The sequence below is a fragment of the Elephas maximus genome, chromosome 4, assembly GCF_024166365.1.
Source record: "Elephas maximus indicus isolate mEleMax1 chromosome 4, mEleMax1 primary haplotype, whole genome shotgun sequence".
In the NCBI taxonomy this organism is placed as follows: Eukaryota; Metazoa; Chordata; class Mammalia; order Proboscidea; family Elephantidae; genus Elephas; species Elephas maximus.
Window position 1 is genome coordinate 114,454,833 of NC_064822.1, and position 72,089 is coordinate 114,526,921.

General features: G+C 36.8%; 2 protein-coding genes and 3 pseudogenes across 2 annotated transcripts; 1 reads left to right on the top strand and 4 right to left on the bottom strand.

Moving 5' to 3' along the window:
* The first annotated feature begins 5,869 nt into the window (after window positions 1-5,869).
* On the top strand, window positions 5,870-6,806 carry LOC126076415 (olfactory receptor 6C2-like; annotated as a pseudogene).
* Window positions 6,807-26,396: 19,590 nt separating this feature from the next.
* On the bottom strand, window positions 26,397-27,371 carry LOC126076416 (olfactory receptor 6C2-like). The gene has a single exon (XM_049884939.1). It carries the CDS (start codon window positions 27,369-27,371, stop codon window positions 26,397-26,399), a length of 975 nt encoding a protein of 324 aa, XP_049740896.1.
* Window positions 27,372-42,692: 15,321 nt separating this feature from the next.
* Window positions 42,693-43,637, bottom strand: LOC126076417 (olfactory receptor 6C68-like). The gene has a single exon (XM_049884940.1). It carries the CDS (start codon window positions 43,635-43,637, stop codon window positions 42,693-42,695), a length of 945 nt encoding a protein of 314 aa, XP_049740897.1.
* Window positions 43,638-67,788: 24,151 nt separating this feature from the next.
* Window positions 67,789-69,464, bottom strand: LOC126076418 (olfactory receptor 6C2-like; annotated as a pseudogene).
* An 830-nt stretch (window positions 69,465-70,294) lies between these two features.
* LOC126076419 (olfactory receptor 6C70-like) overlaps window positions 70,295-72,089 on the bottom strand; it is a 14,090-nt pseudogene continuing 12,295 nt past the window's right edge.

Consider the following 72,089-nt stretch of genomic DNA (forward strand, 5'->3'; position numbering starts at 1 on the left):
AAACCCTATGCTGTGGAATCTATTCCGACTCATAGCAACCGTATAGGACAGAGTAGATCTGGCCCATAGGGCTTCCAAGAAGAACGGGGTGGATTCAAACTGCTGATCTTTTGGTTAGCAGCCTGAGCTCTTAGCCACCGTGCCAGCAGGCCTCCTAGCATCAGTAGAGATGATGTTATTTAAACGTAGTGTACTTTGGGGGACATCCAGAAGCAACCTCTGACAGAATCTTATTCACGCCTGAGACCCCTTCCCCCTCAACTCACACACTTTCCTCAATATAATGACTTATTTGCTCATGTTTCAATAGTCTCTTACCCTGCTATTGGGTGCCTTCGAGCAGGTTCTGACTTCTAGGGTCCCCATATGACAGAGTAGGACTGTCCCATAGAATTTTCTAGATAGATTTTTCTTCCTGGGAGCTGCTAGGTTGGTTCCAATGGCCAACCTTTTGTTTAGCAGCCCAGCACTTAACCATTGGCCCACCAGGGCTTCTTACTCTACTCATTTGTAAATGTAGCAATGAGATACTGCTACATAGACGGAAATCATTCCTTCTGATTTCAATATCAATAAGTGTATCAAACTTGACCTCTCTGTATCTCAGTAAGAAAGTATTCATACTAATGTAGAATCGCAATGACTCAGAGAGAAAAATGATATTTTTGCAACAAAGAATACAGTTCTACAAATGGTGCAGCACAGAGGAGGATGAGTGCGCGTGAACTGAGAAGAGATGGCTTTAGAGGAAACCACGTTTCAAGTGATCTGCTCCTAGAAAACTCCATGGGGAGTCCTGGTCTGTCACATGGTGTCACTATGAGTTGAAACCAGCTGGATGGCAACTAACAACAGCAACAAGGTTGTAAGTGCATTTCATTCTTATGCCTCAATGTGTGATCCCTGTGATTGTCCTCTTTATGGTCTTTAAATACCACCTCTCAGGGAACAAGTTAGTTCCCTTTCCTTAATACTGTGTTCTAAACACCCAGGGCTAAACAGTGGAGCCTGGGCACAAATTGGCCTGATTCCTACCTTCAGCTCACTAGGAAAGAAATAAAAAGAATCAAATGAAAGCATTCATAAGGCTTCCAAGTGATGCCTTTCAATTAAGCAATGTAGGAAAACTAAGACCCTCAACGTAAGAATTTCCCATAGAAAACTTTTGAGTAACTTTCAGGGTACATGATTAGTTATACTTTAGGGTCAATTAGGAAACAGCTAGTAATCCAAATACAGAATTACAAATCCTCCATTTCTGTCTGTCTTTAATATCTATATGAGAAGTATGTAGAGAAGATATAAGTAACATCATAAAGAGCAAACCCCAAATAGCTAATTTGACACAGAAGGAAAGGCAGTCACTTTGGTCATTAGTAGAAGCTTTCAGCATAAACAGATTAGGAGATCATTTCACAGTGTAATTCCAGAGTGGTTAGCAACTACTCCTCCACCTAAGCGACACTGACTACAACAATAAGTCCCATGTTGAGTGAAAGATATGGTAAACTTTTGTGAAAGTTTTTTAAAAGCGACTTGATTTGTAAACTTTCACTTGAAGCACATTAAAAGTGGAAAAAAAAAAAAAACTGGCAATAGGAAACCCAGGGTTGAGAAGGGAGAGTGTTCACATGTCATGGGGTTGTTAACCAAATGTCATAGCACAATGTGTGTACTAACTGATGAGAAACTAGTTTCTCTGTAAACCTTCATCTAAAGTACAATAAAAAAAGGAGTGCCAATTTCACTAAATGAGAAAGCTGAAAGTATGTTCTAGGTCAGTAGGTTGAATATGTAATTCATACAACTGACAGTAAAAAAAAATTTGAGCATTTGATAATAAATCTGGGGTACAGTTAATTGAATGATAGTTTTTCATGAAAAATAGTTCCTAATCTCAACAAAATTATTTCTTCCTGCTGTGTGCTAAAATAGTAATAAGGAGAGTATTCTAAGGGAATGAAAGTAAGACACTTAGCCCAGACAACAGTGATGCCAGATGATTTTTCAAAAGAAGTGACCGCTAAGGTGATTTAAATATGCTTTTGTGTTTTTTTTTGTGTGTGTTAGCAGTTGGGAGCAGTGGCTGGAGGGAGTTTAACAAGACAAACCACCGCGCTCAGAGGTACTGATATGTCTTCTTGGTTTATGGCAGGTAAATGTTCTCTTTTGGTGAACTGATTCTAAAGAGTAGATGCAATTATAACCTTGTATACGATGTATCAACTCGATGGCAATGAGTTTATGAGATAGGATGTATTGGAAAACCTGGTGGCATAGTGGTTAAGTGCCATGGCTGTTAACCAAATGGTTGGCAGTTCTAATCCACCAGGCGCTCCTTGTAAACTCTATGGGGCAGTTCTGCTCTGTCCTATAGGGTCTCTATGAGTAGAAATCAACTCAGTGGCACCGGGTTTGGTTTGGTTTGTTTTATAGGACATATTACAATTAGCAGCATGAATAGTGTACTCTTAAGGAGTCAAAAGGTCAAATAAATATACCTATATGTCATCGCTGAATGTCTGAGTTTTGACTTCTTGATGGATTACCTGTAATGTGAGTAATTTCCATTCAAACTCATCCTTTAATCTTGCTATGCATATTTCAAAGGAGATTTTCTATCTTGGAAATTGGATACAAAGCAGCAGTGTTGGAAGCATGAATAATTGAAGGAGAAATAGTCCCAGACAGATAATCCATGTAAGGTACATGCCATAATACTCAATATTTACTACTCTGCTATTTTTTTTTTAATTTTTAATAGAAATAGGAATGAGGAAAAAATTTACTCTAAGGTGCCTAGTAATCTTTTGGCTATACACCTGGAACTTAAGAACATGATTACAATTAGAAATAAAGACAGAAATCAAAAATAATAGACACTAATTGATGTCATGGGAGTTTATAAAAACCCAGAGAAAGCATATATAGTAAGCAGAGCAATCAGGAAAGATCTTAAAAAAAATCAAGGATATAGAGATGGATAGTGGAATAAATTCCTCCAGAGGAGATACTAGAAAAAGGAAAATAAAAAGTTGTCTTGACGGGTGTGGACAGCATTGTAAATAGTGCTTCCATTCAAGCATGTTCATAGCAACATTATTCGTAATAGTCTAAATAAGGAGCACAAATAGCCATCAACAGTGGAGTAGATATAATAACTCTGAGTATACTCTTTTGATGTAATACTAGATTATGGTAAACAAAAAAATACAAAAAAACTTTTTCCACAAATAAAAATATGAATAGATCTTTAAACAGAATGTTAAGGAAAACAAGCAAGACAGAAAATAGTAAGTTCAGTACGCTTCCATTTATATGCAGTTTAAAAGTAAGGAAAACAAAATTCACTTTCCAAAGATGCAGATAAAATTAAAAAGCAATAAAAAAGGAAGAAATTCTTGTCATGAAATCACAATAGTTGCTAATTCTAGGGTGCAGAGAGGAGGTGGCAATCAGGGAAAGGCATAGAAGGCACTTCAACGGGGCAGGCAGCCTTCTATTTCTTCATCCAGATGGCAGTCCTATCCATGCTTGTTCAATAATTATTGTTTAAACAACACCCAATTTTTATGCATTCTTCTCTGTTATATTTCATGATACAAATATCAAAAAATGAAAAATGTTACTATCAGGCCTACAGTGTATACTACTAGTAGTTTGTTAAACATACATTTTTACCTAACAAATAGTACATAATTTATAAGAAAGAAGAAGGATGCATGCCAGAGATGCAATTCAAGAGAAAAGTCAAGAGTTAGTTCAAACTGTTCTTTTTGACATGAAAAAATGGTAAATATATGTAGTCCAACCAAACAGAAGGAGTGCATTGCATTTATTTAGAAGGCTGCTAAGATGATCTTTTCAAAACCATTTTCATAAAATGTTGATGCACAACCAGAATAGAATGTGTGAGGCATTAATGAGTGGTGATAGTTTTGAGAAAAATTTTGTAAATGAGAAGGAAAAACAAAGGGATAAAAGTGGTAAATCCTTGGAGAATGGATTTATTTCTTAAATCCTATTTGACTAGAATCCATAGTGGTGTAAATTTAATGCTCTCAGCTTCTAACTGAAAGGTTGGGGGTTGGAGTCCACCCAAAGGCATCTCAGAAGAAAGGCCTGGCAAAAAGTCAGCCATTGAAAACCCTTTGGATCAAAGTTCTACTCTGACATGCATGGGGTCACCATGATTCAGAGTGGACTCAATGGCGAATGTTCTTTTTTTTTTTTTTTTAACCCTTGATAGCGCAAGGCATTGGTGTTTCAGTGATAGAATTCCTATCTTCCATGTGAGCGATTCAGGTTTGATTTCTGGCCGATGTACCTCATGCCCAGTCAGCACCCATATGTCGGTGGTGGATTGCCTGTTGCTGCGATGCTGAACAGGTGTCAGGGGACCTTACAGGCTAAGAAAGGCCTGGCCATCTAGTTTCCAAAATTACCCAGCGAAAAACCTATAGGTCACAATGGTCTGATCTGCAACTGCTCATGGGGCAGGCACAAAACCAGGCAGTGTTTAGCTCTGTCCTGTGTGAGGCCTCCATGAGTTGAGTGCTGAGTATAAGGCAGCTAACATAACCATGACTCTGATAGTAAGGCATTGCCAGGATTTCAATTTTACCTAATCATAAAATATAATAGTTGTATTCTTTTGGTATGTATAGCTTAATCATTGTAGTAGAGTCATCTGCAAATGTTAGCATGTTTCAAAATCACCTGGAGAGCTAGCAGCCCCAGAACCAGGCTCATTAAAGTAGGAGAGAGCCAAGTTACCAGATGGCACATCAAAAAACGTTGTCCTGCTTCAGAATGAACAAGTGTGGAAATCATGTGTGTTAGTGGATAGGAACAAGGAGAGGATACTTATAAGAATCCTTTCTCTTTTTTATTAAATTTTTTTTTTAGACATGGCAGTTCTAAGTTTTCCCAAGTTCTATGCGAATAGATGTACAGCAACTGTGTAGTCTGCCAAAATCATTAGTTTCTGTATTTGTAGTTAATAAAAAACCAGCACTTCAAGCAAAGACATTAAATTGGTGTTGATGTTTTGATTTCAACTTCTGAGTACAGAAAAAGGATTGGAAGCAAAAGGATATCAGACCGCCTGTGAAATAGATGTTCTCTTTTAATCTTATGGTTAAATTAAGTTGACCAAACATATTCACAACATCAATTGAAAAATGAAATTTGAGAACATAGAAAGAGCTATTAATACAAGGACTCTAGTACAGTGACAACAATTTTGAGAATCCAAAACCAAAACAAATAGCTGTCTAGTCAATTTCAACCCATAGCGACCCTAAAGGACAGAGTAGAACTGCCACACAGGGTTTACAAGGCTGTAAATCATTATGGAAGCAGACTGCCACATCTTCCTCCTGTGGAGTGGCTGGTGGGTTCCAACTGCTTACCTTTTACTTAGTAGCCAAGTGCTTAAGCACTGCACCACCAAAGCAAAACAAAAAATCAAACCCATCATTGTCAAGTCGTTTCTGACTCATAGAGACCCTAGAGGACAGAGAACTGCCACATGGGGTTCCCAAGGAACAGCTGGCAGATTTGAACTGCTGACCTTTTGGTAAGCAGTCGAGCTCTTAACCACTGTGCCACCAGGGCTCCACTACTGTGCCATCGTGGCTCCTAATTTTGTGAAAACCTTCCCTAAATCAACTACACACAACACACATCAGTTAGAGCTGAAGTCATGTATTCACAAGAATCATTGTTAAGTGCAGGAAAAAAATCTACATTAGTTCCATTCATTGTATTTTCTTGTTAATTTCCATTACTAACATGATTTTTCACATCATTTTTTCATTTCAATCTCAACTACATAAGCAGATTGGGCTCAAGTCAGGAGTCAGTGATGAGAAATCACACAAGACTAACGACGTTCATCCTGCTGGGACTGACAGATGACCCACAACTGCAAGTTCTGATATTTGTCTTTCTGCTTGTCACTTACATGATGAGTGTCACTGGAAATCTGACAATCATCATCCTCACATTAGTGAGTTCTCAACTTAAATATGCCATGTACTTTTTCCTCCAAAATTTCTCTTTCTTAGAGATCGCATTCACTACAGTCTGTATTCCCAGATTCCTTTACAGCATGTCTACTGGAGAAAATACCATTACTTATAATGCCTGTGCCACTCAACTATTTTTTATTTTTCTTCTTGGATCAACAGAATTTTTTCTCCTGGCCATCATGTCCTATGACCGCTATGTAGCTATCTGCAAACCTTTACATTATGTGACCATCCTGAGCAGCAGAGTCTGCAGAAGGTTTGTTCTCTTCTGTTGGGTTGGTGGTTTGTTAATCATAACCCCTTCACTTTGCCTAGGCTTAAATCTGGAATTCTGTGACTCAAATGTCATTGATCATTTTCTCTGTGATGCATCTCCTATCCTCAAGATCTCTTGCTCAGACACATGGTTCTTAGAACAGATGGTTATAGCCTGTGCCGTGATGACCTTCATCATGACCCTCATGTGTGTGCTTCTTTCCTACATATTCATCACCAAGACAATTCTAAATTCCCCTCTGCTCAGCAAAGGAAAAAGGCTTTTCCACATGTTCTTCCCACATGATTGTTGTATCCGTCACCTATGGAAGCTGCATCTTCGTTTACATTAAACCTTCTGCAAAGGAAGAAGTGGACATTAATAAGGGTGTAATTGTGCTCACGACTTCCATTGCCCGCATGCTAAACCCATTTATATATACCCTGAGGAACAAGCAAGTGAAACAAGCTTTGAATGATGCAATCAAAAGAATTGCATTTCTCTCAAAGAAATAGAGAAATTGTGGTAATCAAGTCATCAGGAAAGTTTGGTGTAGTGCTCATAGGACCAGAGCAGATCAGCAAACTGCTTTGATGTTTGGTGATATGAGTATAGAAATTGATAGCAAGCTTTTAGAAACATTAAGAACAATTTGAAAAAGGCTAGTATTTGTTGAATTTATTAATAAAAAATTGAACTTGTATTTTTATGTTTCATTTTTAGAAAGTCATTTTCATGGTGTTTCACAACGAATTTGGAGGGGGTCTGCTCCTTCATCACAAATAAATTGAGAAACACTTGGTTAGTGAGCCTTATTTTTCTAAATTATTGTGTATCTTTACAGTCATCATTAAACTCACATTGACTGTCTAAAAATATTATTGGTCTTGCAGCTAAAATAAGATCCTAACTAACTCATTTTAACCCCTCCTTGTAAAACATTTGTGCTAGGGTGACATCTCTCATTAAGAGATTTTCCAGGAAAACAAGCAAGAGCTCACCTCCAAACCAGTGTTACCGATTCAGCAAGCAAATCAGCTGTGTATATGTGTGAGGTACACACACACACAATTTTCATCCACGTATCTACCACTACCATTCTCAAGAAATAATAAGATAAATTTCAGAATACTTAAAAAAAAATCTGAAAAAATGTAACCATTTCAAAATAAGTATACTTTATTACCAAAGGGAAAGATTAACTTGGGAAGGAACTGAAGACAACATCTCGAATGGGAATTTACAATAAAGATGGAAATAAAACAGCCTTTCCTAGGACAAAGCAGGGCAAACACTGAAACAGGGATTAAGATACCATCATAAAAGTAGCTATACTATGCACACAGAAGATAGCAAATCCCAATTAAATTAAACCCGAAAAAAATATGGAAAACTCAGGTTATACAATAAGATATCAAAATGAAAACTAAAATCTAAATAAATAAATAAAAATTCAATAGTATAAAGTTTGAAAGAATAAAAAGTATGAGTCACAGTGTTAGGTCTTAAATAAAGTCTTCATACTCCTAGTTATCATATTCTTCATGACTTCATATATCTCTCCCTAGTCCTCTTGGTCCAAGCAAATGGAATGCATTTGTCTCTCTAATCTTTTATTTCTACATAGTTGTTCATGCTATACTTCTAGAAATGTTTTTTATGTCATTCTTCACCTGGTCTTTCAGATAAATCCTATACATCTTTCAGATCTCAGTATAAACGTCACTGAAAAATCTTGGAATGACCCCTTCCCAAATCTATGCCTAATTAGATATGTATACTATTGGTGCTCACACATACTTCCTCCTTCTGTCAGAGCAAGCATTACACATTACAATTTCCAATTTTGAATGGTACCTGCTAACATGTCTTCATCTATAGTAAAATAAACTTTATGACAAGAAAAAGAATAATCGTTATTTAAATAGGAAAGACTAAAATGACAACTTGCTTTAAACTATAAGCTAAATAGAAAAGAACAACATAGTGTAATTTACTACAAATAAAGATAGAAATTAATACATAACCAGGGCATCTTGGAAAGCTCTTACTGTATTAAAATGTTAAAGGCAATGGTAAGCGCATCTACCACTGAGATCTAAGAATGTATCATTTAATATGTTTTGCTGATTCCAAAAACAGAAACCAAACAGCCCTCTACCCCATCCACATACATATGCATTTCTAGGCCGTTTCTCTTACCCTTATCTCAAATATTGAGAAATTGAGTTTAGGAAGTTACTTTCTTTAATACACAGGGACAGATGGTTGAGTTTGTTACGCATCTCAGTTCATCATAAATGGTTGTCATTAATGTATTCAAGACCGCCACTAATTTGATTTCTTTCTCTCTTTTATTCCCATTTCACACTCCCAGTCTTTACTTCCCATAGACAAACTTCTAATGAATTTAATGTTTTTCTTTTTGTCAGTTTGCAAGTGTTCTGAAATTTTTTTTTTTTTCCTTTTTGAGCAAGCACAGAAACTATTTAAGATGAGTGTATGTGGGAAGAATGTTGGAGTTTAAAATCATGTGTTCTTTCTAGTAAATTATATCATCTCTCTAGAGATATACAATTTAATATCCTATGAATCCCTGGGTGTTGCAAACGGTTAAGCTCTGGACTACTAACTGAAAGGTTGGCTGTTTGAACACACCCAGAGGTGCCTCAGAAGACAGGCCTGGCAATGGTTCTCTGAAAGGCACAGCCTTAAAAGCCCTAAGGAGCAATTCTACTCTGTACACATAAGGTTGCTGAGAGTCGGAATCAACCCCATGGCAACTAACAACAACAAAAATGAGCTCAAAGAAGCCTACATTAGCTTAAAACAAGCACATTTAAAGCACATCTAGGCAAGATGTTATTAACAAAATAAAATTTATTTTGCAAAATTCATCACACAGATATTTACTGTGAAATGTATCATTGACATTTTGAATCTGGGAGTTTACAATGAAGCAGGATAGTTGCCTTTTTCTTTCTCAGTCATTTACCACCCTTTGAAATGTGAAAGACTGGGTCTGGGCTTCCAGGTTTCAACCCCTTCTGAAGTGTAAATCCATAGGAAGATAAATCTGCAAAGCTTTCTGGAGTTCTCTAGCTACTCAATGGCAGTGAAACTTCCAATCTTGCCCTTTCACCCAGGTGCTAATCATAACCCCCCCCACACACTTAACTTGGGTCTAAATCTGGAATTCTGTGACTCTAATAGGGCCTCTATGGAAAACCATAATCAACACCCTCCCCAACCACGAGCTTGTTTTGAGCAACGTTTTTCAGGAAGTCACAGCAGGTAGTGGCTGCATCCATTGAACTGGCCCAAGCTACACCCTGAAGCATGCACACGTTGAAGAGATCATGTCCTTCAACTGATCTTGCACCCTATTGTCACCAGAAAGAACAATATTCCCCAGCCCATGATTTCACCGGATTCCATTTTAGAAGCAAGGAGTCCCGCTACAAGAGCATCCGATGGAAGATGGTTTAATATCCGGACTTCTGAACATGGGAATGGGAGGGCTAAGGGCAGAAAGTTCTAGGTACCAAACCCACCCTCCAATGCTATTGGAAACCAAAAGCTCCCCAGGCCCCTCGGACAGCGAGCACACGGCCTTATGTTTGCTAGAGCCGCATTACTCCTTGTACGTACAGACAATAAACTTGCCACTTACTGTTTCCCTTGCAATTAGTGTCAGTCTTATTTCAATTTGCTAATAGGACAGGACAAGAACCTGAGTGACATTCGGTTACACTATGAGTTGGAATCCACTCGACAGCAAAGGGTTTTTTTTTTTTTTTTTGGTGACTCTAATGTCATTGATCATATTTTTTCTAAGATATCACTCTCCTCCTAAGGATCTTATGTTCAGACACTTGGTGTATAGAGAGAATGATTTTAGTGTGGGCTGTGTTGACTTTCACCATGACCTGTGTTTGTGTAGTTCTGTCTTACATTTGTATTATCATGACAATTCTACAATTCCCTCTGCCCAACAAAGGAAAAACAAGTTTTCTACCCATTCTTCCCACATGAGCATGATTCCCATCACCTATGGCAGCTGCATCTTCATGTATATCAAACTTTCAGCAAAGCAAAGGTGGCTTTTAATAAAGGTGTGTCTCTACTCATGTCTTCTACCTCCCATATGCTGCACCCATTTGTTTATATCCACTGAAGAGAGCTTTCAATGACTCAGTGAAATGAATTGCATTGTTCTTAAAAAGTAAGATAAAAAGTACTTTATTAATCAAAATGAAGGGATAAGTATTTCTTCAATGCTTCTATTAAAATTTGAATCATATTTGTATCTAAATAATTTCTCCTTTAGTTTTATTAACATATTTATAACTTCGTTAGGTTTAGCTATGGGGGATTTACAATTTGACTTTCTACTCCAAATCTATTTGACAATGACATTGATATAATTATAAAAAGGTTTAAGGCTAAAAGTTTTAAATAATGTGTAATGTAGTAATAAAAGGCAAGATCTGCAAGACTGTATCACTGTTCCAGAATTAGGAAAGTATGACAGGCTAAAATTTATAAAAATACAACCAATAAAACAGCTCTAATATGGTCTTAATATGGTCAATACAATTTAATAAATACTGTTTTTGTTGTTTAGCTTATCTTACAGTAAATAAAGGAAACCCCTAGGTGCCAGAGAAGAAAGAGAGACTGGAAACAGCAGTTTCAGCCTTTAAACTGACACTAAGTATGGCATAGGTTCGTTGTTGTTGTTGTTGTTAGGTGCCATCGAGTCAGTTCCAACTCCTAGCAACCCTATATATCACAGAACAAAACACTGCCTGGTCCTGCGCCATGCTCACAAACTTTGTTACGCTCGAGCTCATTGTTGCAGCCGCTGTGACAATCCATCTCTTTGAGGGTCTTCCTCTCTTTCGCTGACCCTCTACTTTACCAAGCATGATGTCCTTCTCCAGGGACTGATCCTTCCTGACAACAGGTCCAAAGTAGGTAAGATGCAGTCTGGCCATTCTTGCTCCTAAGGAGCATTCTGGTTGTACTTATTCCAAGACAGATTTGTTCATCCTTTTGGCAGCCCATGGTATATTCAATATTCTTCGGTAACAACACAATTCAAAGGCATCAATTCTTCTTCAGTCTTCCTCATTCATTGTCCAGCTTTCACATGCATATGATGTGATTGAAAATACCATTGTTTAGGTCAAGTGCACCTTAGTCTTCAAGGTTATGTCTTTACTTTTCAACACTTTTTTTTTTTTTTGCAGATAGGCGTCATTTATTAGTAAGATTCTTCACAATATCCAAATCTTAATTACATGCTAACGTGCAACAGTAATTGGTGGAAATAAAATTGACAGGATTGAGCCCTAAAACAAAGAGTTGGAGGAAATAATGAATCAGATTACAGATATAATACAACCGTTTAGAAGAATCTAAGGTGACCACAAGGATGTACTTTTTCTAATTGGGCAAATAAGTGTCACTTGCTGAATAGCAACTTAGATGAGATATAGCCTTAGGAATATTACATTCACTCCTTGAATCTCAGCTTTATTCTCTGTGAAATATCAAGTTCATATAATATCTGTGCACCTATTTCACAGGATGGCAAAGATTAAATTAAGATACTGGAAGAACTAAAAGATACAAGAATCCTACTAACACAATGCTTGGCATACAAATATGTTCAGCACTAGTTCCCTTTCTAGATGACTCTCAAATATGTCAACTATGTGCCAGGGCCTTATAATACGAAATGAATATCATGATTCCTGACTCTTTAACTAGGGTAGAGATAGCTGGATCTTCAAACCATTCCCCAAAAGTGATAAGGGCCATAACAAAAGTATCTCTAAAGTATTATAATTATTATCACAGACGTTCCAAGACTTTGCTAGACCATGAAGTTACTTCCTGGCTCATCACTTGTTAGAGGTCTATATTTGTTAGAATTTCCAGATTGGACCCAAACACAGAAACATGTGTGTCTGTTTACATTTATTTATTTATTTATTTTTTAAGTTGATTTCTGTATCACACTGAAACACTGAGAGTGGCCAGTGTTTTGATCAGCTTCTTCTTTTTTTTTTTTTTAATATAATTTTTAGTGTGCTTTAAGTGACAGTTTACAAATCAAGTGAAAGTTTACAAATCAAGTCAGTCTCTCACACAAAAACCCATATACAACTTGCTACACATTCCCAATTACTCTCCCCCTAATAAGAAACACTGCTGTCTCCCTCTACTCTGTCTTTTAGTGTCCATTTCGGCAGCTTCTAACCCCCTCCACCCTCTCTTCTCCCCTCCAGGCAGCAGATGCCAACATAGTCTCAAGTGTCCAACTGATCCAAGAAGCGCACTTCTCACCAGCATCCCTCTCCATCCCATTGTCCAGTCCAATCCATGTCTGAAGAGTTGGCTTTGGGAATGGTTCCTGTCCTGGGCCAACAAAAGGTCTAGGGGACATGACCACAGGGGTCCTTCTAGTCTCAGTCAGACCATTAAGTCTGGTCTTATGAGAATTTGGGGTCTGCATCCCAATGCTCTCCTGCTCTCTCAGGGGTTCTCTGTTGTGTTCCCTGTCAGGGCAGTCATCGGTTGTAGCCAGGCACCATCTAGCTCTTCTGGTCTCAGGCTGATGTGGTCTCAGGCTGATGTAGTCTCTGGTTCATGTGGCCCTTTCTGTCTCTTGGGCTTGTAATCACCTTGTGTCCTTGGTGTTCTTCATTCTCCTTTGATCCAGGTGGGTTGAGACTCATTGATGCATCTTAGATGGCTGCTTGCTAGCGTTTATGACCCCATATGCCACTCTTCAAAGCAGGATGCAGAATGTTTTCTTAATGGATTTTATTATGCCAATTGACTTACATGTCCCCTGAAACCATGGCCCCAGACCCCTGCCCCTGCTACGCTGACCTTCGAAGCATTCAGTTTATTCAGGAAACTTCTTTGCTTTTGATTTAGTCCGATTATGCTGACCTCCCCTGTATTGTGTGCTGTCTTTCTCTTCACCTAAAGTAGTTCCTATCTACTATCTAATTAGTGAATGCCCCTCTCCCACCCTCCCTCTCTCCCCACTCTTGTAACCACAAAAGAATGCTTTCTTCTCAGTTTAAACTATTTCTCAAGTTCTTATAATAGTGGTCTTATACAATATTTGTCCTTTTGCAACTGACTAATTTCACTTAGCATAATGCCTTCCAGGTTCCTCCATGTTATGAAATGTTTCACAGGTTCTTCACTGTTCTTTATCGATGCGTAGTATTCCATTGTGTGAATATACCATAATTTATTTATCCATTCATCCATTGATGGGCACTGTGGTTGCTTCCATGTTTTTGCTATTGTAAACGGAGCTGCAATAAACATGGGTGTGCATATATCTGTTGGTGTAAAGGCTCCTATTTCTCTAGGACATATTCCGAGGAGTGGGATTGCTGGATCGTATGGTGGTTCTATTTCTAGCTTTTTAAGGAAGCATCAAATTGATTTCCAAAGTGGTTGTACCATTTTACATTCCCACCAGCAGTGTATAAGTGTTCCAATCTCTCCACAGCCTCTCCAATATTTATTATTTTGTGTTTTTTGGATTAAAGGCAGCCTTGTTGGTGTGAGGTGAAATCTCGTTGTAGTTTTTATCTGCATTTCTGTAATGGCTAATGATCGTGAACATTTCCTCATGTATCTGTTAGCTACCTGAATGTCTTCTTTAATGAAGTGTCTATTCATATCTTCTGCCCATTTTTTAATAGGGTTATTTGTCTTTTTGTACTTGAGTTTTTGCAGTATCATGTAGATTTTAGAGATCAGGCGATGTTCAGAAATCCCATAGCTAAAAACTTTTTCCTAGTCTGTAGGTAGTCTTTTTACTCTTTTGTTGAAGTCTTTGGATGAACATTCTTTATAATGTTTTGTATAGTGTTTATGCCATGTATTAGGGCTCCTAATGTTGTCCCTATTTTTTCTCCCATGATGTTTATCATTTTAGATTGTATGTTTAGGTCTTTGACCCATTTTGAGTTAGTTTTTGTGCATGGAGTGAGGTATGGGTCTTGTTTCATTTTTTTGCAAATGGATATCCAGTTATGCCAGCACCATTTGTTAAAAAGGCTGTCTTTTCCCCAGTAACTGTTTTGGGGCCTTTGTCAAATATCTACTGCTCATATGTGGATGGATTTATGTCTGGATTCTCAATTCTGTTCCATTGGTCCATGTATCTGTTGTTGTACCAGTACCAGGCTGTTTTGACTACTGTGATGGTATAATAGGTTCTAAAATCGGGTAAAGTAAGGCCTCCCACTTCGTTCTTCATTTTCAGTAATGCCTTATTTATCCAGGGCCTCTTGGTGATTTGTTTCGCCATCTCATTAAAGAATGTCATTGGGATTTGGATTGGAATTGCATTAAATGTATAGATCACTTTTGGTAGAATAGACATTTTTATAACGTTAGGTCTTCCTATCCATGAGCAAATTATGTTTTTCTACTTATGTTAGTCTCTTTTGATTTCTTGTAGAAGTGTACTGTAGTTTTCTTTGTATAAGTCTTTTACATCTCTGGTAAGATTTAACCCTAAGTATTTTATCTTCTTGGGGGCTACTGTAAATGGCATTGATTTGGTGATTTCCTCTTCGATGTTCTTTTTGTTGATGTAGAGGAATCCAACTATTTTTTGTATGTTTATCTTGTATCCAGACAGGCTGATGAACTCTTCTATTAGTTTCAGCAGTTTTCTTGAGGATTCCTCAGTGTTTTCTGCGTATAAGATCATGTCATCTGCAAATAGAGATGCTTTTACTTCTGCCTTGCCAATCTGGATGCTCTTTCTTTCTTTATCTGGCCTAATTGCTCTGGCTAGGACCTCCAACACAATGTAGAATAAGAGCGGTGATAAAGAGAATCCTTGTCTGGTTCCTGATCTCAGTGGGAATGCTTTCAGGATCTCTCCATTTAGGATGACGCTGGCTATTGGCTTTGTATAAATGGCCTTTATTATGCTGAGGAATTTTCTTTCTATTCCTATTTTGCTGAGAGTTTTTATCATGAATGAGTGTTGAACTTTGTCAAATGCCTTTTCTGCATCAGTTGATAAAATCATGTGATTCTTTTGTTTTATTTATGTGGTGGATTACATTAATTGGTTTTCTAATGTTGAACCATCCCTGCATACCTGGTATGAATCCCACTTGGTCATGGTGAATTATATTTTTGATATGTTGTTGAATTCTATTGGCTAGAATTTTGTTGAGAATTTTTGCATCTATGTTCATGAGGGATATAGGTCTATAATTTTCTTGTGATGTCTTTACCTGGTTTTGGTATCGGGGATATGGTGGCTTCATAGAATGAGTTTGGTAGTATTCCGTCCTTTTCTATGCTCTGAAATACCTTTAGTAGTAGTGGTGTTAACTTGTCTCTAAACGTTTGGTGGAGCTCTGTAGTGAAGACGTCTGGACCAGGACTTTTTTTTTTTGTTGGGAGTTTTTTGATTACCTTTTCAATCTCTTCTTTTGTTATGGGTCTATTTGTTGTTCTACCTCTGTTTGTGCTAGTTTAGGTAGGTAGTGTGTTTCTAGGGATTCATCCATTTCTTCTAGGTTTTCAAATTTGTTTGTGTACAGTTTTTCTTAGTTATCTGATATGATTCTTTTAATTTCACTTGGGTCTATTGTAATATTGCCCATCTCATTTCTTATTCGGGTTATTTGCTTCCTCCCCTCTTTTTCTTTGGTCAGTTTGGTCAGTGGTTTATCAATTTTGTTAATTTTTTCAAGAAACCATCTTTTGATCTTTAATTCTTTCAATTGTTTTTCTGTTTTCTATTTCATTTAGTTCAGCTCTAATTTTTATTATTTGTTTTCTTCTGGCACCTGTGGATTTCTTTTGCTGCTCTCTTTCTATTTGTTCAAGTTGTGGGGATAATTCTTTGATTTTGGCCCTTTCTTCTTTTTGGATGTGTGCATTTTTTTATATAAATTGGCCTCTGAGCACCACTTTTGCTGTGTCCCAAAGGTTCTGTTATGAAGTGTTTTCATTTTCATTGGATTCTATGAATTTCTTTATTCCATCCTTAATGTCTTCTATAATCTAGTCTTTTTTGAGCAGGGTATTGTTTAGTTTCCAAGTATTTGATTTCTTTTCCCTGCTTTTCCTGTTATTGATTTCCACTTTTATGGCCTTATGGTCAGAGAAGATGCTTTGTAATATTTCAATGTTTTGGATTCTGCTAAGGCTTGCTTTATGACCTAATATGTGGTCTATTCTAGAGAATGTTCCACGTGCACTAGAAAAGAAAGTATACTTGGTTGTTGTTGGGTGGAGTGTTCTGTATATGTCTACGAGGTCAAGTTGGTTGATTGTGGCATTTAGATCTTCTGTGTCTTTATTGAGTTTCTTTCTTGATGTCTTGTCCTTCACCGAAAGTGGTGTGTTGAAGTCTCCTACTATTATTGTGGAGCTGTCTATCTCACTTTTCAATGCTGATAGAGTTTATGTATCTTGCAGCCCTGTCATTGGGTGCATAAATATTTAATATGGTTATATCTTCTTGGTGTATTGTCTGTTTAATCATTATATAGTGTCCTTCCTTATCCTTTCTGATGGATTTAACTTTAAAGTTTATTTTGTCAGAAATTAATATTGCCACTCCTTCTCTTTTTTGATTGTTGTTTACTTGATGTATTTTTTTCCATCCTTTGAGTTTTAGTTTGTTTGTGTCTCTAAGCCTAAGGTGTGTCTCTTGTAGGCAGCATATATACGGATCTTGTTTTTTAATCCGTTCTTCCACTCTCTGTCTCTTTATTGATGCATTTAGTCCATTTACATTCAGGGTAATTATGGATAGGTATGAATTTAGTGCTATTGTTTTGATGTCTTTTTTTGTGTGTTGTTGACAGATTCTTTTTCCCACTTAATTTTATGTGCTGAGTAGATTTTCTTTTTATATTGTCCTTTCTTCATATCCGTTGTTGTTGATTTTGTTTCTGCTGAGTCTGTATTTTTCCCTTGTTTTTTTATTTTAATGAATAGGATAGTTTCTCTCCTTTGTGGTTACCCTATTATTTACCACTATTTTTCTAAATTTGAAACTAACTTTTATTTCTTTCTATCGCCATTTCTTCTCTTCATATGGAAGGTGTATGATTATATTTCTTAGTCCCTCTTCATTATTTTAATGTTGTTTTCTTTTATACAATAACATTGCTGTTACCCTGTTTTGAGCTTTTTTTTTTTTTTTGGATTTCCCTGTCTGGGTTGACTTCCTGTTGCTCTACCCAGTGCTCTAGTCTTGGGTTGATACCTGATATTATTGATTTTCTAACCAGAGAATTCCCTTTAGTATTTCTTGTTGTTTTGGTTTGGTTTTTACAAATTCCCTCAACTTGTGTTTATCGGGAAATGTCTTAATTTCACCTTCATATTTAAGAGACAGTTTTCCTGGATGTATGAGTCCTGGCAGGCAATTTTTTTCCTTCAATTTTTTGAATATGTCATCCCATTGCCTTCTTGCTTGCATGGTTTCTGCTGAGTAGTCCGAACTTATTCTTATTGGCTGTCTTTTGTAGGTGACTTTTCATTTATCCCTCGCTGCTCTTATAATTCTCTATTTATCTTTGGTTTTGACAAGTTTGATTATAATATGTCTTGGTGACTTTCTTTTAACATCTACTTAATGTGGAGTTCGATGAGCAACTTGGATAGATATCTTCTCATCTTTCACAATATCAGGGAAGTTTTCTGCCAACAAATCTTCAACAATTTTCTCTGTATTTTCTGTTCTTCCTCCTTTTTCTGGTACTCCAGTCACTAGTAGGTTATTTCTCTTGATAGAATCCCACATGATTCTTAAGATTTCTTCATTTTTTTTTAATTCTTTTATCTGATTTTTCTTTAAATACATTAGTGCCAAGTTATTTATCTTCGAGTTCAGAAATTCTGGCTTCTACTTGCTCAATTCTGTTCCTCTGACTTTCTATTGAGTTGTCTAATTCTGTAATTTTATTGTTAATCTCCTGAATTTCTGATTGTTGTCTGTCTATGGATTTTTCCAGCTTATTAAACTTTTCATTATGTTCCTGAATAATCTTTCTAATTTCTTCAGTTGCTTTATCTGTGTGTTCCTTGGCTTGTTCTGCGTATTGCCTCATTTCCTTCCTGATGTCTTGAAGGGTTCTGTATACTAGACTTTTGTATTCTAGCTCTGGTAATTCCAGGAATGCACTTTCACCTAGAAGATCCCTGGATTCTTTGTTTTGAGAGCCTGTTGAGGTGATCATGGTCTGTTTCTTTATGTGACTTGATATCGACTGTTGTCCCCAAGCCATCTATAAGTTATTGTGTTAGTTTATGCTTGCTTACTGTGTCGTAGCTTCTTGGTTTGTTTTGTTTTGGTATACCCCTAAGGGTTGCTTGAGTGAGGTAGCTTGATTATTTTTGCCTTTGGAGCTCTGATGTCCTGTCCCCAGATGGCTAGAACTGTCTTCAGGTATATCAGTCTAGGAGTCCATTCAGTTTTCTTGCATGAATTCAGATCAGGTTTCCAGGTAGCTGATCATCAAATGTGTGGTACAGGCTGTCTTACTGTCTTAGAGGGGCAGGCATGATTGGCGTATATACCGGTATCTGATTGCAGCAGGGGGTCGTGCTCTGAACAAGGCAGGGGGCTGAGAACCAACCCCTAAGTGTCTCTGAGGAAAACACATCCCTGTTCCCTAAAGCATGCTGGTGGGTGGGTTCTGCAGATGGACCATGGGAACCCAAAGTTTTTGGTTGTAAGGACTGGGGAGGTACCAGTTATCTCTGAACCCCTGTCCTGGTTGGCTGGGTGACCTGACTGGAGCTACCAGTCTTTAGCTCCCTGATGTGGGTAGGTGAGGACCTCGTTTAATAAGCAAAGCAATGTCAAATATCAAACACCAACCTCTCCACTGCACAGCTGAAATAGTTGGAGTTTGCCAATAAGGGCCTATTCTCCCGAAATAGGCCCATACAGGTCCATGCAGAAGGGAAAGTTGCCCAAAGTCCACGGTCAGTTAATGCCTGGACAGGAGCTGCTTCTGTCCTGAGCTCCCCCGGTTAATGGAGCTAGCAAATTATCTTTTCCCCCCAATTGCAAATTTTTCCCTTCCCCAAGGTCGGGAGGATGGCTCTAGGTGCTCAACAGTGCCTATCCCAGGCCCAGGGATTCAGCCGCTGAAGCCAGCTTGGAGGGGGCAGGTGCTGTAAAATATATGCAAGTTCTTAGCTTTTACCGAAAGCACCTTTCTTCTTAGGTTCCGGAGGTGTGAGTAGGCTATCCAGGTGGCTCCTTCTCCCTGAGGAAACTACGGCCGGATGCTAGTACCAGCCCACTGCTGCCGCTGCCACCGCTCCAGAAATGGTGCCTGAGGCTCCCCTTGATTCAGGTCCGGTAACTTCTCTCCACTTCTGAACGGTCTCTTCCTCCCCCTGCCCCTCAGTTCATTGTCTAAGCTTGTCTTTGATGCTCAGGGATCCCAGCTTGTCACAAATATACTCGTTTCACTTGTTTTTTCAGGTCTTTGTTGTAAAGAGGGCTCGCTAGAAGCATCTGTCTATTCTGCCGTCTTGACTCCGCCTCTCACTTTTCGACACTTTAGAAGAGGTCTTTTGCAGCAAATTTACCCAAGGAAATGCGTCTTTTAATCTTCTGACTGCTGCTTCCATGGGTTGGAGGAGATTAAAAAAGATGTTTCAAAATGTATCCAGTCAGACTGAGTTTTAATATCTACATGGACATGGAATATGAGACTGCAATAGTCACATGATGAAAAAATTAGAATTTACACAGCGTGAAACTAAAATTACCAAATTAATGCATCATGGATGAAAGGAACATTTAAAATTGCTCACCCACACAATGAGATGATAAGTAAATTTATCTATCAGCTTAAAAAGAAAAGGGAATAAATAGGTGTCCTAAAATAATTTAAAACACCGACTGTAGGTAGGCTCACACAAGTAGAGTTTTAGAGGCTACAAATGAGATATAAGAGTTTAAAAGTAAAAATTAAAAATAACTCATTGGAAATTAATTACACAAAGCCAGTTAAAATTTTGGTTAAAAATCTGAAACTAAAATAACAACCTAATAAGTAACAATAAAATGGCAAGAACATGCATATAGAGAGCACAGAAATAGCCATGTATAGTTGAGAGAAACTTGCTTTATTAAATATAATCGTTATTAAAAATTTTAAAGTAGATTAAATACAAAGAAACCAACACTCGTTTTAAGCAATTAGAAATACCACCGAATGAATTAAAGTGAAAAATAGAATATTAGGATAAAAAGTAAAAGCTATAACAACAAAAAGATGAAATAACACAGAAGTTGATTCTATGTAAAATCCAGAAAATAAAATCTCGTATACTCAAATAAGGAAAAAAGAGAGAAATCAATATACATGTTAAAAATGAATTCTAAATAGATATGAATATACACTGTATTCGATTCAAAGCAACAAGACAGAAAAACATGAAGTAATTCAAAATTTCTTGAGAAAATATGGATTAAGAAATTATAATTTATATGTAAAAATACTCATATAGTTTATTGGAAAATTGAATAAACCTTTTTATACAGTAGAATCAGGACCGAAATGCTTCAAAAAAATTTTTACTAACTTAAAAATAAATCAAAATAATTGCACTCTAAATCATTCAAACCAGAGAAAAAGAAAACATCACGATTGTATTTAGGTATATAAACAGAAATTTTCTAAATAGAATATATGCAAGTTGATTCTAGCCACATAATAAAAGAAAAATAGATTATGGCCAGAGTTTAATCTAGAAATAAAGGAAAAATCTGTCTCAGAAAAAATTATCCATAGGATTTATCATATCATCAATTTTTAAAGGAGATATTATAGGAATAAATAAATAAAACCCAGTGCCGTCGAGTCGATCCCGACTCATAGCGACCCTATGGTACAGAGTAGAACTGCCCCACAGAGCTTCCAAGGAGCGCCTGGCAGATTCGAACTGCCGATCCTTTGGTTAGCAGCTGTAGCACTTAACCACTACATGCCAGGTTAATATCTAAATGATAAAAGGAGCTCATGTTGCAAGAGGCTATACAAATAATTCAAAAGGAAAATAAGAAAAGAAATGGATAATTTGCATAATAGCAAATCCAATTGAGCAAAAATGCATTAAAATTTGCTCAAACTCACTATAATAGTCAAATCCAAAATTAAGTGGTATCGAGATAAATGCTTATATTGAGAATAGCTCTTAAGCATCTTACTTATTGAAATCCTTGGAAAATGGCTGCTTTCACACTGTGTCTGTTGAAATGCAAATTGCCAAACTGATTTTGTAAAGCAACCATAAAACATTTCAGCTGAAAAAGCAAATCTCCAGTTCTGCCAAGAGGGAGTAGCCCCATTTCTTCCAGGTCTCCTCCTATACAACTAAAAAACATGGATATAACAGAGGAAACAAGCATAGGAAGTCTGAAAAATGGAAAGAAGGTGGGTTGCCTGTGATCCTCAGGGCTTGAGAAATTACATGTCAGTGATTTCCCTGGGTTTCCTAACTCCTCCCATGTGTCCCAGACAGGACATTGCAGAAGTTTCCAATCCAAAGCCACCAACAGGCACAAAGAAAATAAGCTCCAAGAAAAACTTGTTGTCCCTAGCAAAACGCCTGAGAAAAGGGTAGCCTAACAACGGAAACCCTTTTCGTCAATACGCACCCTACTGCAGGAAAGCTCAACCAGAACCCCCAAACCACCACACCTCATGTGGTTTCAGTGGTTCAGTGGGACCAGGGGGTGGTGATCTTCCACCCTACTCTACCCAAGCCCCATGGAAACAGGTTTTGAGCTCCAGTCCTCCCACCTGAGTGATGTTGGCAAGGTTAAGCAGGGAGCTCATCTCCCATATCCTACCTTGCAGAGCCGTGCAGTGCTCCAATTCCCCCAATCAGGGTAGTTTCAGTGGCGTCCAGCAGGGAGCTGAGCCTTGATCTACCCAGCAGCACTGAGACTTAACAAGGTAATGCAATGTGGGGTTAGTCACAGTTAGGCTTCTCCTCTCCCTTCCCCAAAACACCATGTCATGAGACCCAGCAAGGAGTTGAGCCTTAAGCTCCATCAGCAACAAAGAATTTGAAGAAGGCATTGCAGGTTAGGGCTAGTGAGCATCCCACTTTCTGCCACTATTGGTGTCAGAAAGGTCTGCTGAGTAACTGAACCTACACATCCACCTAGTATTAGTGACACAGAAGGGGATAGTGGGAAGTGGTCTTGTTGCCTGCTATCCTGCAATTACAGAGTGGTATGAGATATTCCTGATGGTAGCCAGGACCAGCAGGGAGCGGATCATAAACCTGGAAGCACATCAGTAAAACTGAGGCTACCAGGGTTTTGACAAGTATATTATCATTAAGAAAATGACTCTTAACTGCAATGATTAGGTTTTCTAGCCAATGTCCAAGGCCACGTGATTTCACACACTCTTCTCAGTTCAATATCATGTTAGTTTGTGAGGAGATCGAGTGAAAGTATAAATCAGTGATGAGAAACCATATGTCATTAAACTACATTCATACTCCAGGGATAAATGAAGGTTTGAGTTTTATATTTCTGTTTGTTATCTACACATCAAGTGCAAGTGGGGACCTGACCGTCACTACCCTCACTTTAATGTATTCCCATCTTAAAACTGCCATGAACTTTTTCCTCAAAACTTCTCCTTTTTAGGATACCAAGGAGTACCAAGGAACTTGTGGGGCTACCAACAAAGAAGGGCTCTCCCCTAGAGCTAATGGCCTGATTTGGACTTCTAGCCTCCAAAACTGTGAGAAAATAAAATGCCTGCTCTTTAAAGTCTCCACTCTTAGTATTTGTGTTGTGACAGCTCTAACAGACATAACACAGTTAGGTAGTTTCAAAGAACATGAATTTATTTTCTTACAGTTCTGGAGGCTAAAATTTCAAATCAGAGTATTGGCTGTATTGATTCCTTCCTTGTAGTTAGCCCAGGAGTTCCTTGGTTCCTTGACTTACAGACAACCCCACATGGTGTCTTCTTCTCTCCCTGGCTCCCGCACACTGTGTGTACATATTTTTGTGTCTCATCTTCTCTTTTTAAAATTGAAAATGATTAGATTTAGAGTTCACCCTACTTGGGTGTGATCTAATTGACATAAGAAAGAAAACTGTATTTCTAAATAGGATAATAATCACAGGTACAGATGTTAGGAATCCAGCACATATTTTGGCACAAAATTCAATCTATAACATTTCACCATTTGGCTCCCCAAAACTCATCTTCTTCCCACATGCAAAAAAACATATTCACCCTATCACATCATCACAAAAGTTTTAGCCCATGCCACCATCACTCTAAGTCCAAAATCTTATCTTCTGCATAATCTAAATCAAGAAGGGTGAGAATATGGGTCCATCCCATCCTGGAACAAAATTCCTTTCCATGTACGGACCTTTGAAAACTAGAATACAAATTATCTGCCCCCAAAGTACAACGGTGGAATAAGCACAAGGTAGACATTCCCATCTCAGTTAGGAAAAACTAGAAGGAAAGAAAGAGTCATAGATATCAAAGCAAGTCCAAAACTCAACAGAGCAAATTTTACTGAATTTCAAGGCTTGAAAATAACCCTCTGTTTTCCAGGCACATCTGGGCAATGGCTCCACCCTCCAGAATCTGGGCCTTGCCCATGCTGTCTGGATTCTGGGTGGTGGTCCCTCAGCCCTGGGCATTAGCCCTGTCCTCATGGAACTGCAACTCCACGTCCTTGGCTTTGCATGGCCCCATTTTCCCGGCCTACCTGAGTGGTGATCCCACCCCTTCAGTTCCAGGCAGCTCTCTTCTCATTCTTCTGGCCCAATGACACAGCAGCCCTAACCCCTCAATTTTCAATGACAGCCCCATTCTCTTGACCCACTTGACTACCAGCCCCATGCTCCAGAACTTCCAAAAAATTTTAAGTAATAGTTTTATTTTATTCTATCATAGTCTTAGAACAGGAGGTGTTATATTTATGATTTTTTTTTATTATTACATTGTATTATTTTTCATCCTGTTAATTGTTTTTAAATCTTAAATTCTTATTAGCCCCAAATGGAAATCACTGCTTCATGCATTGGGTTTGGAGGAGGCTACCAGGATAATTCTTTCTTTATTTCCAGTAAATTTGCAGATGTAATTCTTACTATACTTCTAAATGCAATTTTCTGTGGTTTCCTTCATTATAGAATAACATTTTTAGGAAATCTGTTTTCATCATCTTTAAATATATGTATATAAATATTGTAGGCTAACTAATACAGCAAAGAGACTCAAGATTATATAATGTTAGATTCTTTCTTCGCATGCATGGGTGCCACATATAACCTGTGACTTCAGAGATTACCCTGGGGATTAGCATTCAAATGGCAAAAGAAAAAACATCATGGAAGCTCCGTCAAATTCCCTCATCAAGCTAGAAAACTCCTGACTTATTTGTTTCCAATCAGTTTTATATGCCAGAAATTCCACACACTGTTCTTTCCTAGACATAGTTCTCAGGTCTGCTCTGTTTTTTTTTTTACTTCTTTCATTTTTGTACTTGTTGTGTGTCATCAGTTGCTTCCAACTTGTAGCAACACTATAAGAGAGAGTAGAACTACCTTATAGGGTTTCCTTTCCTGTAATCTTTACAGAAGGAGATAGCCATGTCTTTCTCTCACGGAGCAATTGTGTGGGTACAAACTGCCAACTTTTTAGTTAGCAGTCTAACGCTTAGTCATGGTGCCACCCAAATCAAAACCAAACCCACTGCCATTGAGTTGATTTCAACTCATAGTGACCCTATAGGACAGAGCAGCACTGCCCCCATAGGATTTCCAAGGCTGTAAATCTTCATGGAAGCAGACTGCCAGGTCTTTCTCCTCTGAAACAGCCTGTGGGTTCAAACTGCTGATCTTTTGGTTAGTAGCCCAGTACTTTAACCACCGAGCCACCAGGGCCCCTTTTGTAACTTAATGGTGACTAATTTATGCCTATCTGGAACAAAAGCCTTGCTTAGAAAGAAAATACCCTTAATATAACCTATATTACAGAGCTGAATCTTTTTTATTTGAGAACTCATAATTGGCCTTTTTTTCTTAAAGTCTTTTTAGTCTTATTTATTATTTTTATTCTTACTGTTTAGGGTTTGGAAACAGTTGGATTTTATGAATTTGCTATATCTCACATTTTGGTATCCTTTTTATTCCCTTTAATTTCTGCTCTCAAACCAGCAAATTTTAGCTCAAACTCAGTCTTATTCTACAAAACCTTGATAAATGTAGCAAATAGTAGACAACACATACTATTGGCTTTGTTCAAATACTTCCCTGAGCAATAATCTCAGTAGACACTTAGCCAACTTTCCAAACAAGGCACTGTTTTGCTAAAAGTATTCCCATTGCATTACATAAGTTTTCAAGTTTTTCATCTTCAGTATCAGTTTCCTCACTGCTTTCCAAATGTAGTATGTCTTAGATTTTTTAATAATAGCTAACTAAAATAGTTCCCTAGATGGGCAATAGGTCAAAAAGAGTGGAAATTTATTTCGTACCCACATAAACAGTTCATGGAGATTTCAATTTAGTGGTGGCATGAAAGATCTCTATATAGTCCTTCAGAGACCAAAACTTTCCCAAGGCTTTTTCATTATCACCATGAAGCGTATAAGGTCATATAAACATGAGCATCTGGTCAGCAGGTGGGAAAAAGGCATGATGGATCACTTATGGGGTTATTTATAGGCTAGCACTAGAAATGGTGCACGTCACTTCCACTCTCGCTGGGTTAGCCATGCCTCCTTTACACAGTCGCATGTAACTGCAATGAAATTGAAAAAATGTGACCCACTCTGTTTCCCAGAGAGTGGACAATATATTTGGCAAACAACACTTTCTTCCAGATAATGGCAGTGAATATCCTTTAAAACTTTGGTTTTAATGGAGGGTAGAGAATGAATTCATTAGGATTTACAGAAAGTAAGTTTAAAGAGAAAGTGAGAATGCTAATATGACTGGAGAATGAATTATATAGAGACAAATGGTCTTAGAGGCATCAGGTTTGTGACCATTCATTGTCTCATTTAATTGGATTCATCAACCTTCCTTTTACCTTCACGTCTTTGAGAAGAGTGCATTTTTTTTTCATTGAGTCATTGAAAGCTTGCTTCACTTGCTTGTTTCTCAGTGTGTAAATAAAGGGATTCAACATTGGTGAAATAGAAGTAATAAGGAGTGAAATGCCTTTATTAATTGCCACCTCGTCCTTGGCTGTAGGTTTGACATAAATGAAGATACAGCTACCATAAGTAATGGAAACAACAATCATGTGGGAAGAACAAGTGGAGAATGCCTTTTTCTTTTGCTGGGCAGAGGGAAACCTTAGGATTGTCCTGATGATATAGATGTAGGAAAGAACTACACATATCAGGGTGATGATGAATGTCAACACAGCACACGCGATAACCATCTGTTCTATCAGCCATGTGTCTGAGCAAGAGATCTTCAGGATAGGAGATGCATCACAGCAAAAATGATCAATGACGTTAGAATCACAGAACTCCAGGCCCAAACCCAAACTAATTGGTGGAAGAATGATCACCAGTGCTGCTGCCCAACAAAAGAGGATGAAGTTCTTGCATACTCTGTTGCTCATGATGGTTGTGTAATGCAGTGGTTTGCAGATGGCCACATAGCGATCATAGGACATGGTGGCCAGGAGAAAGAATTCTGTTACTGCAAAGAGGTCTATAAATAAGAGTTGACTGGCACAAGCACCATAGGTGATGGACCTGTCCCCAGAAGACATGCTATACAAGAATCTGGGAACACAAGCAGTTGTGAATGAAATTTCTAAGAAGGAGAAATTTTGAAGGAAAAGATACATTGGTGTTTTAAGGTGGGAATCCACCAGAGTGAGGATGATGATGGTTAGGTTTCCAGTTACACTTAACATGTAGGAGAGAAATAGAAAGATAAATGTCAGAATTTGTAGCCAAGGATCATCTGTCAGTCCCAGCAAGATGAAGGTTGTTAGTGCTGTTTGATTTCTCATCCTCGATTATTGTTTCTTACAGGATCTGTTTGGAACAATAGTAAAGATTTAGTATGAGGAACTTCAGAGTCATAGCCAGCTTCTAACTTCAAGTGAAGTGAACATGAGAGCGAATCCTGTGCAACTGGTTAGTGAAGAAGCAAGGCCAAAACATCGCAATGTTCGATTGCCTTCTCTTTGCATTACACAATCTGGCCACACATATTTCAATCACATGTTTTACATTGCTGCTTCTAATGAATCTCCAATCTCACTGTAATAGCTGTCAATTTAACATATATTATAAACATTGTTGAAATCATGTCCCATTTAATAAGTTGCTTTTGGATCAACTATTCTGCCTTCCCCTGACCTAGCCCCAGGCATGCTTCTAGTAGAAAACCCATTGCTGATGAGTCAATTTTGACTCATAGGACCCTATGGGGCAGAGTAGAACTGCCCCATAGGGTTTCCAAGGGAACAGCTAGTAGATTTGAACTGCTGATCTTTTGATTAGCAGCCAAGATCTTAGCCAATGTGCCACCAGGACTCCACTTCCAGTTGTTGTTGTTAGGTGCCATCAGATTGGTTCCAATTCACAGCAAATCTGTGTACAACAGAGTGAAATAGTGTCTGATCCTGTGCTATCTTCACAATCGTTATGCTGCAGCCCATTGTTGCAGCCACTATGTCAATCCATGTTATTGAGGGCCTTCCTCTTTTTCGCTGATCTTTTACTTTATCAAGCATGATGATGTCCTTCTCCAGGGACTGATTCCTCCAGACAACATGTCCAAAGTGTAAGATGTCTCGCCATCCTTGCTTCTAAGGAGCATTCTGGCTGTACTTCTTCAAAGACAGATTTGTTCATTGTTTTAGCAGTCCGTGGTATATTCAATATTCTTCACCAACACCCTAATTCAAAGGCATCGATTCTTCGGTCTTGCTTATTCTTTGTCTTTCACAGGCATATGAGGTAATTGAAAACAGCATGGCTTGGATCAGGCACTTTTTGGATCAGTCCTCAAGGTAACATCTTTGCTTTTTAACACTTTAAAGAGGTCATTTGCAGCTGCTAGTAGAGAGGCCCCAACATACACTAACAATGGTCTTTATTAAGAAAATTCTAGCACGCCTTTTGCTTGCATGTTAGTCATTAAACTGGTAATGAATACATATCATGTGGTTCCAGTCCACCTTCTTTGGGGCTTCAGATATTTTTTAACTAGACAGGTTTTCTTTAAGATTTATTTTAATGCCTTAAAGTCTAAACTTTTCTAGGTTTTCCCCGTAAAAAATTATTTTAAATACATTTGATAGTGATATAGCTCTACTCCTTTTATGTATTGTACAGTGATGATGAACATTCATTACTCTTTACTATATTGAACATTCTTATTTTTGGTATCTTATTATTTCCTCTTGAATATCCTGTAGTTGTGCAAATTTCATGATTTTAAAAGTGGTACTCAGTATTCTCCCTCTTCCCCTATCAACCTGAGTCTCTTTTAGTGACAGTATTTATTTCTTCTTTTTTCCTCCCATTTTCAATTTATCACCAGGTCTTGTCATTTCTGTATGCTTACTATCCTGTTAATTTACTCCTTTTCTTCCCTCCCTCATACCATTGTCTTAATTCTCACTGTCTATCTTATAGCTGAAATATTTCAAAATCATATTAACATACCTTAACATATATCTTTGGTGCTCCTCATTTAATCTTTTAGAATCAATGTATTTAGAACTGTTTCTCTCAAGCCCAGGTATGATTATTCCTCCCCAATCTGTTTCTAATCCAGTAACAATTGGTGCAATTTATCATATTTCTTGCTATACCCTACTAATATACTTGTTCTGGCTGTTAACAAAAGGAAGCATACAATAGTGATAAAGTATAGTCTACAAACTCAGGCTGCTGAATTCATGTCTCCTGGTTCAGTTTTCTTCACCTGACTTAATCTAGTTGCAGTTCCTCCAAAAGCAATGCTTAAAATTATCTCTGGACATTCCCACATGTGTTTCTTCCACCATTATCATCTCTCCACTTGTACTCTATAACCTTTTATGGCCCTCTTTCAAGTTTCAGTTTAGGTATTAATTCTACCAGGAATCCATCCATGATTCTCCAAGATGGAGTTAGCCTTCCCTCTTATTATTACCACTGTTCGAGATTATTCTTCCTAGAGCTCTTTTAACTAGATTGTCAGATTGTATTGACAAATTTTGTTTTAAACATTATTGTGTTGTCAACATGAAATGTATTTTCCAATGATGTAGTGTTCCTTGAAATTTTGTGAAAATAATGGAAGAATAATATCATATTTGCCTTATAAGTCAAGAACAACATATCTTCTTTAATAAAAGACTCAAGGTGTTCTGATTTTCCACTATTGCAAGGCAGGAATGGATCTCCCATGGAGAAAACCATGAGCTTGTAATGTGAATGGCTTTTCTAGGGTCTGGTGAATTGAGGCACTTTTCTTCTATAAAAACAGCACCTGTGGTTCATAGGTAGCTTCACTGAAAAGGAGCACTGATTCAGCCTCAGAGGGAGAAATATTTAGTAGGTGAGCGAGTTACCCTTTTGCACAGAGATTGACCTTTCTAACCTAAGTCAAGAGAATTCTTAAACTCCTGAGGCTTCACTTGGGTATCTTAACTCAGAGAAGTGTCAGATTCCAAAAGTCTTCTCCCTTTCTAATCATCATTACTTATGTTCTCTACTACTAGAATATTAGGGAAATGTTCTGATAAACTAGTTTAACTCAGATACATTTTCTAGTATTTCAAGGATATTGGCATATATAATCAAAAAAAAAAAAAAACACATTGCCATGGAGTCGATCCCGACTCTCAGTGACCCTACAGTACAGTGACCCTACAGTACAGAGTAGAACTGCCCAATAGAGTTTCCAAGGAGCGCCTGGTGGATTCCAACTGCCGACTTTTTAGATAGCAGCCATAGTAATCATGAATTATAACATTGTAGAAAAATTGGTATTCCAATGTTATATCTTGATATAAATATATATAGAATATATATATACATACATATATGTTGTCAGAGTGACATTGTGAGGTAAGTTGCTTCCAATTGACCCTTAAATGATCCTGCTTCTATGAGTACTCATTAATTCATTTAAGACATTTTTCTTTCTTTTTTTATTTTCTAGTTTCTGTGAAGTATACACACAGCAGAACATACACCAATTTAACAATTTCTACATGCACAATTTGGTGACATTGATTACATTCTTCAAGTTTTACAACCATTCTCACCCTTTTTGAATTGTTCCTCCCCCATAATCATAAACTCACTGCCCTCTAAGTTTCCTTCTAATCTTTTAAGTTGCTGTTGTCAAATTTGGTCTCATATAGATAGTTCTTAAAAGAGCACAGTGCTCCAGGCAGACATTCTTCACTAATTAAACTAGACTCTTGTTTGGATTAAAGAAGACTTCAGGGGATATTTTTGGTTTAAGGTTTTAAGGTTATCTCAGTCAATAGTTTTGGGGTTGCATCCAGCCTAAAGGCTCCAGAAAAATTGGATTCCGTGAGAATTTAAACTTCTGTTCTGCATTCCCCCACACCCCCTTTTGGAGAACCTATGATATGACAGGTACCGCTGTAAGATAGAAAGAGTGAACTGGAATTGATCATCTCTTTACTGATGCATGTCATAAATATTTCCAGTAATATCAGAAATACTGTTTTTGTTTTCCAGAGAGATTCAAATTAATTACTGTCATCTTTAATTTCAAAGAGATATAAGCTTAATATTTTGTTCAAACAAGGAAATAGAATGTTGATTGAAGAAAGAAACAGAGTATCAAATGAAAACATACTTACACATATGGAAGGCAATCATGGCTTTAGTTGACTGCATAACTTTGATAGTCCCAAAGATGAAACTGAAAGTGTTAGTAGAGTCCAATAGCACACAGATGCCCTTCTCATGAATCCATACATGTTCACAGTCCAGTTTTTGGAATAGATAGTGTTCCCTGAGTTGTCAACATCTCTCATCATATACAGACTCTCACTAGAGATCCTAATGAACTTTAAAACTAGGAAATAATTTCTTATATCTCAATGCTGCAATAAAAAGATATTTTTGTTACATGTCTGAGAAATATAAGGAGATGTTTATAGTTTTGGAAGAGATAATTTATGATTTCTCTGAGCAAAGGCATATTTTACACTGTGAAGTAATACAAATGTTTTATTTGCTCAGCCTCTTATGGATGTGCAGGGCCATCTACATGTATAAAAAAAAGGTCCTTAGTGGCCAAAGTTCAAGCATCACTAATGAATCTAATATACACTGAGTTTTGGCAAAATACCTAACAGAAGCAGCAGTGGGGATAGTGTCCTCAGAGACAGAAAGATGCAACTATTGTTTTAGACATATTCCAAGTGCATAATAATAATTGCATGATGAAAATACATAATACTGGCTGTGCTTCAACCCATAGATAAGAAAAGGTTTAAAAATTTAACTAAATTGTTTTATGTCTGTGTTTTCATTGGGAAAAATATATCAATATACATGAAATTAGTATACAGAGTGTCAATACAGAAGTCAATGAAGTACAAACATTTTCCATGTTAATGAATATGGATTTGTATCATAATTTTTCATACTATTCTTTACATGGATAAATCAATATTTATTTAATCATGCCTCAAATTTTTTTTTAACTATTATAAAGTTACATATTAAAAATCCTCCAATAAATATCTTATGTATTCTAAATACTTCTAAATTCCTGAGGCAAAAGTCGCTCACATTTTAGAATTTTGAAATACATTGACATTGACACATTTTGCTTCAGGCGTGTAATACCAATTTATATCCACCAAAAGTGTATGAGTCTTCGATTTGCCATTGTTGGAACTGTAGGATCTGAAGGAACCCTGTCCTTCTTCCTTGCCTGAGTTCTAAGTCAACTAGAGAGAGAAAATAGCTTAAGAAATGTAGACCAAAATACCAATTTTGTTTTAGGTAGAGGTATTGAAAGCATAGCTTTGAACAGCTAAACAAGAAACTTCTGAGGTAGGCAGTGTTGAAATTCCAGATCCGCCCCATCATATACCAAGACATTTTTACTATTCACCTTAGTGTGTAACTTACGACAAAGATCACAGCCTCCTGCAGAAAGACAAGGAAAAGGATGAATTTCACATGCACATTTTCTTCCTCAAAATTCACCTGTCAGATATGTCACATTTCAATCCCAGGGGAAAAACAGGGAGAGGAAAGACCAGGATAATTGCACATATGTATTTTCGAGAAAAATATTCCAAATATGGAAATACCAGGAGAATGACCACTTGTCCTTACAATAATATCATTGTTTGGTTTTACTGAAATTTTTTCCCTATTGTTTGTTTTTTATTTCATTAATTACCTGCATTACTTCCATGTTTTCATTATTAATTAGGTAAAAATATTTTCTACTTACTTGCAGTTTCTTCTTTGACCCATGCTGAAGTGTGATCAAAATGTGTTATTTCATTTCTCTGTATTTGGAGATTTTCCAGATATCTTGCTATTAATGATTTTAATTTAATTCTGTTGTGGAAAAGAAACATATTCTAGATTGTTTACATCCTTTTGCATTGATTTGTTTTATGTCCTAGTTTACTGTCTATAATAATAAATGGTTCACGTGCCCTTGGGAAAAAAAATGTACATTTTTTTATTCCTGGGTGTGTTTTCTATAAATATCAGTTAGTGCAGGTTGGTCGATAACCTGTTGTCCTCAAGTCAATTCCAAATCATAGCGACCCTATAGACAGAATGGACTTGACAGTAACAGGTTATTAACCAACCTGCTCTAACTGATGTTTATAGAAAACACACTCAAGAATAAACATCAGTTAGGGTAGGTTGGTTGATAGTGTTGCTCAAATCTTCTAGATACCTCATGATTTTCTTTCATGCGTTCTGTGTTCACATTCACCAACTGCTCCTTGGAAACCCTATGGGGTACTTCTACCCTGTCCTGTATGGTCTCTATGAGTCGGAAGTGACGTGACAGCAGCAGGCTTGGTTTGGTTTTGCGACTATTGAAATTATTTAACTGAGGACATTAATTTTTCCTTTCAGTTCTGTTAGTTTTTACTTCCTACAATTTGCAATTCTGTTTTTAGGTGCATATACATTTAGGAATCCTTGATCTTCTTGATGAATTGGCCCTTTTCACGTTGTTAAATGGCCTTGTATGTCTCTGGTATTTGCCTTGAAGTATACTTTGATGAATGTCATCATGTCGACTCTAACTCATAGCAACTGTATACAATGAAGCAGAAATGCCTCATCAGTTTTCAAAGAGAGGGCGGTGGATTCAAACTAGTGACCTTTATGTATAGACTCTCCAATTTTCTTATGTTTAGTGTTCACATGTTACTACAGTAAAACCTACAAAAGCCAGAAACCTGTCAGAGAAGGAAAACTCCAATATTTTCCACTGAAACAATTATTTCAGCATAATAACTGTTCTCTGAAAGCCAGAACCTGTGAGACGCAGAAGGAACCAGAAAAATGTCGGTATTGCAATCCAAATACTGGGAAGTGCAGATTCAAAAGGTAGAAATAATTCCAAGAAGTACCAGAGTCAGAGATGAAGTATCAGCCTTCGACTTCCTTTTGCACCGTTACTGTGTGTGAGTGCATACCGTGCATAGCTACTGTTCTGGGTACACCTAGTCTTCATATTTTTGCTTTTTTTGTTACTTTTTATGCCTGTAAATTTTTTCCCGCTTAGAACAACATCCATAAAATTGGAAGAAGGTTAAGAAACACTAATAAATTCCTTTATTTTCATTAAAATCTAGCAAAGCACATTTTTTTTTTCCTTGTCTTGAAAGGTTTTACTCTTCTTTAAATTTTAGTTTTTGGTTTAGCTATTTGTAATTTTAGTACGTTATTACAATTTTCAAAATCCACTCCTTCATCTCCTTGACATTCCTTCCTTCAAAATTTCTTGTTTTGCCCCAAAATTAGAGAAACATTTCCACTTAACACATTCAAAATTTATACAAAAGTAAAAAAAAAAAAAAATTCTTACATATTTTTAAAAAATATTTTACTGAAATGTACTAGTTTTGTTATGTTGGTAGTTTTCGTTATTTTGTCAGAGATATTCATATTTTCGAGAAGACAAGGTCATAAATTCCTTAAGTTTTATGAGAACTTGTTTCCCTTTTTAAAAAGGCTTATTCTTTCACAGCCATAGACAAAAGATTGAAACATTTATCTCTGTAAGAAAAGTTTGATGCTGTCAACATGATAACTGAAGTGAAAAGACCTCCAAAGAAGCTATAACTAAGATCAAGTGTGGCAAACTAAAATTTACTTAATTATGAGAGAAAAGGATAAAGTCATTGAAAAATACACGAGCAGCACTAATGGAAATGTAAAGAAAGGAAGGGATGAAAATTATGCAGAAATCAACAAATTTGTTTTTGAGCTTGTTCAAGGGAATTTAGGCTTTCTCCATCATGCTTCTCAAAATTCTTCCAGATTCTGTCCACCGCACATTTAAAGATATTTGATATTGGCAACACCCCACTTTTGGTGTCAACATCTGTAGTAGTTATTGATGCATAACTGATGAACACAAAGCTAGCAGCTTAAAACAACGTAAATTAATTTTTTCGTGATATCTGTGGGTCAGGATTTCAGGCACAGTTTAGTTGTATACTTGACTTCAGTGTATCTCATAAGATGGCTGTTAATGTGTTGGGTAGGACTGGGGTCTTGTCCACAGCTTCAACTCTCCCCTTTCAAGCTCCTGAGGTTGTCGGCAGAGTTCCTTTCTTGGGAGTGGTTGAAATTGAGGCTTCAGTTCCAGGCATTGGCTGGAGGCTGTCCACACTTCCTTACCTTAGGGGCCTCTCCAACATGGCCACTTTTCTCATTAAAAGGTGAAAATCAAGAAGGTAATGAGGAGAGTTTATTAGCAAGATGGTGGTCATACATAACTTAATCCAGCTGTGACATTCCATCACCTTTGCTGTATTTTATTGGTTAAAGGGAAGTCAAGGTCCTTCCCAGAATATATGGGAAGGACTTATACAAGGCCATGAAGCCTTTGGTCAGTAGGAGCAGTTATTACGGGTTATCTTAGAAGTTTGTCTGCCACAGAACCCTCAATTCATTTTTTAAAAATCATTTTCACTTTAAATGGTTAATTTTCTTTGAAAATTTAAGCTTTAGATAAAAATATTTTAGATTTCTCCATATCATTACTAACACTGACAGCCTTTGCTCTTTTTTGCATCCAAGTTTCCGACTGGTATCATCTTCCGTAACCTGAGGAATAACTTTTGTACTTTCCGTAGTGTAGGTCCGTTGGTAATGGAACGCTACATTTTGTTTGTCTGAAAATGCATTTACTTTAGCTTCATTTTTTAAATTGTTTCCTTTGGTTATGGCAGTTTCTCAGATTGCTTTTATTCATGATGACCTTAAAAGTTTCAGGAATACTGGTCAGGCATATTGTAGGATGTCACTCAATTCTAATTTGTATAATATTTTTCTTGGACTGGAGTGGGGTTATGTCTTTTGGGGAAGAAGGACACAGAAGTAACATGTCATTTTCATCACATCATATCAATGGTGTACTGGGTTGAATAGTGCCCCCCCCCCCAATTGCTCTATACCAGGGACCTTAGAATGGGACTTTACTTGGAAATATGGTTGTTATAAATGTAACTAGTTAAGATGGGGTAATACTGGATTAGGGTGGGCCTTAAATCAATTAAGGATGACCTTATAGGGACAGAAAAGGAGAAGACACAAACTCATACACATGCAGGAAAGAAGGCCACTTGAAGATGGAGACAGATATTGGGGTGATGCAGCTACAAGCCAAGGAGTGCCAAGAATTCCCACATGCCACTAGAGACTAGGAAGAGGCAAGGGAAGATTTTTTTCCTAGGGCCTTCAGAAGGAGAATGGCCTTGCCAACATCTTATTTTTCATTTCCAGCATCCAGAAGAAGGAGCCCTGGTGGTACGAATTGTTAAGCACTGGGCTGCTAACCAAAAGATTGTTGGTTTGAACTCATCCAGCAGTTCCACAGGAAAAAGACCTGCAATCTACTTCCATAAAGAATAAAACCTGTTGCTAGATTCCAACTCATACCGATCCTCTAGGATAGAGTAGAACTGCCCCATAGGGTTTCTAAGGCTGTAATGTTTACAGAAGAAGATTGCCACTTCTTTCTCCTGAGGACAGCCACTTTGGCAAAGTTTAAGCCACTTTGCCACATGGTCTGGGACAGTTCTACTCTTGTCACATGAGGTCACTATAAGCAGAAATCATCTACAGCACCCAACAACAAAAGCATCCAAAAATGTGACAGAATACGTTTTTGTTGTTTTAAACCACCAAGTTAATGGTAATTTGCTACCATAAGTCTAGGAAACAAATAAAAAGGGTATATACCATCAATCTGTATTATCACTGTTGATGTTAACCTTGATTGCCTGACTGAGGTAGTACTTGCCAGGTTTCTCCAGTGTAAAGTCACTCTTTCCCCCCTTTCCATGTTGTGCACTTTGAAAGGAAATCGCTCGAGGAATCCACATTTAAGGAGTCAGGAGTTATGCACCACCTCCTTAAGGTTGTAGTGATATAAATTATTTGGAATTCATCTGTATGGGAGATTTTTTTCTTCACCTCTATTGATTTATTTGTTCTGTTATTTTATATATATCAGAATGAACTTGTAGATATTTATTTCATACTTCGAGTTTAAACCAATGCTACATTATTTTACATTATTTTACTGCTCAAATTATTCCACCTTCAACCACCATGACCCCTTTTCAGTTGGCTCCTGTCTCCCTTTGCCTTATTCCGATTACTGGGTTCACTGGGTTTAAATTTCTCAAAAATTTCCTTGCTTTCTGGGATTTCGAGATGCTCCAAGCTCCTATGGTTAATATCTGAGTCACAGAATCAGCCCTTTCTCCAGGGGGCCCTGGCTCCTTTCATGGGAGAATGGTGTCAGCAACTCTGATGTCACTACCAGGTGTGCTACTGAAGTGTCTTTGTCTACGGCCTCTTAGCTGACAGAACAAAGAAAGACGTGTGTATATGAACCTGTGTATTTATACACATATCTATAAATAATATTCTTTGTACTGTTCTGTATCTGTATTAAGCTAACCATGAATTTACACTGATAGCTCCAAATCTAATCCATTACTGCAAGAATCATTCCAGCCTCTTCCCTTGCTTATCTTTAACTTCTCACTTCCATCATTTGTTCTCCATTTACTTAATTGTTCAATTTCGGTATACATACGTAACAGTATTAGAATTAACGTGTAACCCTGTGTGAAACTACTTCAACAACTATAGTGCTTACGAAGGTTTTTTTTTTTTTTTTTGCCTTCCATCTAACAGACTGTACTCCTTTCCATAGTTTCTTAAGTTAGCACCTTTCCCACCTACTAACTGATGATTTTTTTTAAAGATTTGCATACATTAAGTTTCACTCTTTGTGTTGTAAAGTTCTATGGGTCTGAAAAAGGTATAGTGTCATGTACCCACAATTACAGCATCATACAGAATTGTTTCACCACCCTAAAAAATCTCATGTGTATCACGTATTCAAGCCCCACCACACACACCCTGGCCACCGTTAATCTTTTTGCTATCATTACAGCTTTTTTAGATTCATCTGTGTTTTTTTGTGGCTTGAAAGCTAGTTTCGCTATATAGCTGAATACTATTCCATTGTATGGTTTTACCAAACATTATTTATCAATTTATATAATGAAGGACATTGTGATTACCTCCAGTTTTGGGCAGCTATAAATAAAGCTGCTATAAATATTCATGTGTAGGATTTTGATGACATAAGTTTTCAAATCAGCATGATTGCTGTATCATATGGTAATAAAAAAAATACTTTGTTTCAATTGGTAAGAAACTGACAAACTTTCTTCCCCAGTGACTGTACCATTTTGCATTCTATTCATTCATTTTGCAATGAAAGAAAGTTCTTGGTTTTGTTGATTTTTTTAATTTTATCTATTCTTATAGGTATGCAGTGACACCTCAGGTTTTAATTTGAAAGTTCCTAATGACAAATAATGTTGAAAATCATTTCATATGCTCACATCTTTATCATTGAGGTCTCTGATTAGTTCTTTTGGTAAATTTTTAATTTTTTTGTTTTGTTTTCTTATCGTTCAATTTTATGTCTCCTTATATATTTTGGATGCAGGTTCTTTTTCTAACATGTTTTGTAAACATTTTCTCAGTATGTGGTTTTCGTTTTGTTTCTTTTCGTACTGTCTTTTGCAGAACAGAAGTATTTAATTTTATTAAGTCCAACTTATCATTTTTTCTTTCTTGCATCGTGCTTCCAGTGTTGCATCTAAAAACTCATTGCCAAAGCCAAGGCCACCTAGATTTTCTCCTGTGTTATTTTTCAGAAATTGTTTTATTGTTTTGTGGTTAACATTTGGGTCTAGGATTCATTTTGTGTTAATTTTTGTGAAAAGTATAAATTCCCTCTTTCTTTTTTTAAATATGAATGCCCAATTGTTCCAGCATGATTTGTAGAAAAGACTATCCTTTCTCCACTGAATTGCCTTTACTCCTTTGTGAAAAATCAGTTGACTGTATTTGTGTGGGACTCCTTCTGGGTCCTCTATTCTTTTCCATAGATCTATTTGTCTATTATTTCACTAATACATTTTATTCATTAATGTTGCCTTGCACACCTCTTGATTAGCGTAGCCTTATAGTAAGTGTTGAAATCAGGTAGAGTGAGTCCTCCAAATTTTTTTTTTTTGTATTTTGTTGGCTCTTCTACTCTATTTTTTTTTTCTAGGCCTTTTGCTTTAGGATCAGTTTGCCCATATCTACAATGCAGCCTGCTGGAATTTTTATGGGGATTGTTTTAAATCTACAGTGAATTTTGGAAAAATGATGGACGTCTTAAAAGTATTGAGTCTTCCAATCCATGAACACAAGACAATTACCCCTTTATTTACCTCTTATTTTATTTCTTTCACTGAATTTAGTATTTTTCTGCACACAGTTCTTGTACATATTTTGCTAAATTTATTTTTATATACTTTTTGTTCTATTCTAATGGGTGTTCTAAAAAATTACAAATTTCAATTACTCTTTGTAGTACATAGGAAAGACATTCACTTTTGTATATTAACCTTGTATTCTGAAGCCTTGTTATACTTGCTTATTAGGTTCAAGATGTTTGTGTTGTTGTTTCTTTGGGATTTTCTATATCGATAATCATGTAATCTGTAGGCAAAGACAATTTTATTTCTTCCTTTCCAATCTGTATACCTTTACTTTTATTTCTTATATTATTGCACCAGCTGGTATGTCCAGTATGATGTTGATTAGGATCATGACAGAGGACATCCTTGCTTTATTCTCAATCTTAAGAGGAAAACAATCTCATCATTAAGTATGATATTAGCATTTGTTTTGTAGATGTTCTTTATGAAGTTGAGGAAGATCACTTCTATTCCTATTTTGATCTAAGTTTTTGTTCAAAAATGAGTGTCGTGTTATATCAAATGCTTTTTCTGCATCCAACGATAAGATCATATGATTTTTCCTCTTTAGCTTGTTCATGTGGTTGATTTGATTATATCGACTGATTTTTAAATATTGATTCAACTTTGCATATTCACTTGACCTTAGTATATATTTCCTTTTATACAGTTGCATTTTATTTGCTATATTTTGGTGAGGATTTTTGCATCTATTTTTACCAGAAATATTTGTCCAAGTGTTCAAGCATTTTCAAAACTCTACTTGTATCATATTTGCTATTGCCCTAGTCCCCAAAGCAAGTCACATGACCCAGGCCAGAGAAAGTATGGGAGGGAATTACTGCTTGTTTTTGTCAGGGCAAGCTCATTTTTAAACCAACCACTGAAGCTGGAGAAATAGATTATGCTAAGTAAATCAGCCTACGTCATACCTTCGACCCTTAAAGTCAACTCTAACAAATATCTGGTTTTTGTTTGTCTATTTTTGCTTTGTCTTATATTGTTTACCATAAGAAGTAAGAGTTGACACTGAGCAAGAAAAAAAAGAAAATGCTTGCTTACTTATACATAGCCAGACTTCCACAAGCACAATTCTTCCTCTTCAGGAAAGAAAAAAAAAAAAAAAAAACTCTTGATTAATTATGAGTGGCTTGATTTAGATCACAACTGTCAATTAATCAAAGTAGATGGTGTGATAGAATGCCATGATTGACTTAGGACAGGTTATGTGGTCCACCCCCAAAACTAAGGGTGAAGAAAATTTTCCTGAAAAAAAAAAAAAAGCCACAAATTAAACAATGTTGTTTACTGGGTGTTTTTACCCTCACCACCAAAAGTGAACAAAGGCTGAGTAAAAACACAGTCTGTATGCATCAAATATCCATAACGGGAGCAAACAAAAATGGGTTTAGAGAAAAGGTGCATATTCTTCTCTTTACAATGTTCACTTACCTCTCAAAAGAGCTGGTTTAAATTGCATTACATTTCTGTCCACATCATTCAACCCATTCACCTATCTGACCTTACATCTAGGTAACCACCCATTTATCCATTCATTAATCCATTCATCAAACATGCATTGAGCTTTTACTGTGTGCTATGACTTTAGGACTTGGTGTTCTGGGTGGGGGGAGGGGTAGTTAAAATATATTTCAGACCACCTTCAACCATTTATGAGCAACAAAAACATTTCTTTTTCATAAACCACATAATGACTCATACAATTCTGCAAATTACTTTTCAAATGTGCATATTTTTAATATCTTTCTATGATAAGGTCAAGGTTCATATCATTTGGTAAATACTACAACTTACACCAGAATTTCCTAAATGACTTACACATTGCCCAAAGTCATGTTCATTTGGTTGTTTCCAATCATTTACTATTACACATTGACTAGAATGAGCAGTGTTAAATATATATTTCAGGCTTATTGGCAACTATAAAAAAAAAACACCCCTTGCTGTCAACTCGATTCCAACTCATAGCGACCGCATAGGGCAGATTAGAACTGCCCCACAGACTTTCTAAGGAGTAGCTGGTGAATTCAAACTACTGACGTTTTTTGGTTAGCAGCCAGGTTCTTAACCACTGTGCCACCAGGGCCCCACTGGCAATTATAATTATGCCATAAATTCCTAGACTGATATTTTCCAGGTGAAAGTTTATATTTACTTTTGACAAATAATTAAATTTAAAGTTTTCAAACAAGTTGGGCATAAAAGTGCCAGTTTCTCTGCATACTTGCTAACACTTGACATCATTAAAAAATTTACAGGTGTAATGGTCTGACTGAGACTAGAGGAATCCCGGCGGCCATGGTCCCCAGACCTTCTGTTGGCACAGGACAGGAACCATCCCCGAAGACAACTCATCAAACATGAAAGGGACTGGATAGTGGGTGGGAGAGAGATGCTGATGAAGAGTGAGCTAATTATATCAGGTGGACACTTGAGATTGAGTTGGCATCTCCTCTCTGGAGGGGGGGATGGGAGGATAGAGAGAGTGGGAAGCTGGCAAAATTGTCACGAAAGGAGAGACTGGAAGGGCTGACTCATTAGGGGGAGAGCAAATGGCAGTACGGAGTAAGATGTATGTAAACTTATATGTGACAGACTGACTTGATTTGTAAACGTTCACTTGAAGCTCAATAAAAGTTAATAAAAAAAAAATTTACAGGTGCAAATGTGATGAATGGTTTTAATTTGCAAATTGATGGTTGATAATGAAGTAGTGCATATTTTTCTGTTATAATAGAAAATTGTATTTAATGTTTAGTGAATTAACTATCTTATTTTCTTTTGCTATTTATGAATTGTTTGTCTTTCTTATCAATTCATAGAAGCTTCTCATGTATTTATATTATTAACCCTTTCCTGTTAGTTGTACAGCAAACCTATTCTTCTAATTATAGTCTTTCCTTAATATTTTTCTTTAGATTTTGCCATTTTACTATAGATTTTTAAAAGTTTGTGAGTTAAATCTGTCATTTTTAAAAAAAAATAGGGGCAACAGTTTTGTCTTGCTTAATAATGACTTGTCCACACTCATAAAGTCAACTTGATAAGCATCTGAAAAGAAGAAAATTGGTGATTTCAGCATGGAAGTTGCTAACTAAAAGTGATATATTTTATCTACCATAGAGCATTGTTAAATAGTTGTTCAATAATGAATTGATGAGAGAAATAATGATTACATGACTATGAGATCAGCCTGATTGCTCTATAGGTTAAGTAATTTATGAAAAATATAAAGTAAATATACACATTTTAACATGATTTATCAACTTAGGTACACTTCTTTGAGAGGAATGCAATTTTTTTGAGTGAGTCATTAAAGGATTGTTTAACTTGCTTATTCCTCAGGGTATATATGAAAGGATTCAACATTGGTGATATGGATGAAATGAGTACTGACACACCTTTATTAATCTCTCCCTGTTCTTTTGCAGAAGGATTGACATAGATGAAGATGCAGCTGCCATAGGTGATGGAAACTACAATCATGTGGGAAGAACAAGTGGAAAAGGCCTTTTTTCTTTGTTGAACAGCAGGGAATTTTAGAATTGTCTTCATGATATATATGTAGGAGAGAACTACACATACCAGAGTAATGATGAAGGTCAGCACAGCACAGGCTATAACCATCTGCTCAATTAACCACGTGTCTGAGCATGAGATTTTTAGGAGAGGAGATGCATCACAGCCAAAATGATCAATGACATTAGAGTCACAGAATTCCAGATTAAAACCTAAGCTAAGTGGTGGGAGGATAATCATAAATCCTGCCATCCAACAGCAGATGACCATGGTTTTACATACTTTGTTCCTCATGATTGTCATATAATGCAAGGGCTTGCAGATGGCCACATAGCGATCATAAGACATGGTGGCCAAAAGGAAAAATTCAGTCACCCCAAAGAGATCTGTAAAAAATAGTTGAATGGCACATGCGTTATAGGTAATTGTTTTGTCTCCAGTTGATATACTGTGCAGGAATTTTGGAACACAGGCAGTTGTAAATGAGATTTCTAGGAAAGAGAAATTTTGGAGGAAAAAATACATGGGTGTTTTAAGGTGGGGATCCACCAAGGTGAGGGTGATGATGGTCAGATTTCCAGTTACACTCAACACGTAGGTGGTAAGTAGGAAAATAAAAAGCAAAACCTGCAGCTGAGGATCTCCCGTCAGTCCCAGAAGGATGAATGTTGTTATTGCTGTGTGGTTTCTCATTATTGACTTCTGGGGAAAGCAAAGCCTGCATGTGAATGTCAGAGAGATTTGAACTGCTGAATTCAGTAACAAAATCAGGTCATGATGACTACATTTCCACATTCAACTTATCCAACACCCCTGAGTTTTATGTGTTGATCCAAGGAGCACATTTTCTGTTGTGTAGTGAGCTGAGTTCCCTGATTTATTAACACAGAATGGTCAAACGAGATTTTTAAAAATCAATTTTTGTCATTTAACTATAGTTTAACTTTTCTTTATCACTTTTTTATAATTACTTAGTAATGCATTTAACATTTTAACTTCTGCTTCGGGGTCTGTGCACTTTTACTCCTAAATATCCAAATGCGTAATTTTACATGTCCATGTTAAGCTTGTAGCTGCTCCTTGAATTACACTGTATGGTACAACCTGATGGTTTTTCTGCACTGTTTTATCACATCGTGAGGCAGCGTTGAGTACAATAAATGCACTGTGGGAGAATATAAAGAATTGAAAAAGTGTACTTTCATGCTTTCAATTAGCCTGGTTCAGATTAGAACACATTTCATACAACATATTTTGCAGTGCTCAGAAGAAAAGTCAAGGTTAAATTGCTGAATCTTCTCACCACGACAATATGTACCCTCCCTTGTCTTTTCCTTCAAGTTCACACACTGTGCCTATTTATGCATTTTGCATTCATTTCTCAACGTATTACTATCTCACTTTCTACTACATAAGGCTTCTAAATCTGTTTCATCATGCATCTTCTTTTTACTTAATTCAGTGTACAATCATAATTATGGCAAACCTTTACGAGTCTCTTGCCATGCTCCAGGCACTGTTCTAGGCATATTACATATATAACTGATATAATCCTGTGAAGTGGGAGGTATATGATCTCCATCTGCAAATGAGAAAATGGAGGCACAGAGAGATAAAGTATGTGTCCACTGTTTCCTAGAAAGTGGCCAGCGTCCCAACTCTAATCGTTGCATGCTGATGATTGGTGCACATTTACCTGAACGTTTAGTTTAATGAAAACAGTGCTTCTATTAGTATTCAAAACCTTAAAGTAGGGTACCCAGAAAGATAATTTATTGTCTAAGGAACATGTTTGATTAGTAAAGGGAGAAATATTAGCAATTATATTAATACAACTACCTGGTGTAAATGGGATTGTTAAGGGCAAAAACTAAATATGAATCTCTATTTATATACAATCACGGTCTCAATTTATGTTTAGTATCAGAGCTGATGAACATAAAAACAAAATTAGCCAAGTACAACTGGCTTATTTTCCTTGTCTTATTACTTACCTTTTGTTATTCTTGTCCTTTTTGTTATCTGATGTTAAATCAGGCCCAACTCATGGCAAGCTTATGTGTTACAGAGTAGAACTGGTCCATATGGTTTTCTTGGCTGTAGTCTTTACAGAAACAGATTACCAGGCCTTTTCTTTCAAAAAGCCTTGCGTGGGTTCTAACCACCAACATTTAGGTTAACAGCTGATTGCAAACTGCAAGTGCCATTATTCTTTAAGTATATAGATTCCTCTACAGTCAATATTTTTCTCAGTAAAGACTGGAGGCTAGGGGCTCTGTCAACCTGAGCTAAGATGAACTGCTAGCTAAGAATTATTTATCATTTATTTCTAATTACATTTGTACATATTCATAGATTTCTAACTTGAGAGTAATGTCTCCAAGGCTCCAAATTTTCTAACCGTTACTGAGTCCCAAAGGTATCTCGTAGCAATAAGTCATTTTCTTGCGGGTTTAAAATATTTTCCTCAGAAAGTCTTGAAGTGTGTAATACCAGAGGCTTGAAAAGTGTCTTTTTTTCATTTTTTTTTAAATTCAGTGAACACTGTCTTCATTACTGTAGACCCGATATAGAGAGAGAGATCCCCATGGCAGAGAGACCCTACCACAGGACAGGGATAGGACAGGGGTATGAATCTAGGCTCAGTGTAGATGAAACCTGATAGAAAGCTGGACTCTAGAGCAGGGCATTACCATCAGGAGGTAAGTCTCTAGTTCACACTGAGAACCTTCTTTCCTGTTCTCCTTTTCAGAATCTTGAGGCATCACCTGGTAATAGGAGTGCTCTTGGTATTTAATTCAGCTTTCTTATGTCTTAAAACTATTTTTCATTGTCAATACTCAATATTTTGCATTTACTTGAATTCAGACTCACATCAGTATTAAGCACTTAATAGTCTCTTCATATTCATATTGACTATGTTCTGCTTTAAATATTTGACTTTAAGAAAGAATTTAATTTTATAAAATGTTAGAAATGGATAATAAACTATCAGTCAATATATCAGTCTAAAGTCATTATGCGTGTGTAGCTTTTTTTTTTTCCGTACATGTATGTTTGTGGGGGATTTTTCTTATGAATATTCCCTCATATTAGGCCTGGTAATTATTTGTATAGCCATAGTTCTAGAAAAAATTGTAACTCATAAATGACTTTTGGAATTTTTTAAATCAAATGCTAACATCAGTAGTCAGCATACTGATTATTTAAGCCTAATACTTGTAAGAGATCATGGTGGCATAGTGGTTGAGTTTGGCTGCTAACCAAGAGGTCAGCAGTTCAAATCCATCGGGCTCTCCTTGGAACCCCTATTGGGCAGTTCTACTCGGTGGTATAGGGTTGCAATAGGACAACAGGTTAACTTTGGTTTAAGAGAGAAATGCATCATGATGCTCCCCTACAATAAAAATAACTGAAGTAACAAACCTTTTCATACTTACCCTTGTAGCGGTATTTCATGGCATCTGTTGGTAGTTTACTTTCAGATGTTCATAATGGACACAGGTTGAACAATAATATGCTGGTGGAGATATATATTTTCTCAAGGAAAACCACTGAAGCCAGAAAGGACCCAGAAACATTTTACACTATAAAAGGATTCTTCCATGAGACAGAAGGAGTCATTTTAAACCAAGCAGATATGTTCTTGTTCTCTAGCTAGCTAAAATAAAGGAATGCTGGGTATGCCATGAACTATCAGGGTCGGGGGTGTCATGAGTTATCAGGTAGTTAGAGATAGTTGGTCTAAGCTTATTGGTCAGAAAAACATATTTGCCACTAAATGTTAAAGCTAGTTACTTTATATAGTCATTCTTTAACAGGAGACAATAGAGTCAAGGAGCAAAAGAGTCCTTGGTGACCCTTAGTTGAAAGTCACTAAGGAATCTTCAGTATAATTAGTTTTGGCAATCAACCTCACAGGGGCAGTAAATGGGGCAGAGCCCTCAGGGAAGAGAATAGCAGTGATAGCATCACACATGCTATGATGGTGCTGGGCAATGGAAGTTAAATAATAAGACTTTTTACATTTTTTCCTGTGTTGTCTAAGATGGTGGAGCTTGCATAAGATTCTTTCCTTTTTTTTTTCCATAAGTAAATCAGTAATATTTTTAAAAATAAAAAGATAAAAAGGAAACAGTGGCACAGAGATAAACATTGCTAATTACTTCATAAAAGTAATGTCAGAGATTATTCCACCCAAACATAAGTAAACCTTCAAAACGGTTTTGCAATCTAGCATTTCATCCAGTGTATTATGGGTTTCTTTAATTATGGATATATTTAATTAAATGTTAAAATGATTTCAGTAAAAATCCTATTGTGATATTTAAAAGTACTAAATTCTTTAATACCCATACATTTTTATATAAAGAATAATAGTAAAGAAGCATTTGCCCTAATAAGTGTGATTCTATGTTACAAAGGTACAGTGAACAAAATGTTGCTATTTGATGCAAGTCTTAAATAGCAAATCAACGGAATAATATATTTTTTCCTGAAATAGCTTCAATGGTTTTATACATTTTTGGGGTGATAAAGATTACAGTTTAAATGAATGAGGACTTAATCATAATTTGAGTAAAAAAAGTGTTTGATGATATTTCATACTTTCCATGACAAAAAAAATCTCAAATAGACTAGAGATGTAAATCTTAAAAATTAAGCAATAACAGACATGAAAACAATTGGAGAATATTTAAATCAATTTAGTTTTGTAAAGGACAAACTAAGCATACATAATAGTGCATTATAAAAATGTTGACAATTATCACACCTAAAATAGAAGTTTTATACACCATAAAATAAAATAAAAAGTTTAAAACAAATTTAAAACTGGGAATTATATTTTAAACATATATTATAAGCATAAACATAATGGAATTAAAAATAGAAATATCTAGGTTTAGCTTATGAGAGTACAATGTTGCTCTGGTGGGGTACCTTGGATCAAATACACATTTTATGATATAACTCGCTGGAAATACATGTCGAAAGTCCTAAAATTTATAAAGTTTTCTAACTTCAAGTAAGCATTTCTCTTACACAAATGGTAGAGCATTAAAATATTCAAATGCATGAAGATAGTTATATAAAAAACTCTTATAGCAGTGGTTTTTGATACAAATGAGAAATGTGAATAATTAAATTTTCTAACTAGCGGTACTTATTACCAAAACAAGGTTCAGTCACTAAAAATTAATGCAAACCTCTGATATTAGTAAAATTCAAAAAAGAACAATTTTAACCAATAAATTTGAAATTATTTTTGGAAAGAAAATAGTATGAAATGTTTCTGTAAGGCACATGCAGACATTTAATACATCATTTTAAGTAGTGGAAATCATAAAATAACTTTCCAACAATAGGGTATGAATGTACGGTTCTGTCATATGATAGTATGTTATATAGACTTTAAAAATGATTAGACATATTGATACATAGAAAATATGAATGGTATATTGTTAAATATAAAATCAATTAGGTTTTAGCACAAAATGTATGTGTATATATGTATACATATATGTACCCATGCTAGATATGTATACATAAAGCTATATGGACAAAAGATTGACGTTGCCAAGGATTTCACTGTACTTGGATCCACAATCAACACCCATGGAAGCAGCAGTCAAGAAATTGAATGATATATTGTTTTGGGCAAATCTGCTGTAAAAAGACCTCTTTAAAATGTTAAAAATCATAGATGTCGCTTTGTGGACTAAAATGTGCCTAATCCAAGTCATGGTCTTTTTAATCACCTCATGTGCATGTGGAAGCTGGACAATGAATAAAGAAGACTGAAAAAGAATTGATGCTTTTGATTTATGGTGCTGGTGAAGAATATTGAAAATACCATGAACAAAATAGTTTTGGAAGAAGTACAAACAGAATGCTCCTTAGAAGTGAGCATGGCAAGACTTCATCTCACATACTTTGAAAATATTATCAGGAGGGACCAGTCCCTGAAGAAGGACATATGCTTAATAAAGCAGAGGGTCAGCAAAAGAGAGGAAGACCTTGAAGGAGATATATTGAAACAGTGGATGCAATAAAAGGGCCCAAACAATTGTGAGGATGGCACAGGACTGGGTAGTGTTTCACTCTATCATTTAAAGGGTTGCAGTCAATGAGAATGGACTTTACTGCACCTAACAACAAAAACAAGTTTATATATATTATGCCTGTACATAAAGTCACTGTGTCAATTATCTAGTACTGCTGTAACAGAAATGCCACAAGTGGATGGCTTTAACAAACATAAGTTTATTCTCTCACAGCCTGTTACGTTAGGTGCCGTCCAGTCGGTTTCAACTCATAATGACCCTATGTACAACAGAATGGAACACCCCCTGGCCCTGCGCCATCCTCTCAATCGTCGTTATGTATTGATCTCATTGTTGGAGCCACTGTGTCAATCCATCTTGTGGAGGGTCTTCCTCTTTTATCCTAGTGCTCTACTTTACCAAGTATAATGACCTTCTCCAGGAACTAATCCCTCCTGACAACATGTCACATGCATATGAAGTGACATTCATGGCTTGGGTCAGGAACACCTTAGTCTTCAAGGTGACATCTTTGCTTTTCAACACTTTAAAGGGGTCTTTTGGAACAGATTTCCCCAATTCAATGTGTCCTTTGATTTCTTGACTGTTGCTTCCGTGGATGTTGATTGCGGACCCAAGTAAAATGAAATTCTTGTCTCTGGTTATCATGAGGCTGCTAATTGGCGCAGTTGTGAGGATTTTTGTTTTCTTTATGTTGAAGCGTAATCCATACTGAAGGCTGTGGTCTTTAATCTTCATCAGTAAGTGCTTCAAGTCCTCTTTGTGTTTCAGCAAGCAAGGTTGTGTCGCCTGCATAAGGCAGGTTGTTATGACTCTTTCTCTAAACCTGCATATCACAGGTTGTTAATGAGTCTTCCTCCAATCCTGGTACCCTGTTCTTCATGTAGTCCAGCTTCTCAGATTATTTGTTCAGCATACAGATTGAATAAGTATGGTGAAACGATACAATCCCTGAAACAGGCACAGGAGACTGGAGAGCCTCGAGGCCAGAATAACAGACCCGTTGACCTGGGACTCTATCTCCTGGGTGGTGTTTCAAGACAACCCACACGTGCAGCCCTTGATGCACAAAGTCTTAAATATGTCTCTCTCAAGTTGTTTTTCAGAACCCCACAATGGGGGTGGCATCCTGCATATCTCTCTTGTAAGTTGTTTTTCAGGGCTCCACCATCGGGGGTGGTGTTACAAGATAACCCACATTCTCGACTCTGACGCATGAAGTTCCACATATCTTCCCTACAAGGTGCTTTCCAAAGATGAACAGGAATCAGCTGATCCCCAGGGTATATGCAGTGAGAATGGGTGCAACCTTACAATCTTGTCAAGTGGCAACTGAGACTGCGCAGTGGTGACGTGACATTGTCCAAACTGACTCCACCTGGATTCCAGATGCGCACGCACCTAACTTCTTAAACTCTCTCCCTCTCAGAAAGTCCTGCCTTTTTCCCCAGAAAGCAATGAATAAAACATGAGATCCTTTCTGCCTAAAACCACTTATAAACTCAGAAAAATCTCCATTCAGGGAGAGACTGGAGGCTAGCATAGGCAGAAGGAAGCCCTTCTCCGTCCCTCCCTGGTGAGCCATTGGTTTTTTCTCTGTCACTAATAAAACTTTGTGCAAACTTCTAAGCCGCTCCTGGTCATTCTTGGTCAGTAGAAGGCAAGAACCTAAACAGGACTCGGTCCCAAGCTGGGAAGCTTTGTCCTGCAACAACCTGGTGCACACCTTTCTTGACTTTAAACCATGCAGTATCCACTTGTTCTGTTCGAATGACTGCCTCTTGATCTGCTTACAGGTTCTTCATGAGCTCAATTAAGTGTTCTGGAATTCCCATTCTCCAAAATGTTATCCATAATTTGTTATGATCCACACAGTCAAATGCCTTTGCATAGTCGATAAAACACTGGTAAACATCTTTCTGGTATTCTCTGCTTTTAGCCAGGATCCATCTGACATCAGCAATGATATCCCTGGTTCCATGTCCTCTTCTGAATCCAGCTTAAATTTCTGGCAGTTCCCTGTCAACATACTGCTTCAGCTGCTTTTGAATGATCTTCAGCAAAATTTTACTTGTCTGTGATATTAATGATATTGTTCAGTAATTTCCGTATTTGGTTGGATCACCTTCCTTGGGAATAGGTGTAAACAGAGATCTCTTCCAGTTGGTTGGCCAGGTAGCTGCCTTTCAAATTTCTTGGCATAGACAAATGAGCCTTTCCAGTGCTGCATCCATTTGTTGAAACATCTCAATTGATATTTTGTTGATTCCCAGAGCCTTGTTTTTTGCCAATGCCTTCAGTGCAGCTTGGACTTCTTCCTTCAGTGCCATCAGTTCCTGATCACATGTCACCTCCTGAAATGGTTGAATGTCAACCAATTCTTTTTGGTATAGTGACTCTGTGTATTCCTTCCATCTTCTTTTAATGCTTTCCTGAATCCTTCAATATTGCAACTCAAGTCTTGAATTTTTTCTTCAGTTCTTTCAGCTTGAGAAATGCTGGGCGTGTTCTTCCCTTTTAGTTTTCTACCTCCAGGTCTTTACACACGTCATTATAATACTTTACTTTGAAATCATCTGTTCAGCTCTTTTACTTCATCATTTGTTCCTTTCGCTTTAGCTACTCTCACAGTCTAGTAGGCTAGAAGTCTGAACTCAGGGTGTCAGCTCTAGAGAAAGGTTTTCTCTGTCATTTATGGGGGAAGGTTCTTGTCATCAATCTTCCCAGGTCGAGGAGCTTCTCAGTGCAGGGACCCCCAGATCCAAAGGACGAACTATTCCTCTGTTTCTTGGTGGTACTAGGTCACCAAGTCTCTCCACTCGTTTTTTTTTTTTTTTTGTATCTTAAAAAAGATTGGCTTAAGACACAACCTAATCTTGTATATTGAGTTATGCCTCATTAATACAACTGCCTCTTATCCTGCGTCATTAACATCATAGAGATAGGATTTATAATACATAGGAAAATAACATCAGATAACAAAATTGTGAACAACCACACAGTACTGGAAATCATGGCCTAGTCAAGTTGACACATATTTTTGAGGGATGCAATGGAATCCATGACAGTCACTATGAGTCAAAGTCAACTCACCAGCACCTAACAACAATAGATCCTACGTTGTTTTCGCTGTACTTTCTCTGTGTCTATTGAAATCATATACTCTAATAGGAGCCTCATCTATTTTTCCTTTCAGTACTGTCAGTTTTTACTTTGTGCACTATGAAGCTCTGTTATTTACATCTAAGAATGTTATATCTTCTTAATGAACCGACACTCATGACGTTGTGAAATATCGTTGTATACCTCTGGTAATATTCTTTGCCCTGAAGTATACTTTGGTTGATGTTGGTATAGACATTTATGTTTTCTTATGTTTAATGTTTTCATTGTATCCCTCTCCCCTTCTTTTTACTTTTAACTTAGTTATGGCTTTCATCTAAAATGTGTATTTTGAAAGATAGCAGAGTTGGATATTGCTTTATTATCAAAACTGATTGTCTCAGCCCTGAATTGTAACGTTAAGACTATTTCGATATCATATAATTATTGATATGGTTAAGTTTAAACCTACCATCTTGCTATTTGTTTGCTATATATCACATACGTGTTTGTCCCCGTTTCCTGTTTTTACTGCCTTCTTTTCAATTGACTGTATGATTTTGCATTCCATTTTATATCTTCTTTTGGTTTATTAGCTTTATATATATTTTTTTATTTTTCTGTTTATTGATTTAGAGTTTGTAATATAAATCCTTAATCCATAGAAGTTCATATTTAAATAATGTTATAACATTTCACGAGTTATATATGAATCAGATGACAGCATACTTCTATTTTTGTCCCCTCCTATCCTTTGTGTTACTGTTAATTTTATTTCCACATGTGTTATGAACTCTGTATTTGCTATCATTGTTGTATAAAAAATTACCACAACATTAGCAGCTTAAAACAATAGTCATTTATTATCTCACAGTTTCTGTGGCTCAGAAATCTGAGCACAACTTAGCTAAATGCTCTGATTCAGGTTCTTTCATAAGTCTACGATCAATGTGTTATCAAGGCTGCTTTCTGTCACTACAAAACAAGTCTGTCCCTCTGTCCATTTTCCCATAACATTTATCACTTCCTTTAAGCTATCACTGGCAGAATTCTCAATGTTCAAATATTTATCAAGAGTTTGTTCTAGGCAGTTTAGGCATTCTTCATCATGCTCTTCAAAGTCCTCTGAGACTCTGCCCATTGTCTGTTTCCAAAGCAACCCCACATTCAAAGGTATTTGATATTGGCAGCACCCTACTTAGTACCAACCTCTGTTTTAGTTATTGCTGCATAACTGATAAACACAAAGTTAGCAGCTTAAAACAACATAATTTTATTTTTTCACAGTTTCTGTGGGTCAGGATTCCAGATACAGTTTAGTTGTGTCTTTTACTTCAGGATTTCTCAAAAGACTGCAATTAAAATGTTGAATGGGGCTGGTGGGGTCTTATCCACAGCTTCAACTGGGGAAAGATTTCCTGTCAAGCTCATGAGGTTGTTGGCAGAGTTCAGTTCCTTGGGAGGTGATAAAATTTGGAATTCAGCTTCAGGTGTTGACTGGAGGTTGTCCTCACTTCACTACCACGTGGAGCTCTTCAACATGGCTGCTTGCTTCATTAAAGCCTGCAAGTCAAGAAGGGAATGAAGAGAGTCTACTAACCAGATGGAAGTCACATACTAATCACCTAATCGCAGGTGTAACATTCCATCATCTTTGCATGTTTTATTGATTAAAAAAAAGTCAAGACCCTTTCCATACTCTATGGGAGGGAATTGTACAAGGACATGAAACTTTGGTAATTAGGAGGAGTTTGTCTACCACAGAATCCCTAATTCATTTTTTTTTATTATTTTCACTTTAAATGGTTTATTTTCTTTGAAAATTTCAACTGTAGATAAAATATTTTACATTTATCCACATAGTTACCAGCATTGACAGTCTTTATTCCTGTCTGGATCCAAATTTCCATCTGTAGGTTGTTTCTTATCATTTTCCTTATGCTGAAGGATATCCTTTGGTACTTTTTATAATGTAGATCTATTGGTAATGGAATCCTACAGATTTTATTGTCTGAAAATTTTGAAAATTGCTCCCATTAGCTGTGGCAGTTTCTCAGATTTTCTTATTCATGGTGACTTTAAAGAAAGTTAGGGGAATACTGGTCAGGCATATTATAGGATGTCACTCATTTGAATTTGTATGATGTTTTCTGAGATTAGAGTGAGGTTATATGTTTTGGGGAAGATCACAGAGGTATGTCATATCTCCCACATCATGTCAAAGATGTATTATGTTGAATAGTGTCCCCCCAGAACTGACGTCTACCAGAGGCCTTAGAATGTGACTTTAGTTGGAAATATGTAATTATAACTAGTTAATTTGCAATGAGATAATACTGGATTAGGTGAGACTTAAATCTAGGGTGTCCTTATGGAGGAAGAAAAGGAGAAGACTTAGACACATACATGTGCAAGGAAGAATGCCATAAGAAGATAGAGACAGGGATTGGAATGCCAAGGAATGCCAAGAATTGCCACATGCCACTAGAAATTAGGAAGAGGCAAAGGAGGATTTTTTCCTAGAGGCTTCAGAGAGGGCCTGGCCCTGCTGATACTTTGATTTCAGACTTCTAGCATCCAGAAGTGTGAAAGAATAAATTTCTGTTGTTTTAAACCACCACGTTTTATGGTAATTTTTTACCAAAGACTTGGGAAACTAGCACAATGGGTATATACTATCAATATGAGTTATCACTATTGACGGTAACCTGATAAAGTTACTCTTTTTTTCCCCATTTCCATAATATCTTCTCTGAAAGGAAATCGCTATGAGAAAGTCACATTTAAGAAGTTTGGAGTTATGCTTTGCCTCCTTGAGGGTGTAGTAGTTATACAAATTATTTGGAATTCAGCTATATGGGAGGTTTTTTTCTTTTCCTCTATTTATTTATTTATCCATCTCTATCATAATGGGCTCATGGATATTTATTTCATACTTTGGGTTATAAACCAATACTTATTGATTTTATTGCTCAAATAACCCAACTTTGGCCATTGTGTCCTCTTTCAGTTGGCTTCTTTCTCCCTTTGACATACATGCAGCAGTATTTGTTAGAATGATTAATTTTTTTCTATTGAATTGCTTTTATTTTATTCCAAAAATCAGTTGACTATATATTCATGTGTATTTTTATATTTCTGAGTTTTTTATTCTTTTCCATTGATCTACTTGTCTTTGATTTCAGCAATTTACTGTCTTGATTTTTGTTGTTGTTAGGTGCAGTTGAGTCAGTTATGACACATAGCAACCCTATGTACAACAGAACAAAACCTTTCCCATTTCTGCGACATCCTCACAATGGTCATGCTTGAAACCATTGCTGCAGCCAGTGTGTCAGGTCATCTCATTGAAGGTCTTGCTTTTTTTGCTGACCCTCTACTTTACTAAGCATGATGTCCTTCTCCAGGGACTGATCTCTCCTGACAACATGTCCAAAGTATGTGAGCAGTACTTTCACCGTCCTTGCTTCTAAGGAGCATTCTGGTTGTACTTCTTCCAAGACAGGTTTGTTCGCTCTTTTGGCAGTCCATGGTATATTCAATATTCTTCACCAACACCATAATTCAAAGGTGCCAATTCTTTAGTCTTCCTTATTCATTGCCCATCTTTCACATGGATATGAGGTGACAGAAAACACCACGGCTTGGGTCAGGAGCACCTTAGTCTTTAAGGTGACATCTTTGCTTTTCAACACTTTAAAGAGGTCATTTCACTGCAGATTTGCCCAATGCAATGAGTTGTTTGATTTTTTTTTACTGCTACTCCCATGGGTGTTGATTTTGGATCCAAGTAAAATGAAATCCTTGACAATTTCATTTTTTTCTCCATTTATCATGATTTTGCTTACTGGTCTATTTGTGAGGATTTTTGTTTTCTTTTTGTTGTCACGTAATCCAAACTTTAGGCTATGGTCTTTGATCTTCATCAGTAAGTGCTTCAAGTCTTCTTGTGTCAGTTGCATAATGCAGGTTGTTAATGAGACTTCCTCCAATCCTGATGCCATGTTCTTCTTCACATAGTCCAGCTTCTTGGATTATTTGCTCAGCATACAGATTGAAAAAGAAATGGTGAAAGGATACTGCCTTGATGTACAACTTTTCTGATCTTAAACCACACAGTATCCCCTTATTCTGTTCCAACAACTGCCTCTTGATCTATGTACAGATTCCTCATGAGCACAGTTAAGTGTTCTGGAATTCCCATTCTTCCAAGTTATCCATAATTTGTTGTGATCCACATAGTTGAATGCCTTTGTGTAGTCAATAAAACACAGGTAAACATCTTTCTGGCATTCTCTGCTTTCAGCCAGGATATGTTTGACACCAGCAGTGATATCCCTGGTTCCATGTCCTTTTCTGAATCCAGCTTGAATTTCTGGCAGTTCATTGTTGATGTACTGCTCCAGCTGCTTTTGAATGATCTTCATTAAAATTTTACTTGCGTGTGATATTAATGATTAATGTCTTGATTAGTGTAGCCTTATAATAAGTCTTGAAATAAGGTAGAGTCAGTTCTCCAACTTTGTTTTTTTCTTCAATATTTTTTGGCTTATCTCAGTCTTTTGCCTTTCATATGATCATTAAGATAATTTTGTGTGTATCTACAATATAACTTGTAATCTGCATGATTTGTATGTTCCTTCCCAATCTGTATAGCTTTTCTTTAATTTTCTTATGTTATTGCACTAGCTAGTACTTCCGTGTGCTGTTCCCTAGGAGTGGTAACAGAGGACATCTTTGCCTTGTTTTCAATCTTAGGAGAAAAGCACCTATATTCTCATCATTAAGTATGATACTAGCATTTCCTATCAGATGTTATAAAGTTGATGAAACTCATCTGTATTACTATTTCGATCTAAGTTTTTATTTAAAAAATTGTGTTTGATTTTGTCAAATACTTTCTCTTCATCAATGGATATGATCATATGATTTTTCTTCTTTAGTCTATTGATGTGGTGGATTATATTGATCCATTTTTGATTAGTGAACCAGCATTGCATACTCATTTGACTGTAGGATGTATTTCTCTTTATATACTCTTGCATTTTATTCACTAATATTCTGTTGAAGATTTTTGCATCTATTTTAATGAGAGGTATTTGCAGTGTTCTAGGTTTAAAGACCCTCCTTGTGTTGTTTTTGCTATTGTCCTATTCACCAAAGCAAGTCACATGGCAAAGGCCAGTGAAAGTATGGGAGGGAACTACACAAAGATATGGATGCAGGGAAGCATGACTCCATAAGTGCCATTACTAGATAATCTGTTTCTACTGTTTGGAGGCTTAAGATATCCTAGAGTATTGTAGGAGGATGCAGGGTGACAGGGCTTATTATGCAGCTCAAAATTTTGGGTTGCAACTGTGTGAACCAGTTTCCAACTGGTTAAGAACAATAAAATCTGCTCGTTGACATTAGAGAAATAGTCTGGTGGTAGGACTGGGCTAGGTACGATATGACTCAGTAATTCATGATTTTTTTTTTTTTTTCCTGGCTCTACCTCCATAAGAATTCCTAGGCCCAGACTTCTCAGTCTGACTTTATTCTCACACCATCTACCTTCACACTAGCAATAATTGTGATAGCAGTTCTATATAAAACATTGTCATATAATGCCATCCAACATATGGGGCTGCCATGAGTTGAAGCTGACTTGATGGCAACTTCCAATAAGAACAAAAGAAGTAGTCTGATTGAGGGGTTTACAGGAAAAACCAAGATCTGCTTGTCCTTGCTTGGTCATGTTCTTTTTTTAATCAATCACTGCAGCTGGAGAAATAAAATATATTAAATAAATTAGCCTAGGTCACATTTTCTACTCTTAATGTCAGCACTAGCATAAAACTGCCTTTTGTCTGTCTATTTTTGTTTTGCCTTGAGGATGGAGAATTTATGCTGAGTAGAAAATACAAGCAAAAATAACTTGTTTTTACTACAGTGTACCTTTTTTGATAGCCTGATTTCTGTAAGCATACTTCTTCCTCTATAGAAAAAAGTCTCGATTAATTCTGATTGTCCTGATTTAGATCACAATACTAAATTAATCAATGTGGATTGTGTAATACAATTCAACAATTGACAGCCTGGGTTATGTGGTCCCCCTTTGAACTTGAGGATGGAGACAATTTTCCTGAAAACAAACAAAAAACAACAGAAAAAAACATAAATTCAACAAAGTTGTTTACCAAGTATTTTTGTCCCACCCCAAAAGGCAAATAGAGGCTAGGTAACAAAAGAAGAAACATTCATCAAATATTCCCAATGGTAGCAAACAAATATAGGATTATTGAAAAAGGTGAATATTCTTTTTGACTTTTACATTGCTCACTTGTCTTTCTAGATGACTGGTTTAAATTGCGTGGTGTGTATCTTTACGTTCATTTCTATTTACAACAACAATCAACCCGTTCACCTATCCATTCTTTCATCTAGGTAACCACCCATTTATCTTTTCATTAATTCATTCATCAAATGTATACTGAGTTTCTGTTATGTGCCTGACTATAATACTTGGTGTTCTGATTCGTGAGAGGGAGAGCTAAAATATATATCCCTCTACCTTCATACATTTATGTTCAATAAACAATTTCTTTTTAATAAATGGCATAATAAATTATGTACTATTCTGAAAATTACTTTAAAATATGCATCTTTTAATATCTTTCCATGATAAGATCAAGATCTATATCATTTTGTAAGTTCTACGTCTTAAACCATAATCCCCTAATTGACTTAGCCTTTGCGAAAGTGATGTTCATTTGGTCTTTCCCAATCATTTACTATTACAAAATGAATTCAGTGAGCAGGGGTATAAATATGTATTTCACATTTATTAACAATTATAGTTCTAACATAAATTCCTAAAATGTAGATATTTCCAGGTGAAAGTTTATATATATTTTGGGTAAATAACTAAATCCAAAGTTTTCGAACAAATTGTGCACAGAAGTTCCATTTCACTGAATACTTGCTAAAACTGAACATCATTAAAGTTTTTAACTTGTCCAGATATGACTGATGTATTTTATGCCATGATTTTCATTTGCATCATTTCCTATTATGATAGATAATTTCATTTACTTTTTAGTAGATTAACTATCTTATTTTCTCTTGGTATTTATAAATTCTTTGTCTTTGTATTGATTCATAAAAACTTCTTCAATGTTATTAACTCTTTCCTATTAATTATGCCACAAAGTTATTATTTTAGTGATAGTCTGTCCTTGATATGTCTCTTTAAATATTGTCGATTTACTATAGATTTTTAGTTAAATACATTATTCTTTTAATGGAGGCAGGAATTTACGTTTTGGTTAAGAGTGACTTATGTCAACATTATAAAATCATCTTGGAAATCATCTGAAAAAAAGAAAAATTAATATTGTAACCATGATAGTTTCTGGTTAAAATGTTAAAAGTGATATATTTTGTCTATCACAGAGCACTGTTAAATAATTAGTTGTTTGATAATAAACTGATAGAAAAAATAATAACTAAATAGATATGAGATCAGCCTGATTGCTCTACAGCCTAAGTAATTGAAAAGTTGGTTATCAGCTTTACGAAAAATATAAAGTAGATATGTATTTTTTAACTTGATATATCAACTTATATGCACTTTATTTCTTTAAGAGAAATGTAGTCTTTTAAAGGCTTATTTAACTTGTTTATTCCTCAGGGTATATATGAAAGGATTCAACACTGGTGATATGGATGAAATGAGCACTGCAACACCTTTACTAATCTCTCCCTCTTCTTTTGCAGAACGTTTGACATAGATGAAGATGCAGCTGCCATAGGTGATGGAAACTACGATCACGTGGGCAGAACAAGTGGAAAAGGCCTTTTTCCTTTGTTGAACAGCAGGGAATTTTAGAATTGTCTTCATGATATACATGTAGGAGAAAGCTACATATACAAGAGTGATGATGAAGGTCAGCACAGCACAGGGTATAACCATCTGCTCAATTAACCAGGTGTCTGAGCGTGGGATGTTCAGGATAGAAAGCACATCAGAGCCAATATGATCAATGGCAGTAGAGTCACAGAATTCCAGTTTAAGACCTAAGCCAAGAGGTGGAAGGATAATCATATAAGCTGTCATCCAACAGCAGATAACCATTGTTTTACATATTTTGTTGCTCATGATTGTCATATAATGCAAGGGTTTGTAGATGGTCACATAGCGATCACAAAACATTTACCTGAAATCCCACACAAAGTGAAGCAAGGATGATCAATAAGCCAGCCAGGCAATAGCCAAGGACAAGGACAGTACAGGCTCTATGGTTCATACCAAAAACAAAATAAAACAAAAAAAAGTTGCATTTCTCTAATGGCTAGTAAGCACTAGCATTTCCTCATGTGTCTGTTAGCCACCTGATGTCTTCTTTGGAGAAGTGTCTGTTCTTATGCTTTGCCCACTTTTTAATTGAATTATTTGTCTTTTTGTTGTCGAGGAGTAAGGTCTCTTGTACATTTTAGAGAGTAGACCCTTACCAGATATGTTGTAGCCAAAAAATTTTTTCTTAGTCTGTAGGTTCTCTTTTTATTCTTTTGTTGAAGTCTTTTAATGAGCATAAGTGTTTAATTTTTTGGAGAACCCAGTTATGTAGTTTATTTTCTGGTGCTTCTGCGTTGTTAGTTTTGGTTTATATCCTATTTATGCTGTGCATTAGGTCTCCTAGTGCTTTCCCTATTTTTTCTTTCAATTTTTATATTTATGTGTTTGAATTAGTTTTTGTGTATGTTGTGAGGTATGGGTCCTATTTCATTTTTTTACAGATGGACATCAAGTTTTACCAGCACAATTTGTTAAAAAGCCTGTATTTTCTCCATTTAATGGACTTTGAGCCTTTGTCAAGATCAGCTAACCCTATGTGGATAGATTTACACCTGGGTTCTTAATTTTGTTCCTTTGGTCCATGTGTCTGTCATTGTGTCAATACCAGGCTGTTTTGACCACAGTGTCTATACATACAGGACATTCTCAGATCAGATACTGTGAGGTCCTCTACTTTGTTCTTCTTTTTCAATAATGCTTTACTTATCTGGGGCCTCTTTCATTTCCATATAATGTTAGTGATTAGTTTTTCCATCTTGTAAAAAAAATGCTGTTGGTTTTTGGATTGGGACTGCATTATATCTGTACTTTGGTAGAACTGACACTTTGACAATATCTAATCTTCCTATTCATGAGCATGGTATGTTTTTCCCTTTATTTATGTAGGTCTTTTTTTGGTTTCTTTCCATAGTGTTTTGTAGTTTTCTTCATATAGGTCTTTTACGTCCCTGGTCAGATTTATTCTTAAGTATTCTATTTTTTTAGGGACTATTAAAAATGCTATTGCTTTCTTGATTTCCTTCTCAAAGTTCTTTTTGTTGGTGTATAAAAATCCAAATGATTTTTGTGTGTTAATCTTGTGTCTTGTTACTCTGTGAAATCTTTCTTTTAGTTCCAGTAGTTTTCTTGTGGAATCTTTGGGGTTCTGTATGTATAGTATCCTATCAGCTGCGAAGAGGGATAGTTTTACTTCTTTCTTTCCAAATTGGATATCCAATATTTTTTTTCCTTGCCTCATTACTCTAGTTAGGACTTCCAGCACAATGTTAAATAGGCATGGTGATAAAGGGCATCCTAGTCTTGTTCCCGTTCTCACAGGGAATGTTTTCAACTTCTCAGCATTGAGAATGATGTTAGCTGTTAGTTTTGAGTAGATGCTCAACTCTTTACTTTTAAATCACAGAATGGGCATTCTTCACTTTTTCTTCCTTAGTTCTCTGGGACAGGTTTCATACTTGGGAAGCTGCCCTAGCTCAGTATAATTTTCATAGTTCTACAGTTAGCGTTAGGAATTGATGACTGATAGTACATATAAATAGAATTATAAAGCCTTCAATTTTTTTTTTTTTTACTTTTGGATGCAGGCTAAAAATATCATCATGGAAGTTGTATATTTTCAGCTAGTTTACCTCAAATTGAATTTTTCTCTGTTACTTTGTTGTGTCGATAAGGCAAAAATAAACATGACTATACAAAGCACATTATTTCTTTCATTCCTTTATCTATTCAGTTTACAGTCTCCGCTTACGTGCCATTATCTCAACCTTTCATTTATTCCTCAACTCACAACAATAAAGCTCATTATAATATCCGGATACTTATGATTAAATTTCCTCTTTTTTATTCTCTGATTATGACGACCTAAACTTTAGGGCCTTGGAAATTGCTCATTTAGGTGTCTTATTTTCCTTATCTCCTGAAGGTAAGTGGACTTTTCAGAGGATATTTAGAACTAAAAGGAGATTAATCCTAAAGAAAACAAATGATTACACTTATGTGTGACAGAAATGCCATCTTGTTTCTTCCAATCTCTTTCCATCTATTTCTCTATTCTCCTCCTCTAAACATACTCCCCAGGCCTTCCTCTTTTTAGGTTTTTAATACCTTTATATCCGTTTCTTTAAACATATTTGTTGCTTTTTGCTGTGTGCTATCAAGTCAGTTCTGACTCACAGTGACCCTATAGAACAGAATAGAACTGCCCCATAGGATTTCTTAAGCTGCAATAAACTTTCAGGAGTACATCACTAGGTCTTTTCTCCTACAGAGCTGTGGTAAGTTTGAACAACTGAACTTGCTTTTAGTAGCCTAGTGCTTAACCATAGCACTACCAGGGCTCCTTTTTTTAAATATGTAGTTGTATTTCATGGTTATATTTTATATCTAATACATTTAAGAAATGTAATAAGATTTGGTGGAAGAAAGATAATCATATTATTAATTAAATAGTAGAGTTAAAAATCGAATCACCATAAGTCTAACTTTTTATCATACTTTGGTGGCTTGCATGTTGCTGTGATGCTGGAAGCTATGCTACTGGTATTTTAAATACCAGCAGGATCATCCATGGTGGGCAGGTCTCAGCAGAGCTTCCAAAACAAGACAGAGTAGGAGGAAGAGCCTGGCCATCTACTTCTCAAAAATTGGCCCTTGAAAACTTTATGAATAACAATGGAACATTGTCTGATACAGTACCAGAAGATGAAAACCTCAGGCTGGAAGGCACTCAAAATATGACTGGGAAAGAGCTCCCTCCTCAAAGTAGAGTTGATCTTAATGACGTGGATGCAGACACGCTTCCAGGACCTTCATTTAATGATGTGGGATGACTCAAAATGAGAACAGCTGAAAGCGCTCATTAATAATTAGAACATGGAATATATAAAGCATGGGTCTAGGAAAATTGGAAACTGTCAAAAATGAAATGGAATGCATAAAGATCGATATCCTAGACATTAGTGAGCTGAAATAGACTGGCATTTGGCCATTTTGAATTGTATATTCATATGGTCTACTATACCAGGAAGGACAAATTGAAGAGGAATGGCATTGCGTCCATGGTCAAAAAGAACATTTCATGGTCTACCCTGATGTACAACACTGTCGGTGATAGTATAATATCCATATGCCTACAAGGAACACCAGGTAATACAACTATAACTCAAATTTACGCACTCACCACTAATGTCAAAGATGAGAAATTGAAAATTTTTACCAACTTTTGCAGCCTGAAACTGATCAAGCATTCAATCAAGATGCATTGATAATTACTATGATTGGAATGAGGAAGTTGGAAACAAAGAAGAAGCATTCGTAGTTGGAAAATATGGCCTTGATGATAGAAATAACACTGAAGATCACATGATAGAATTCTGTAAGGCCAATGAATTATTCATTATGAGTACCTTTTTTCACCAATATAAATGGAAACTATACCAGATGGAAAACACAGGAATCAAATTCACTAATCCGTGGAAAGAGACAATGGAAAAGTTCAATGTCATCTATCAGAACAAGACCAGGAGCCAAAGGTGGAACAGACCATCAATTGTTCATGTGCAAGTTCAAATTGAAAGTAAAGAAAATTAAAACAACTCCACAAGAGCCAAAGAACAACCTAGAATATACCCCACCTAAATTTAGAGACCATCTCAAGAATAGATTTGACACACTGAATACTAGTGTCCGAAGTCCAGATAAATTATGGGATGTAATCAGTGGTATCATACATGAAGAAAGCAAAAGGTCATTAAAAAGACAGGGAAAAAAGAAAGGTCCAAAATGGATGTCAGAACAGACTCAAAACTTGTTCTTGAATGTCAAGTATTTAAAGCAAAAGGAAGAAATAATGAAGTAAAAGAGTTGAAGAGATTTCAAGCGGCACCTCGAGAAGACAAAGGAAGGCATTATAATGACATGTACATACACCTGGAGTTAGAGAATAAAAAGGGAAGAACATGCTGGCATTTCTTAAGCTGCAAGAACTGAAAAAAAATTCAAGTCTCAAATTGCAATATTGAAGGATTGAATAGGCAAAAATTGAATGATGTAGGAAGCATCAAAAGAAGATGGAAGAAATACAAGTCACTGAACCAAAAAGAAAAGTTTATGTTCAAACATTTCAGGAGGTAACATATGATCAAAAATCAATGGTACTGAAGGAAGAAATTCAAGTTGCACTGAAGACATGGGTGAAAAACAAGGCTCCAGGAATTAATGGAACACAAGTTCAGATGTTTTAACAAACGAATGCAAGCTGAAAGTGTTCCCTATTTATACCAAGGAATTTGGAAGCTATCCAGCCAATTGATTGGAAGAGTTTCATATCTGGTCTCATTCTAAAGAAAGGTAATCTAACAGAATGCAGAAATTATCAAACAATATCATATATATCACACACAAATAAAATTTTGCTGAAGATAGTTAAAAAAACGGTTGTAGCTATACATCAACAAAGAATTGTCAAAAATTCAAGCCCGAATCAGAAGAAGACTTGGAAGGAAGAATATCATTCCTGATGTCAGATGGATCCTGGCTGAAAGCAGAGAATACTAGAAAGATGTTTACCTGTGTTTTATTGATTATGAATAGGTGTTTGACTGTGTGGGTCATAACAAATTATGGATAACATTTCAAAGAACGGAAATTTCAGAACACTAAGTTTTGGTCATGTGGAACCTGTACACAGACCAAGAGGCCACTGTTTGAACAGAACAAGGGGATACTGTGTGGTTTAAAATCAGGAAAATGGTGTGTCAAGGTTATGTCCTTTTACCATACTTATTCAACCCGTATGCTGAGCAAATGACACAAGAAGCTGGGCTATACAAAAAAAAAATAAATAAATACATCATCAGGATTGAATGAAGACTCATTAAAAACCTGTGATATGCAGATGGCACAACCTTGCTTGCTGCTTGCTGAAAGCAAAGAGGAATTTATGTACTTACTGATGAAGATCGAATACTACAGCCTTCAGTACAACTTCCAAAAAAAAAAAAAAAATCCTCACAACTGGATCAATAAGCAATATCATGAGAAATGGAGAAAACATTGATGTTGCCCAGAATTTCATTTTGTTTGGATCCACCATCAATGCCCATGAAAGCAGCAGTCAAGGAATCCAACCACATATTTTATTTGGCAAATCTGCTGCAAAAGACTTCTTTAAAGTTTTAAAAATAAAGATGTCTCTTTGATGACTAAGGTGTGCCTGACCGAAGTCGTGTTTTTTTCAATCCCCTCATAATCATGCAATAGCTAGACAATGAAAAAGGAAGACTGAAAAAAATTTGATGGGTTTGAATTACGGTGTTGGAGAAGAATATTGAATACATTATCAACTGCCAGAAGAACAGAAAAATTTATCTTGGAAAAAGTAGAACCAGAATGGTCCTTAGAAGAAAGGATGATGAGACTTGGTCTCACATACTTTGGAAATGTTATCAGAAGGCAAAAGTCCTTGGAGAAGGACATAAATGTTTGGTAAAGTAGAGGGTTAGTGAAAAAGAGGAGGCTCCTCAGCAAGATGAATTCAGACAGTGGCTACAACAATGGGCTCAAACAGAGACACCATTGTGAGAATGGCCCAGGACCAGACAAAGCTTTCTTCTGTTGTACAAAGGGTCACTATGACCCTGATCCAACTCCATGGCACCTAACAACCACATCAAAAGGGCTTCTACTTTTTGAAAAATGCAAAAATAAGTCATTTGTAGAAAAATATCAATGAATTCACATCTTCTAAACATAATGCCTTTGACTGACAAAATTTTTCAGATTTTCTTCATCTATAGAGGGTATTGTTTCAAACAGTAAAGCAACTACTCTAAACTACTCTAAAGCACTAATCAGAGTAGTGCTTATTTGGGGTCATAAAATATAAAATCAGAAATGATTAATATTCAAAATGTCAGCTTTATGTCTCCTTAATAATTTATTTGCATTAGACAGATGATATTGAGTTGTATTGTATTTCAATTTTGAAGAAGTTTCCAATATCTTTTTTAAATATCTAGGAGAAAAAAAAACTGCTTTTTTTTTTTAATAGCATACATGAAACAAGATCTAACATAAGAATTAATGAATGTACTCCCTATGAGAAACTAGTTAAATTTTCCAGCAGTGTTTAGCTAAAATTAGTATCAAAGAATTTTCATCTTAGAGAGTCCCTTCAGTTCAAGATGGCCTTCTCCACACATCAGTGACAATATTTAGGTAACTGCAGGGCAGGCTGCACTTGTGATGCTTCAGCCAAACACCACTTGACAGGCACTAACCAAACTTCCGGAATGGAATCTTAAGTTTATGATACTTAAAATGATCTTAGTCAAATGTTGAGCAGATCATGTGACTGGCTTGCCCCAAATTCCTAGGGAATACATTCCTGCAGCTGGATTTTGACTTGCATGTATACTTCTTGATCTATTTTTTTTTTCAGGGCCATCTTTGGTGAGATTCAAGATTTATAGGAATTGTCGACTCAAATTTGCTTTTAAATGGAAAAGCAGGTGAGTTTTCCAGTTTTTATCAAATATTGATGTGCTTTTTTGGTTAGTATGCGATCTAGGAGGACAGAATAGGGAGGCTTCCCAAAATAAAAAAAAAAAACCTTAAAATCTTTTTCAAAGTATATTCAGGGACAAAGGAGGAGATTACAAAGGGAAGGACTAACCTTGAATATTTTTAGCCTGCCAACAAGTTGAAGGGTCACCCCTTGGAGATCTCTGGGCAGGTGAAGGCAATGTGGATGCATAGCAAAATACCTCCTATTATTTTCTCCCTAAATGATATAAAATCATGAGAGCAGAAAGTAAATTCTACACCCTAGGTGGGAAAACTCTTTTTGTAAAAGACCGGATAGCAAATACTTTAAATCTTTAAGCAATAAGGTTCACTAAACTACTTGATTCTTCCATTAAAAGCAGCCATAAGCAATATATGCCAGTGAATGGGTTTGGCTCTATTCTAAAGAAACTTGATTTAGAAAAAGAGGAAGTAGATAGATTTTGTTCTCAGGCCTTGAAATTTGCTGACTCTGTGACCTGGTCATTACTCCAAAGTTATTCCTATGTGGCTTTGAAGAAATATTAACAAGGCCTGTCACTCTGGCTGGCCTTGCTCTCTTAGCCATGGAAGGAATTCTGATTGAGATTGAAGAGGGCAAGGAACTACTTGATCAGAGTAGGTTCATGAGTCAAGATGAAAGTACCGTAAGAAAGTTAATCTAATTCCACTAGTTAGAACTTCAGAAGAAATATTAAGGAACTAGTCTTCCATTTTCACTTGATTTGCTCAAATTCAGTGTGCTCTTACTTTTGTGAAATAAATGCAATTTTTAAATATCATTGAAAGATTGTTTCACCTTCTTATTTCTCAAGGTATAAAGGAAAGGGTTTAACAAAGGAGCAACAGATGTAGTGAGCACAGATACCCCTTTATTAATGCCCACATCCTCTTTGGCTGAAGGTTTGATATAGATGAAGACACAGCTACCATAGGTGATGGAAACAATGATCATGTGAGAAGAACACGTGGAGAAAGCTTTTTTCCTTTGCTGAGTAGATGGGAATCTTAGTATTATTGTCTTGATGATATATATGTAAGAAAGAACCACGCCTATGAGTGTGATAATGGATGTCAATACTGCACAAATTATAACTACCAGTTCTACGAACCATGTATCTGAGCATGAAATCTTAAAAAGAGAAGCTGTATCACAGCCAAAATGATCAATGGCATTGGAGTCACCAAATTCCAGCTGCAGACCCATACCAAGCGGTGTAATGATGATCATCAACCCAGAGATCCAGCAGCAGAGGACAAGGACAGTACAGACTCTGCTGTTCATGATGGTCGTATAATGGAGGGGCTTGCAGATGGCCACGTAGCGGTCATAGGACATGGCAGCCAGGAGAAAAAACTCCGTGGCCCCAAAGAGTCCAAAAAAAAAAAGTATTTGACTGGCACATGCATTGTAAGTAATGGTATTATCCCCAATTGATATACAGTACAGGAATCTGGAAACACAGACCGTTGTGAATAAGATTTCTAAGAAGGAGAAGTTTTGAAGGAAAAAATACATAGGTGTTTTAGGTGGGAATCCGTGAGAGTAAGAATGATAATGGTCAGGTTTCTGGTTACACGCAGGATATACATCAGAAATAAAGAGATGAAAACTGGAACTTGCAGCTGTGGGTCATCAGGAAGTCCCAGCAAGATGAAAGGTGTTACTGCTGTTTGATTTCTCGTTACTACCTTTGATGTTTTAGTCAATCTGCATGTAAAGAAAAAATCAGAAAGTATAGAACTCACCAGAAAGAACGTATACCAAGTGACCCCTTCTTCTTATTCATTATAGTTTTCAGTGATCTATATAAAATTTATTTTTAAATGGACTACACAGAAAAGAGATTTGAGCTTTTACTCCTTTTTTGTTCTCAAAAACTCACATCAGGTTTTGTCTATTACATTTATAGTTTATAACTTTTTTTTCACATTTTCAATAAAATTTAATTGATTTAACATTTTAATTTTCTCTGTATTATTTTTAAGTACTATGAAGATTTGTAACATATGCTATCTTGCCTTCAAATAGAAAACTAGAAAGGCTAAAAAACAACAAAATAAAAAAATTAACCCTTGGCAAACACCAAAATGGTAATAGAGTAGTAAGGACTTGTGGGATCAAGATCCACAGAGAGGTAAGATGGATATTTGACAGCATATTTCCCATTGAGGTATTTACTATTTTTCATTTGAAAGGTATGGTATCTTTCTGTGAGTCTCATGAGTTTGGGTAGGCACACAAAATGAAGTTCAGAGTCTATCAAAGATGAGATAATCTGGGAAGTATCATGCACTTTCACTTAGGGCTTTCAAGGACTATAGGAGTTATGATGAACTGGAATTGACCATCTTCAATAATAAGCTCAGTTCCTGATTGGATTAGGGTGATATGGCCTAATTGACTCCTAGTGCAAAATACAGTGCCAAGGGAGAACAGCTCTTCATCCAGGATTTCAAATTATTCCTAAAATTTTTCTTTTTTTTTTTTCGGTTTGATTTTTCTTTTCTGTTTGTTTTTTTTTTTTTTTTTTTAATTGTACTTTAGATGAAGGTTTACAGAACAAACTAGCTTCTCATTAAACAGTTGGTATACACATTGTTTTATGACATTGGTTGACAACCCCATGGCATGTCAACACTCTCCTTTCTCTACCTTGGGTTCCCAATTACCAGCTTTCCTGCCTCCTCCTGCCTTCTAGTTCTTGCCCCTCGGCTGATGTGCCCTGTTAGTCTCGTTTTGTTTTATGGGTCTGTCTAGTCTTTGGCTGAAGGGTGAACATCTGTAGTGACTTCATTTCTGAGCTAAAAAGGTGTCCAGAGGCAATACTCTCAGGGTTTCTTCAGTCTCTGTCAAGCCAGTAAGTCTAGTCTTTTTTTTTTGTGAGTTAGAATTTTGTTCCACATTTTTCTCCAGCTCTGTCTGGAGCTCTCTATTGTGATCCCTTTCAGAGCAGTCAGTGGTGGTAGCCATGCACCATCTAACTGTACCTCTGGTGGAGGCCGTGGTAAATGTGGTCCATTAGTCCTTTGGACTAATTTTTCCCTGTACTTTTAGTTTTCTTCATTTTTCCTTGCGCCCAAAATGGTGAGATCAGTGGAGTATCTTAGATGGCTGTTCACAGGCTTTTAAGACCCCAGACGCTACTCACCAAAGTAGAATGTAAAGCATTTTCTTTATAAACTATGTTATGCCAGTTGAGCTAGATGCTCCCAGAGATCATGGTCTGCACAGCCCTCAGCCCAGCAATTCAGTCCCTCAGGGAGTTTGGATGTGTCTAGGGAGCTTCCATGACCTTGTATTGTGTAAGTTTTTCATATGTAATACCCACAGTGACATAAGAGAAACAAGCAAAGACAAATTTAACAATCATTGGAGGAGACATGACCACATAACTGAAAGCTAAAGTAAATAAAGAGAACAAAACAGACAAACAGAAGATCTAGCTATTCCAGCTTTCAAGCACAGACATATTAGAATAACTCAAATTAATATACTCAGGATATTATATAACAAGAAGAAGAATTTCCATGGACACTATAGAAATGAAACATAAACTTTCAAGTTAAAAATAAACAGAAAATAGGGAGGCGGGGCCAAGATGGCGGACTAGGTGGATGCTACCACGGATCCCTCTTGCAACAAAGACTCGGAAAAACAAGTGAATTGATCACATACATAACAATCTACGAACTCTGAACAACAAACACATATTTAGAGATTGAGAATGAACAAATACGGGGAGGCAGCAATTGTTTTCAGAGCCTGGAGCCAGCATACCAGTCAGGTGACCTTCGGAGCCCAATTTGGGGCAGAGCCCAGGGGGGCAGACTGCACAGACAAGGGGCCCAGCCCTAGCCCCCGAACTCATTCCAGGAGGGGGCCCAGCCAGTTCGTGCGGGCCACATGGCGGCGCAGCCAGTGGGAGAAGTCCCCGGGAGGCAGCGACAGGTCTTGGAGCGGGGAGAGCAGCATCCCAGCCAGGGAGCCGTCCCGCCGGGATTTTGGCACACGAGGGTGTGGCGTGAGCGCGGGGAGCAGCTTCATCCCCCTGAATTGACCCCCGGGGGGGCCAGCAGGTTCGCGTGGGCGGCGCCCAGCCAGTTTGCGCGGGCGGCGCGGTGGCGCAGCCAGTGGGAGAAGTCCCCAGGAGGCAGTGACAGGTCTTGGAGCGGGGAGAGCAGCGTCCCAGCCAGGGAGCCATCCCGCCGAGATTTTGGTGGGCAAAGGCGTGTCGTGAGCGCAGGAAGCAGCTCCATCCCCCTGAATTGACCCCGGCCCCAGCTGGTTCGCGGGGGCTGTGCGCCACGCGGCTGGCGGGACGGGGAGTCCCCGGGAGGCAGCGACTGATTTTGGAGTCGGGAGTGCACCGTCCCCGTAGGGGAGCCTTAACCTAGGGGGTGGGGCTGACAGAGGATCTGACCGTGACTCAAGCGGGCCAGACCCCCTGGGGGCAATCTCCACACAGCCAGTACACATAGGCGACGTGCCCTGTGGAAATCTCAGATATAATAGTCATTCCAAGCAAGACAAGCAACTCCGGTTATATTCTGAGGTGCTACTCTCCTAGCTCTCTGATCCCTTCCCCACCCTCCCCAGGTGACTCCATTAACATCCGAATAGCCTGAGCCAGAGGGAGAACTCTGATAGGGATCTGACTGCATTTTTTTTTAGCGGATTTTCTGGAAAAACTAGTTTCCCAGTGATGGCTCGGAGACAGCAGTCCATATCAAACCACATAAAGAAGCAGACCATGACAGCTTCTCCAACCCCCCAAACAAAAGAATCAAAATCTTTCCCAAAAGAAGATACAATCCTGGAATTATCAGATACAGAATATAAAAAACTAATTTACAGAAGGCTTCAAGGCATCACAAATGAAATAAGGCAAACTGCAGAAAAAGCCAAGGAACACACTGATAAAACTGTTGAAGAACTCAAAAAGATTATTCAAGAACATAGTGGAAAAATTAATAAGCTGCAAGAATCCACACAGAGACAGCATGTAGAAATCCAAAAGATTAACAATAAAATTACAGAATTAGACAACACAATAGGAAGTCAGAGGAGCA

Excerpts from the sequence above, each read along its gene's own strand:
- LOC126076416 (XM_049884939.1), bottom strand. The coding sequence starts at position 27,371 with ATGAGAAATCAAACAGCACTAACAACCTTCATCTTGCTGGGACTGACA.
- LOC126076417 (XM_049884940.1), bottom strand. The coding sequence starts at position 43,637 with ATGAGAAACCACACAGCAATAACAACATTCATCCTTCTGGGACTGACG.